General features: G+C 49.1%; 2 protein-coding genes across 6 annotated transcripts; both read left to right on the top strand.

The window, feature by feature from the left end:
* Nucleotides 1-13,297: 13,297 nt before the first annotated feature.
* Nucleotides 13,298-29,405, top strand: ZNF16 (zinc finger protein 16). The gene is made up of 3 exons (XM_059995443.1): nucleotides 13,298-13,421; nucleotides 16,422-16,626; nucleotides 27,188-29,405. The coding sequence occupies exons 2-3, from the start codon at nucleotides 16,431-16,433 to the stop codon at nucleotides 28,951-28,953; spliced, it is 1,962 nt and encodes a 653-aa protein (XP_059851426.1). The 5' UTR covers nucleotides 13,298-13,421; nucleotides 16,422-16,430; the 3' UTR covers nucleotides 28,954-29,405.
* Nucleotides 29,406-44,538: 15,133 nt separating this feature from the next.
* ZNF250 (zinc finger protein 250) lies at nucleotides 44,539-62,401 on the top strand. Of its 5 annotated transcripts, none has more exons than XM_059995444.1 (6): nucleotides 44,539-44,585; nucleotides 50,408-50,502; nucleotides 50,704-50,830; nucleotides 50,937-51,050; nucleotides 52,714-52,776; nucleotides 60,550-62,401. In XM_059995444.1, the coding sequence occupies exons 2-6, from the start codon at nucleotides 50,461-50,463 to the stop codon at nucleotides 61,872-61,874; spliced, it is 1,671 nt and encodes a 556-aa protein (XP_059851427.1). In that variant the 5' UTR covers nucleotides 44,539-44,585; nucleotides 50,408-50,460; the 3' UTR covers nucleotides 61,875-62,401. The 5 variants fall into 5 exon arrangements, with proteins under 5 accessions (XP_059851427.1, XP_059851428.1, XP_069396100.1 ...); XM_059995445.1 differs by having other exon boundaries at nucleotides 44,550-44,585; nucleotides 50,442-50,502; XM_069539999.1 differs by lacking the exon at nucleotides 44,539-44,585 and adding an exon at nucleotides 49,278-50,235.
* The last annotated feature ends 8,534 nt before the right edge of the window (nucleotides 62,402-70,935 follow it).

Genomic DNA, 70,935 nt, shown 5'->3' with positions numbered 1-70,935 from the left:
ACCTGGAGATGAGCCCAGGTTTGAGAGTCTTCACGGGATAAATGATGTTGATGCCTCAGGACTGGACAGATTAACCAAGGAAGTTGGTGTAGATACAGAAGTGAACCCTGGAGCACCAACGTGAAGAGGGAGATGAGGAGTCTGGGAGGGAGCCACTGGTGCAGTGGGAGGACAGCCCAGGAGGTTGGGGATGGGAACACCCACTCTGGATGCTGCCAGGGGGACACAACTCAGGGCTGACCAATAGGGTGGCACTGTGATGATTTTGTGCATGTCTGCAGCTCAGGCTACCCCTGGCAGCCCAACCTTTGGAGTTGCTGTTCCCCCGTGAGTGGGTCCAGTGGTCCACCTTCAGGGCATTGTGTCAGGAACAAGCCCACCACAGCAGGCACAGGCTCCATGGGAGCTGCTTTCCTCTTATCAGGGAAAGCTTGGGCCCTTCCAGGTGGTGCCAACAAGGCACTGTGTGCTCACCTTGCTCTGTGGTCAGCATCTCACCATTTCCCACCTGTGGCCCTGGCTTGTGAGTCTGTGTCCTCGTGGCTGGCTCACCCTTCCCTTGGTTCCAAGATCAGGGAATGTGGCACCAATCACCAGGCCTTCCAGAGGTCTCAGGCTACAGGGCTGAAGGAAGTGACCCCTACCTGGTGGGTGGGTGAACCCCTGGAGTTATCCCCTCTGCACACTCACCTGTGTCCTTGCTGGTCTCCAGGTCCCAGCCATGCCCAGCCTCAGAGTACGCCCTGAAGAGGCAGAAATGGAACCCTCAGTCCCTGGACCATCTCCTTGGACCCCCAGAACACAGGCCTGTGTGAGTGATGCTCCCGCTGTGACCCACCCTGGATCTGCACTTCATGGTCCCCTCTGCTGTGGTGACGCTGAGCCAGAAGCCACCCCCCCTCACCATCAGCAGCCAGGTACTGGGTGTGAGTTCCCCACTGATGCCCTTATTCTGAGGAGACTTTGTCTACATCACCCTGCACTTACCTCAGGAGGTCTGTGTGTCACCATTAGGGGCAGAGTGCCTTGTGGACTTGAGGGGCCAAGGCTGGAGGTCAAGGGGCCAAGAGAGGAAATTGGCCTGGCACCTGGCTGCCCTGGTGCCCTGAGTGGGACACTGCTTTCCTCACCTGACATAGAGGGGTGTGACATGATGGTCACCAGCTGAGCCCTGCCTAACTTACTCACCAGGCTGGTGGTAGTCCGTGCCCTCAGGTCTCTGCCCTAATCCAAGCCTTGGCCCTGTTCCATTCACACTGCCCAGCTGCTCCCATCCCCGTCAGATACCAGAGAGTCCTTCCTGCGCACCACTCACTAACTCACCTCTTCTGTGGACCTCTCAGCAGTGATCAGGATGGTTACTCACTGTTAGCTTTCCTTACTGGGATCTGATGGTGGCTGTTATACAAGAAGACACTCTTAACTACGTGGAACCTTTTGTCATACTCAGGACATCTGGGCAGAGTACCCTGTTCAGACCCTGTGTGGCCAGGGAAGGTTGGGCTAAGGGCAGAGATGGCACAAGGCAGTCCTAGGTGTGTTGGAGGGAGGAGATGGATAGAGGATGAAAAACATGACAGAGCCAAAGAAGTGGCCCTGAGGGACAAAGCCTGCTGCCAGATGGCCAGGGGTATACCAGGCAGAGAATGGTGAGTTAGGCCAGGATTCTTGCTCCAGGAAAAAAACAGATTGATGGTAGCTCATGTTTTAAAAACCATTTTGCTATAGAGCAAAATGGTGGAGTAGGCAGCTCCAAACACCCCTTTCTCCATGTAAATTATTTAAAAAAAAAAAAAAAAAAAAAAAAACAGGTAGAAGCCATCAGGACCAACTTTGTCAGAAATCTAGAAAACAGGTTTACACAACCAAACAAATGCTGAGTCAAGAAAAAGGCAACTTAACATGGAAAGCTTTACAAACACTCCCTGGTTCAGCAGCATATTGAAAGTGAGCAGCCTGTGTTCCCAGTGTGGGACCTGGTCCCTGGTTCCAGAAGGAGCAGAGCAGAACTTATTCAGAAATTATTTTCTTTGTTCTCACCTGTGTGAGGTTGGATAAAGAATGCAAAGTGTTTGTCCCTGTGTTGCCTAACTCAGAACTTACTCAGCAGAAAAGTGGTGGGCTCAAAAACACTGAAAGGTGAACTAAAATCCCACAGCCACTTGGGACATCAGTTAACAGTACAGTTGACCTCCTAAAGCCTAGGAGGGAAAGTTGGAGAAATGAGGGCATTCAAAAGCACCCTTGTATATCAGGGAATTTAGAAAGCCACGTACCTGCCCAGGATAGGATATATGCTAAGAAAAGACCTATGAAAAACAAAAAAAAAGAAAGAAAGAAAAGGTCTATGAAGATTGTAGCATAACCTGTAGCTGATCTCCAAAATTAATGAAAGCAGGAAGCCACAGCAGAGTAATAGTGTTAGTGTCCCAGGAGAGCCAACCCACAAAGGCTGGGAGAGGTGTATTATTTTTATTTTACTGTTAGTGTTCAAGGAACTCTCCATTCAAACAGTAGCTGTACACAAGCTAAAGAAACAGAGACGCTGGTGACCACACATGACAAGGGATGCAGTCTTTGCAAAAGTAGTTTGGAAAGTGACTAAAAGAACGGATGACTGGAGCCTCCAACGATTAAGAGTAGCAAACCCTGGAGGCAGGAGAGACTGATTTACAGAGTTATCACAGTAAATATTCAAATGTCCAGTTTTTAACAAGAAATCATAAAGAATACAAATAAGCAGGAAAATATGGCTGGCCCATTCAAGGGAAAAAAATTAATTGGCGGAAGTGTCCCTGAAAAAGCACAGATACTTGACAGACTAAATCAGCTGTCTTAAAGGTACTCAAAGATCTGAAACAAACCATGGGCAAAGAGCTAAAAACTATGTATGAACAAAATGAGAAAATCAGTAGAGATAATTGTAAATATACAATTTATATTTTATTTATTATAAAAAGAAACAAAGTGTAAGTCCTAGAGCTGGGACTTCCCTGGTGGTCCAGTGGTTAAGACTCCACGCTTCCACTGCAGGGGGCATGGGTCCAATCCCTGGTCTCCCACATGCCACGTGGTGCAGCCAAAAATTTGAAAAAATGAAGTCCTAGATGTGAGAATTATAATAACTGAAATGAAGAGTTTGCTGGAGGGTTTCAACAGCAGATTTGAGCAGGCAATAGAATCGGTGAACTTGAAGATAGACAATTGAAGTTATCCAGTCTGAGGAACAGGAAGAAAAAAGGTTGAAGAAAAGTGAACAGAGCCTAACAGACTTGTGGGATACCATCAAAGGAACCAACACACATATGGGAGGCCAAGAAAGAAGGGAGAGAGAGAAAGGGGCAGAAAGAATATTTGAATAGTGGCCAAAACATCTTAAATGTCATGAAAGACATGAACCTACACATCCAAAAAGCTCAGCGAACTCTGACTAGGACAAATTCAAAGAGATCCACACCAAGACTCATTATAATCAAATTGTCGAAAGACTGAATCTTGAAGACAGCGAGAGAGAAGCAACCCTTCTTGTGTAAGGGATCCTCAATAAAATTAACAGCCAGTTTCTCATCAGAACCCTTGGAGGTTGGAAAGTAGTGGGATGACATATTTAAACTGCTGGGAGAATGAAACTGCCAACTAAGCATTCTACATCTGGCAAAATTACCTTTCAGAGTGAAGGCAAAGTTAAGATATTCTCAGATAAACAAAAGCTGAGGGTGTTTATTACCAATAGACCTGCTCTGTAGGAAGTGTCAGAGGGAGGGACTTCGCTGGTGGCCCAGTGGTTAAGAATCCACCTTCCGGGGCTTCCCTGGTGGCTCAGTGGTTGAGAATCTGCCTGCCAATGCAGGGGACACGGGTTCGAGCCCTGGTCTGGGAAGATCCCACATGCCGCAGAGCAACTAGGCCCGTGAGCCACAACTACTGAGCCTGCGCGTCTGCGGCTTGTGCTCCGCAACAAGAGAGGCCTGTGCACCGCAATGAAGAGTAGCCCCTGCTCACCGCAACTAGAGAAAGCCCACGGACAGAAACGAAGACCCAACACAGCCAAAAATAAATAAGTAAATAAATAAATAAATAAATTTTAAAAAAAGAATCCACCTTCCAATGCACAGGATATGTGTTCAATCCCTGGTTGGGGAACTAAGATCCCACATGCCACGGGACAACTAAGCCCACATGCTCTGGAGCCCACGCGCCACAACTAGAGAGCCCACGCACTGCAACTACTGAGTCCACTTGCTCTGGAGCCTGCACACCCCAACTGGAGAGAAGCCCACATGCCACAACGAAAGATCCCATGTGCTGCAACTAAGACCTGATACAGCCAAATAAATAAATATTAAAAAAAAAAAAAAGAAGAAGTGTCAGAGGGGTTCTTACATATTAAGATAAAAGGAGGGCTTCCCTGGTGGCGCAGTGGTTGAGAGTCCGCCTCCCGATGCAGGGGACACGGGTTCGTGCCCCGGTCTGGGAGGATCCCACATGCCGCGGAGCGGCTGGGCCCGTGAGCCATGGCCACTGAGCCTGCGCATCCGGAGCCTATGCTCCACAACGGGAGAGGCTGCAACAGTGAGAGGCCCGTGTACCGCCAAAAAAAAAAAAAAAAAAGGATATTAGACAGGAACTCAGAGCCATACAAAGAACTAAAGAGGGCTTCCCTGGTGGCGCAGTGGTTGAGAGTCCGCCTGCCGATGCAGGGGACACGAGTTCGTGCCCTGGTCCGGGAAGATCCCACATGCCGCGGAGCGGCTAGGTCCGTGAGCCATGGCCACTGAGCCTGCGCGTCCGGAGCCTGTACTCCGCAACGGGAGAGGCCAAAACAGTGAGAGGCCTGCGTACCACAAAAAAAAAAAAAAAAAAAAAAAGAACTAAAGAACTCTGGTAAAATTAACCACATAGGTAAGGGTAAAAGCTAGTATTATTGTATTTTTGGTTTATAAACCCACTTTTTATTTCCTATATCATTTAAAAGACAAATGCATAAAAATAATCACAAACCTATACTATTGAACATACAGCATATAAAGATACATTTGTGACAGCAACCTCATTAAGGTGGGAACATATCTGTATAGGAGCAGAGTTTTTGTATGCTGTTGTGGCTAAGTTGGTAACAGTTCAAACTCAGTGGCTCTATTCTGGGGATTTAATGTACAGCATGGTGACTATAGTTAATAATGTATACTTGGCAATTGCTAAGAGAGTAGATCTTAAAAGTTCTCACCACACAAACATACACACAAAATAGTAACTATGTGAGGTGATGGATGTGTTGACTAACCCTGTGGTGGTCATCATTTTGCATATATACATGTATCAAATCATCCCATTGTACACCTTAAATTTACATGATGTTATATGGCAATTATATTTCAATAAAGCTGGGGGCAGGGGACCAAAAAAGCTGAGGGGGGTGGGAAACCAAACCAGATTGTTTTAGGATGTTAAGATATTAATTATAATCCCCATGATACCACTAACAAAATATCTTTAAAATATACACAAAAGGAATTAAAAAATGGTACACTACAAAAATTAAACTGAGGGACTTCCCTGGTGGCACAGTGGTTATGAATCCACCTGCCAATGCAGGGGACATGGGTTCGTGCTCCGGTCCGGGAAGATCCCACATGCCGCGGAGCGGCTGGGCCCGTGAGCCATGGCTGCTGATCCTAACACGTCTGGAGCCTGTGCTTCGCAATGGAAGAGGCCACAACAGTGAGAGGCCCGCGTACCGCAAACAAAAAAAAAGAAAAAAGCTAACAAACATCCAGGACCAAGTGGCTTCACTGGTGAATTCTAACAAACATTTAAAGAAGGATTAACACTAAGTTTTCTCAAACTCGTCCAAACTATAGAAGAGAAAGGAAAGTCAAATAAAGACATCACAGGAAAAGAAAATTATATATTAAGACATTTTATGGCTATATATGCAAAACCCTCAACAAAATGCTAGCAAACTGAATCCAGCAGCACATTAAAATATTATATCCTGTGACCAAGTGAGATGTAACCCAGGAATACAAGAGTGGTTCAACATAAGAACTAATCAGTGTCATTTACTGCATTAATGGAATGAAGGAGAAAAGCTATAATCATCTCAATTGATGCAAAAAAATGTATTTGATAAAACCAAATACATTTTCACGATAAAAACACTGAGGGAACTCAGTACAAGGCAACATCCTCAACATGATAAAGGCATTCATGAAAAACCCATAGCTAACATCATATACATTTGTGAAAGATTAAAAGCTTTTCCCCAAAGATCAGGAAAATATGCCTGCTTTCACCTGTGCTATTCAGTATTGTACTGGAAGTTGTAACCAGAGCAATCAGGCAAGAAAAACAAATAAAAGTCATTCAGATTGGGAAAGAAGAAATAAAACTACCTCTGTTTGCCTAAGGCATGATCCTATATATAGAAAATACCAAAGAATCCATTAAAAAGCTACTAGAGCTAATAAATGAATTCAGCAAAGTTGCAGGGTACAAGTCAACACACAAAATCAGTTGCGCTTCTGTACACCAACAATGTACAATCTGAAATGGAAATTAAAACAATTCATTTATAATAGCATCAAAAAGAAAAAAATCTACAAATAAATTTAAACAAGTGGGTGAAAGATGTGTTGGCGGAGAACTGCAGATCATCGCCAAAAGAAATTAAAGGATACCTGGGACTTGCCTGGTGATGCAGTGGTTAAGAATCTGCCTGCCAATGCAGGGAACACAGGCTCAAGCCCTGGTCCAGGAAGATCCCACATGCCACGGAGCAGCTAAACCCATGTGCCACAACTGCTGAGCCTGCGCTCTAGAGCCCACGAGCCACGACTACTGAGCCCACATGCCACAACTACTGAAGCCTGCGCACCTAGATCCCATGCTCTGCAACAAGAGAAGTCACTGCAATGAGAAGCCCATGCACTGCAACGAAGAGTAGTCCCCGCTCACCAAAACTAGAGAAAGCCCATGCACCGCGACTAGAGAAAGCCCACACACAGCAACAAAAACCCAATGCAGCTGTAAATAAATAAATTTATATATTTTAAAAAAAAAAAAGAAAGGGTACCTAAATAATTGAAAAGACATGCCATGTCCATGTTTCGGTCTTAATAGTGTTATGATGTCAGTGCTATCCAGAGCAACCTACAGATTCAATACAATCCCTGTCAAAATTCCAACAGCCTTTTTACAGAAATGGAAAAGTCAGTCCTCAAATTAATATGGAATTCAAGGGGCCCCAAATAACCAAAACAAGCTTGCAAAAGAACAAAGTCAGAGAACTCATTTTTCCCAGTTTCAAAACTTGCTACAAAGCTTCAGTAATCAAAACAGTTTGGTACTGACGTAGGATAAGCATACAGAACAATGGAATAGAATTGAGAGTCTAGAAGTAAGCCCATACATCTGAGGCCAATTGATTTTCAAGCAGTGTGTCAGGACCATTCAGTGAAGAGAGAGAACTCTGTTAAATAAATGATGCTGGGACAAGTGGATTTCCATGTGCAGAAGAGTGAACTTGGCTCCCTACCTCATGCCATATGCAAAAATTAACTCAGAATCATCCAACTACCAAATTCAGGAACTGAAATCATAAAACTGTTAGAAGAAAACATTACATTTTCATAACGTTGAGTTTGGCAGTGGATTCTTAGATACAACACCAAAAGCATGAACAACAAAAGAAAAAGGTAAATTGGACTTCATCAAAATTAAAGACTTCGGGGCATGAAAGGACATTATGAAAAAAGTGAAATGACATCCTACAGAATGTGAGAAGATCTTTGCAAATTGTATATCTGGCAAAGGTCTAGTACCCAGAATATATAAAGGACTCTTACAACTCAACAACAAAAGACAAACAGGCCACTCTTTAAGTGAGCAAGGGACTTGAATAAACATTTCTCCAAAGAAAATATACAAATGACCAACTAGTAAACAAAAAGATGCTCAAATTCATCAGTGATTTGAGAAATGAAGTCAAAACCCGAGTAAGGGGCTTCCCTGGTGGCGCAGTGGTTGAGAGTCCGCCTGCCGATGCAGGGGACACGGGTTCGTGCCCCTGTCCGGGAAGATCCCACATGCCGCGGAGCGGCTGGGCCCGTGAGCCATGGCCATTGGGCCTGTGCGTCCGGAGCCTGTGCTCCGCAACGGGAGAGGCCACAACAGTGAGAGGCCCGCGTACCGCAAAAAAAAAAAGAGAGAAGGCTCCAGAGAACACCCCCAAGGCATCAGTTGGCCACTATTTGGCCTGTTGAAACCATGGTGATGGGCTCCCCCTTTGAAACCGAGAAGGTGACCCTGATGATACCTGAATTGCCTTTATGACCATTCTTCCCATGTCTTGCAGAAAAGTGCACATCATAGCTAAATAGCTCCATGGTTCAGTCCTGCGGGATCTCAGAAGTGTTTCTGCTCATATAATCCCATAATCTCTTTACTGAGTAATAAACTAGCCACATCCGTGGTGTCCTCTTCCAAACGTACTTTCTCATTTTTTGCAATATGGACAGGCTGAGAATTTTCCAAATCTTTACATTCTAGTTCCTTTTTGCTTAACAATGGCTCTTCAATTCACTTCACTCCTCTCACATTTTACTCTAAGAGTCACTCCTTCAACACTTTGCTTATAAATCATCTCAGCTAGGGACTTCCCTGGTGGTCCAGTGGTTAAGACTCCACACTCCCAAAGCAGGGGGCCCAGGTTTGATCCCTGGTCAGGGAACTAGATCCCACATGCCACATCTAAGAGCCCACATATCACTACTAAAGATCCCGTGTGCCGCAACTAAGACCCAGTGCAGCCAAACAAATATTTTTTTTAATCTCCTCAAAAAAAAAAAAAATCTCCTCAGCTAAAAATCCAGTTTTATTGCTCAAGTTCTACTTCCCACAAACACAATTCAGCCAAGTTCTTTGCCGCTTTATAACCATGGTCACCTTTCTTCAAATTTCCGATAGCATGTTCCTCTTTTCCATTTGAGGCCTCACCAGAATGGCCTCTACTGTCCATATTTCTACCGACATTCTATACATGATTACTTATGTATTCTCCAAGAAGACGGGACCTCTCTCTACAGCTCTCCTCTTTTCTTTTTCTTTTTTTTTTTTTTTGCAGTGTTTTATAAGGACTCTAGTTCTGTGTCTTATAAGGACACTAGTTCTGTCAATGGCCACGCCCACATGACCTCATCTAAACCTAATTACCTCCCAGGGGTCCATCCTCCAGATACCATCACTTTGGGAAGTTAGGCTTCAACATATGAATGTATGTTGGGAGGACACAAACATTCAGTCCATAACAACTAGTTTTGATTTCTTCTTCATTTTTTGCTTTTATCTAGTTTTATGTTTTGGTTTTGTTTTTTAGCAATCAACCATTTAACAGAAATTTTCAGGCTTCACTATATAGTTTGTCTTGTGAAAAGCAATTTTGGATAGTTTTTATGGCCCATTCTTATTTTCAGTTTTTTCCCCCTTTTTTTTCTTCTAAATTTATTAAATAACTTCTTCTCAATACATTTCTTAGTGGTCTATTATGTATTACAGTAAAAACACCACCATCTCATGAATTAGTTTAGAATTAAATGATTTTATTGCAAAGTTGATGAAAAACACTACTTTTCAGCCAATCTGAACTGTCACAGAAAAACAAAGGTAGATGTGCTGACACTGAGAGGGACAGCCAGTGGTCCTGAGGTGGTGACTTTCTAACCACCAGCCTACACCCCACCCCTGACCAGAACCTGAGGCCCACTGGAGATGGGGTTTGGGCAGAGGCCTGGTCAAAGGCTCTATGATCAACCATATTCTATTCAAACGTGCTTTTCAATGGACACATTATGGTGGGTTTTTGTCTTGGACATCTATCAGTTTTTTCCTCCTTAGTTTTCTGATGTTGCTGCCTGGTTTTGTGTTGACTGTGTTATTTTCCCCTGTGGTGGACATGCAGAGCCTGCTGGTTCTTCCTGACTGTCTTTGCATTCTCCCTGTCCTTTTCAGACATGAAATTTTACCTGACACTTGCCCATCCAAGCAAAGGTGATGTTTCCAAGTGGCAATGCTGTGAGATGTAGCATGTGGGTCACAGGCAGAAGGGATACGTGCATCTTCAAGGTGTCACCTTGTCCTGTTCCCACTAGCTGAAATGGTGATTGAGCTCTGGGCAGGGTGGAGCCCTCAGGTAGAAGGGGCCTGTGCCCCTCCATCTTCAAGAGGACAGCCACCACAGCCATGTGGTCTATCACAGAAGACAGAAACAGCCCTCTGTCTCACTGAAGCCAATGTTAGTTTTGAGCCTCTTTACATCAGCTGAGCTTTATTCTAACTAATCCAGTACTTGATACCTGGCAGTAGGTAGGTGCTGAAACAGAACCTACTACATGTGCAGTTGGCTTAATGATCAGGCAGTGAGGGCAGAGGTGTTACAGGTAGAAAGCTGGTGACCCTTGCTATGCATGGAAAAGTATTTGGTATGACCCTTGCTTATGATGTATTAGGAGTAGACAACGTGTGACTAAAACTATAACCCTAGAGAAATTGTTTCAGAATTGTTTGGAATGTTGGCAAGTGTTGGTTACTTCTTGCCACTTTCAAAAGAGCCCCCCTAGAGAGACTCAGCCTGCAGGAAGGCAGATGGAGGCACAGGTGGAGGAGAGCAGAGATGGACAAGGGGAGTTTCCCTCTGCCTATGGCCTGTGATTTGTGCTGACCAAGTCTCGTAAGCAGGCCTGGCATTGCAGGTGGTCTCAAGGTACCTTGAGCTGGAGAGAGAGAGGAGGAGGGCAAGCATATAGAGGGAAATAAATAAAAGACAAGGTACCTCGGGCTTTAACCTGTGACTAGATGGGGCCTTTGCATGTGGAACTAAATGGAAGTATGCAGACAAGAAGCTGACCCAGGCTTCCAACTGTCAATGAGGAGGCCCCTGTAAATCTGGACAGTCCCAGCCAGGGCAGCCTATCACCTCCCTCCGCAGGTGGGCAAGAGGATGGGTCATGGACAAGGAAGGCCCCCGGAGGGCCAAGTCAGACCTGATGAGGCCCAGGGCCCATAGAGCTCCTCCTGGAGTTGAGTCTGGGTACCGGGTGCTGTCCTGGAGCTCCTCCCTGCCAGGGAGAGGGGCTCCAGCACTCATGTGGAGTTGCCCACAGGAGACTCTGCACACCCTGCACAGAGATGAGGGCTAAAGTCACTTACACGTGTGAAATCATTGCATTTAAAATACCTACCAGGGACTTCCCTGGTGGTGCAGTGGTTAAGAATACACCTGCCAATGCAGGGGACATGGGTTCAAGCCCTTGTCTGGGAAGATCCCACATGCCGCAGAGCAACTAAGCCCGTGCACCACAACTACTGAGCCTGTGCGCTAGAGCCCGCGAGCCCCAACTACTCAGCCCATGTGCCCAAACTACTGAAGCCTGCGTGCCTAGAGCCTTTGTTCCACAAGAGAAGCCACCGCAATGAGAAGCCCAAGCACCACAACGAAGAGTAACCCCCGCCGCTTGCCGCAACTAGAGAAAGCCCACGCGCAGCAACGAAGACCCAATGCAGACAAAATAAATAAATAAATTTATTTAGAAATATATATATAGAAATATATATATTTATATATTTCTATATATGTATTTATATATATTATATATATATGTTATATATATATATAAATATATATATATTTATATCTACAGGGACTTCCCTGGCAGTCCAGTGGTTAAGACTCCACGATTCCAATGCAGGGGGCGCAGGGTCGATCCCTGGTTGGGGAATAAGATCCCACATGCCACAGCGTGGCCAAAAGATTTTTTCTAATAAATAAATAAATATTAAAAAATAAAATATCTACACAGTGTGCACAACAACCCCACATCAGACTTTTCTTCGGACCCAGCCAGCATAGTTTGGACACTGCTGTGTTTCCCATCCTCTTTCTCCACACTGCAACTTGGGTGTCAGGGGGCAGGCAACTTGCCCTTTAGTTATACGACCTGGTGGAGAGGCTGCACCTTGTCCAGAGGGACTCACCTGAGCTGCATCAGGGACGGGATGGGACTTGGGTTGTACTCTTGGCAAGGGCTGCATACTGCTACAGCAGGCGGCCACGTGGGAAGACTGGGAGAAGCAGCTTCTTATCCCTATTATGTGTTCTGCTCTTCCCCTCCGAGTCAGCAAGCGGAAAATCCTCAGCCAAGGAACGCCGGTCCCTGATCACTGCATAGGGGAACCTGCCGTACAAACTTGAGTGCTCTTTGTTAATTCCCCAGTATTTCATAGTTTTTGTTGCTATTGTGGAAGATATTTCATTTTTTTTGATATTTGTTAATTTAGCTGCACCGGGTCTTAGTTGCGGCACTCAGGACCTTTTTTTAGTTGCGGCATGCGGAATCTAGTTCCCTGACCAGGGGTCGAAGCCGGGCCCCCTGCATTGAGAGCATGGAGTCTTAACCACTGGACCGCCAGGGAAGTCCCAAGACATTTCATTTTTGTTACATTATCTGATTGGTTATTGCTGGTTCGGAGAAATGCTCCTTTTTCTAACTTCTTAAGGATAAATGCTTTTGTCTTCTTTAATAAAGAAAAAGTATTTAAGGCGATATAGTCATATATATTTTTCTCTGAAAATATTCAGTGGATATTATATATTTTACACTTTACACTGGGTTCCGTAGGTGTGAGAATTAAGTGTTTTGCTTTTCATTGCTTTATAAATAGTCTGCAATTTTCCAGCTAGTATCATTTTTGATTCAAAGGTTATGTAGATAGCGTTTCGTAAACTCCAATAGTTAAAGAGTTTTGGGAGTCAACTTTTTATTATGTATTTCTATTCTAATTTTGGTAGTTTAAAATGCATACTTTAAAATATTTGTATTCTTTATGTCTAACTGTATAATCAATTTTTGTAAATGTTTCATGGACAGTCCCATTTAAGGAATTTGAGATTTTCCCATCTATCTGTCGAATCATTTACTGATTGAGGGATTCAGTTTCTTCCACGTGCATCATCATGTTTTTATCAAGCAAAACCTGTTCCGATTCTAGGTACCTGTGTATCTAAGTCCCTAGTTCTCCCTGCATTTATAATCGCTTGTCTTTTTTTAGGTAGTTGCCACCCTGGTTAGTTGCACGAACCGACTCTGATCGCGGGGCTCCCGGCGGCTCCTGGCACCTCGCGCGGGTCAAGTATGGATCCACCGAGTCGCTCGTCCTCCCGCGGTCTAGAGCGGCCACACTGCGCTGGGCTGGGCGGGTCCGCGAGCCGGAAGTCGGAGCGGGACTTCCGGGGTCCGCCTAAGGGCCGAGTGGCCTGGGCCCCGCGGCCTTGCTCTGTTCCCGGAGCCACTCCCGGAGTTGGCGATTGCCGTGGTGGCGTTTCGGCGTTGCTGACCGCGTTCCCTCGTCACTCCGATGCCGCCGCGGTGGGTGCCGGCCCCGGGAGGCCTAGGCTCGGTGCGCGGGGGTCCGTAAAGGGGCGTGGGCGGGTCACAGCCTTCGAGGGCCCCTCCCGGGAGGGCGTGCGAGGGGCGCCCTGCAGAGGGTGCGCGGCGGAGCCGAGCAACCCCTGACCTGGAGCCGGGCTGCGGGACCGCGTGGCGCGGCTGCTACAGTGCGACGGGCAAGTGTGCGCGAATAGTGTTCTGACGCGCGGGGTTGGGGCGGAGGAAGGGCCTCAGGAATTGGTGCGAACGTCGGAACTGTACGGAGCCGGGTGAGAAATGAATGGGGTTGTCGCTTGGCACCAGGTGTCCTGCCTGGAGGCCCAGTCGGTGGTGGATTCGCCCTCCAGGTGGAGAAGGGACTCTGGGGATGGGGAGGAATTTATTCTCCCCCAAGGGAGTGGGACTGAGGCTGGGTCATGCCCATCCCGTGGACGCCTGCTATGGACAAGTGGCTGCTGGTCTTCACAGTTGTATCTTTGCTTAGTACCAGGTAGAGCCCTTAGCCAGGAGACTCAGCTTCCAAGCTCACTGGTGGAATCCAATTCCCGAGGTTGCTTTTTCCTTGCTGACTGTTCTAAGCTCTTGGAGGCCCCACTCCTTGCATATGACCCGTGCATCTGAGTCAGCAACGGCTCATGTGATTAGGTTGGGTCCACCAAGATAATCCAGGCCCGTAAACTTAATTTCCTCTGCAAAATCTCTTTCGCTGTGTAGTGTAGGTTCTAGGGATAGGATGTGGACATGGGTGAGGAGGAGCAGTCTGCTACCACTGATCAGTCTGTGTCCTTCTGGGCAAGATCCCACAAATACTGAAGTGAGAAAAACAAAATGTAAAATGAGCTTAGTTTTCGGGGCTTCCCTGGTGGCGCAGTGGTTAAGGATCTGCCTGCCAATGCAGGGGACACAGTTTCGAGCCCTGGTCTGGGAAGATCCCACATGCCGCGGAGCAACTAAGCCCGTGCGCCACAACTACTGAGCCTGCGCTCTAGAGCCTGCGAGCCACAACTACTGAAGCCTGGGCGCCTAGAGCCCATGCTCCGCAACGAGAGAAGCCACTGCAATGAGAATCCCACACACCACAACAAAGAGTTGCCCCCGCTCACTGCAACGAGAGAGAGGGCGCGTGCAGCAACAAAGATCCAACTCAGCCCTAAATAAATAAATAAATAAAAATTTTAAAATGAGCTTAGTTTGGTACAATTTATAATAAAAAGGCAAAGAAAAAACACACGTATTTGTGTAAGCTTAGAGTAATCAGGAAGGACACATTGGAAACTGGGAAGGAGTAGTGTGGCTGGCTGGGAGATGTTTCACCTTAAGTCCTCTTTAACCTTTTGAATTTTGAGCCATATGACTGTGCCCCTATTCAGAAACAGTGATAATGACTTGAAGATTTTAAAATAAAATGAACTGAATAAATGTTACAAATGATTGACTCTTCCCTTGGAAGAAAGTGAAGGTTCGCCCCTTGGAAGCATCATCTTCTCTGTCTGCTGCTACATGGATGAGTGCCTTGAGTCAGTGCTTTCCCTGCTTTGAATCTTATGCACCATCCCTCTGAGTGCCCACGCCAGGTGATTCTTCCTAAGATGTTTCATTAGTTCTGTCTCCCAATGTAGAAATGTGGCTGATGTCTCACTTTCACCAGGCAGTCAAGACCTCTTATAGTCTGTCCCCCAGCAACTGTCTCTGAGCTCTGTTCACACCTCTGCCCCATCTCACCCTTGCTTTCTTCTACTTTTCCAGCCAGGCATGGCCTAAACCCTCTCTTCTCTGGGCCTGGTTAAATGCCCGCCTGCCCCAGGCTCCACCCCTTCTCTGCTACCTGTGCCCAGAGCACTTGCCCATCTCACTGATGCATTTGCTATTATCTGTCTCCCCACTGAAACCCATGAGGGTGATGGTCACATTGTCCCTGGAATAGACGCTGGCATATAGTGGGTGTTTTGGAAACACTGAAAGCGTGTGTCCCAAGAGGAGAAATTCAGTCCAAGGGTTGGCAGGCAGTGTCTACAGTGGGCTTTTGCCTCATCTTCTCCACCCCTGAAGGGCAGACGGGTCACTGGTACCTGCTCATGGTACAATATGAATAAGGGGCGGAGGGATGTTGCCCCACTCCCAGATGGGCTGCTGGGCAGGGCATGGTGCATTTGCTCAGAGACAGGGTAGTGGGAGGGGTGGAGGAAATCAGTAACTTGGTCCATGTGGGGAACCCATCATGTGTCTGGGTGGGAATGTCCTGTCCCTTGCTCAGAGAGACCACTTAAACCTGGAGATGAGCCCAGGTTTGAGAGTCTTCACGGGATAAATGATGTTGATGCCTCAGGACTGGACAGATTAACCAAGGAAGTTGGTGTAGATACAGAAGTGAACCCTGGAGCACCAACGTGAAGAGGGAGATGAGGAGTCTGGGAGGGAGCCACTGGTGCAGTGGGAGGACAGCCCAGGAGGTTGGGGATGGGAACACCCACTCTGGATGCTGCCAGGGGGACACAACTCAGGGCTGACCAATAGGGTGGCACTGTGATGATTTTGTGCATGTCTGCAGCTCAGGCTACCCCTGGCAGCCCAACCTTTGGAGTTGCTGTTCCCCCGTGAGTGGGTCCAGTGGTCCACCTTCAGGGCATTGTGTCAGGAACAAGCCCACCACAGCAGGCACAGGCTCCATGGGAGCTGCTTTCCTCTTATCAGGGAAAGCTTGGGCCCTTCCAGGTGGTGCCAACAAGGCACTGTGTGCTCACCTTGCTCTGTGGTCAGCATCTCACCATTTCCCACCTGTGGCCCTGGCTTGTGAGTCTGTGTCCTCGTGGCTGGCTCACCCTTCCCTTGGTTCCAAGATCAGGGAATGTGGCACCAATCACCAGGCCTTCCAGAGGTCTCAGGCTACAGGGCTGAAGGAAGTGACCCCTACCTGGTGGGTGGGTGAACCCCTGGAGTTATCCCCTCTGCACACTCACCTGTGTCCTTGCTGGTCTCCAGGTCCCAGCCATGCCCAGCCTCAGAGTACGCCCTGAAGAGGCAGAAATGGAACCCTCAGTCCCTGGACCATCTCCTTGGACCCCCAGAACACAGGCCTGTGTGAGTGATGCTCCCGCTGTGACCCACCCTGGATCTGCACTTCATGGTCCCCTCTGCTGTGGTGACGCTGAGCCAGAAGCCACCCCCCCTCACCATCAGCAGCCAGGTACTGGGTGTGAGTTCCCCACTGATGCCCTTATTCTGAGGAGACTTTGTCTACATCACCCTGCACTTACCTCAGGAGGTCTGTGTGTCACCATTAGGGGCAGAGTGCCTTGTGGACTTGAGGGGCCAAGGCTGGAGGTCAAGGGGCCAAGAGAGGAAATTGGCCTGGCACCTGGCTGCCCTGGTGCCCTGAGTGGGACACTGCTTTCCTCACCTGACATAGAGGGGTGTGACATGATGGTCACCAGCTGAGCCCTGCCTAACTTACTCACCAGGCTGGTGGTAGTCCGTGCCCTCAGGTCTCTGCCCTAATCCAAGCCTTGGCCCTGTTCCATTCACACTGCCCAGCTGCTCCCATCCCCGTCAGATACCAGAGAGTCCTTCCTGCGCACCACTCACTAACTCACCTCTTCTGTGGACCTCTCAGCAGTGATCAGGATGGTTACTCACTGTTAGCTTTCCTTACTGGGATCTGATGGTGGCTGTTATACAAGAAGACACTCTTAACTACGTGGAACCTTTTGTCATACTCAGGACATCTGGGCAGAGTACCCTGTTCAGACCCTGTGTGGCCAGGGAAGGTTGGGCTAAGGGCAGAGATGGCACAAGGCAGTCCTAGGTGTGTTGGAGGGAGGAGATGGATAGAGGATGAAAAACATGACAGAGCCAAAGAAGTGGCCCTGAGGGACAAAGCCTGCTGCCAGATGGCCAGGGGTATACCAGGCAGAGAATGGTGAGTTAGGCCAGGATTCTTGCTCCAGGAAAAAAACAGATTGATGGTAGCTCATGTTTTAAAAACCATTTTGCTATAGAGCAAAATGGTGGAGTAGGCAGCTCCAAACACCCCTTTCTCCATGTAAATTATTTAAAAAAAAAAAAAAAAAAAAAAAAACAGGTAGAAGCCATCAGGACCAACTTTGTCAGAAATCTAGAAAACAGGTTTACACAACCAAACAAATGCTGAGTCAAGAAAAAGGCAACTTAACATGGAAAGCTTTACAAACACTCCCTGGTTCAGCAGCATATTGAAAGTGAGCAGCCTGTGTTCCCAGTGTGGGACCTGGTCCCTGGTTCCAGAAGGAGCAGAGCAGAACTTATTCAGAAATTATTTTCTTTGTTCTCACCTGTGTGAGGTTGGATAAAGAATGCAAAGTGTTTGTCCCTGTGTTGCCTAACTCAGAACTTACTCAGCAGAAAAGTGGTGGGCTCAAAAACACTGAAAGGTGAACTAAAATCCCACAGCCACTTGGGACATCAGTTAACAGTACAGTTGACCTCCTAAAGCCTAGGAGGGAAAGTTGGAGAAATGAGGGCATTCAAAAGCACCCTTGTATATCAGGGAATTTAGAAAGCCACGTACCTGCCCAGGATAGGATATATGCTAAGAAAAGACCTATGAAAAACAAAAAAAAAGAAAGAAAGAAAAGGTCTATGAAGATTGTAGCATAACCTGTAGCTGATCTCCAAAATTAATGAAAGCAGGAAGCCACAGCAGAGTAATAGTGTTAGTGTCCCAGGAGAGCCAACCCACAAAGGCTGGGAGAGGTGTATTATTTTTATTTTACTGTTAGTGTTCAAGGAACTCTCCATTCAAACAGTAGCTGTACACAAGCTAAAGAAACAGAGACGCTGGTGACCACACATGACAAGGGATGCAGTCTTTGCAAAAGTAGTTTGGAAAGTGACTAAAAGAACGGATGACTGGAGCCTCCAACGATTAAGAGTAGCAAACCCTGGAGGCAGGAGAGACTGATTTACAGAGTTATCACAGTAAATATTCAAATGTCCAGTTTTTAACAAGAAATCATAAAGAATACAAATAAGCAGGAAAATATGGCTGGCCCATTCAAGGGAAAAAAATTAATTGGCGGAAGTGTCCCTGAAAAAGCACAGATACTTGACAGACTAAATCAGCTGTCTTAAAGGTACTCAAAGATCTGAAACAAACCATGGGCAAAGAGCTAAAAACTATGTATGAACAAAATGAGAAAATCAGTAGAGATAATTGTAAATATACAATTTATATTTTATTTATTATAAAAAGAAACAAAGTGTAAGTCCTAGAGCTGGGACTTCCCTGGTGGTCCAGTGGTTAAGACTCCACGCTTCCACTGCAGGGGGCATGGGTCCAATCCCTGGTCTCCCACATGCCACGTGGTGCAGCCAAAAATTTGAAAAAATGAAGTCCTAGATGTGAGAATTATAATAACTGAAATGAAGAGTTTGCTGGAGGGTTTCAACAGCAGATTTGAGCAGGCAATAGAATCGGTGAACTTGAAGATAGACAATTGAAGTTATCCAGTCTGAGGAACAGGAAGAAAAAAGGTTGAAGAAAAGTGAACAGAGCCTAACAGACTTGTGGGATACCATCAAAGGAACCAACACACATATGGGAGGCCAAGAAAGAAGGGAGAGAGAGAAAGGGGCAGAAAGAATATTTGAATAGTGGCCAAAACATCTTAAATGTCATGAAAGACATGAACCTACACATCCAAAAAGCTCAGCGAACTCTGACTAGGACAAATTCAAAGAGATCCACACCAAGACTCATTATAATCAAATTGTCGAAAGACTGAATCTTGAAGACAGCGAGAGAGAAGCAACCCTTCTTGTGTAAGGGATCCTCAATAAAATTAACAGCCAGTTTCTCATCAGAACCCTTGGAGGTTGGAAAGTAGTGGGATGACATATTTAAACTGCTGGGAGAATGAAACTGCCAACTAAGCATTCTACATCTGGCAAAATTACCTTTCAGAGTGAAGGCAAAGTTAAGATATTCTCAGATAAACAAAAGCTGAGGGTGTTTATTACCAATAGACCTGCTCTGTAGGAAGTGTCAGAGGGAGGGACTTCGCTGGTGGCCCAGTGGTTAAGAATCCACCTTCCGGGGCTTCCCTGGTGGCTCAGTGGTTGAGAATCTGCCTGCCAATGCAGGGGACACGGGTTCGAGCCCTGGTCTGGGAAGATCCCACATGCCGCAGAGCAACTAGGCCCGTGAGCCACAACTACTGAGCCTGCGCGTCTGCGGCTTGTGCTCCGCAACAAGAGAGGCCTGTGCACCGCAATGAAGAGTAGCCCCTGCTCACCGCAACTAGAGAAAGCCCACGGACAGAAACGAAGACCCAACACAGCCAAAAATAAATAAGTAAATAAATAAATAAATAAATTTTAAAAAAAGAATCCACCTTCCAATGCACAGGATATGTGTTCAATCCCTGGTTGGGGAACTAAGATCCCACATGCCACGGGACAACTAAGCCCACATGCTCTGGAGCCCACGCGCCACAACTAGAGAGCCCACGCACTGCAACTACTGAGTCCACTTGCTCTGGAGCCTGCACACCCCAACTGGAGAGAAGCCCACATGCCACAACGAAAGATCCCATGTGCTGCAACTAAGACCTGATACAGCCAAATAAATAAATATTAAAAAAAAAAAAAAGAAGAAGTGTCAGAGGGGTTCTTACATATTAAGATAAAAGGAGGGCTTCCCTGGTGGCGCAGTGGTTGAGAGTCCGCCTCCCGATGCAGGGGACACGGGTTCGTGCCCCGGTCTGGGAGGATCCCACATGCCGCGGAGCGGCTGGGCCCGTGAGCCATGGCCACTGAGCCTGCGCATCCGGAGCCTATGCTCCACAACGGGAGAGGCTGCAACAGTGAGAGGCCCGTGTACCGCCAAAAAAAAAAAAAAAAAAGGATATTAGACAGGAACTCAGAGCCATACAAAGAACTAAAGAGGGCTTCCCTGGTGGCGCAGTGGTTGAGAGTCCGCCTGCCGATGCAGGGGACACGAGTTCGTGCCCTGGTCCGGGAAGATCCCACATGCCGCGGAGCGGCTAGGTCCGTGAGCCATGGCCACTGAGCCTGCGCGTCCGGAGCCTGTACTCCGCAACGGGAGAGGCCAAAACAGTGAGAGGCCTGCGTACCACAAAAAAAAAAAAAAAAAAAAAAAGAACTAAAGAACTCTGGTAAAATTAACCACATAGGTAAGGGTAAAAGCTAGTATTATTGTATTTTTGGTTTATAAACCCACTTTTTATTTCCTATATCATTTAAAAGACAAATGCATAAAAATAATCACAAACCTATACTATTGAACATACAGCATATAAAGATACATTTGTGACAGCAACCTCATTAAGGTGGGAACATATCTGTATAGGAGCAGAGTTTTTGTATGCTGTTGTGGCTAAGTTGGTAACAGTTCAAACTCAGTGGCTCTATTCTGGGGATTTAATGTACAGCATGGTGACTATAGTTAATAATGTATACTTGGCAATTGCTAAGAGAGTAGATCTTAAAAGTTCTCACCACACAAACATACACACAAAATAGTAACTATGTGAGGTGATGGATGTGTTGACTAACCCTGTGGTGGTCATCATTTTGCATATATACATGTATCAAATCATCCCATTGTACACCTTAAATTTACATGATGTTATATGGCAATTATATTTCAATAAAGCTGGGGGCAGGGGACCAAAAAAGCTGAGGGGGGTGGGAAACCAAACCAGATTGTTTTAGGATGTTAAGATATTAATTATAATCCCCATGATACCACTAACAAAATATCTTTAAAATATACACAAAAGGAATTAAAAAATGGTACACTACAAAAATTAAACTGAGGGACTTCCCTGGTGGCACAGTGGTTATGAATCCACCTGCCAATGCAGGGGACATGGGTTCGTGCTCCGGTCCGGGAAGATCCCACATGCCGCGGAGCGGCTGGGCCCGTGAGCCATGGCTGCTGATCCTAACACGTCTGGAGCCTGTGCTTCGCAATGGAAGAGGCCACAACAGTGAGAGGCCCGCGTACCGCAAACAAAAAAAAAGAAAAAAGCTAACAAACATCCAGGACCAAGTGGCTTCACTGGTGAATTCTAACAAACATTTAAAGAAGGATTAACACTAAGTTTTCTCAAACTCGTCCAAACTATAGAAGAGAAAGGAAAGTCAAATAAAGACATCACAGGAAAAGAAAATTATATATTAAGACATTTTATGGCTATATATGCAAAACCCTCAACAAAATGCTAGCAAACTGAATCCAGCAGCACATTAAAATATTATATCCTGTGACCAAGTGAGATGTAACCCAGGAATACAAGAGTGGTTCAACATAAGAACTAATCAGTGTCATTTACTGCATTAATGGAATGAAGGAGAAAAGCTATAATCATCTCAATTGATGCAAAAAAATGTATTTGATAAAACCAAATACATTTTCACGATAAAAACACTGAGGGAACTCAGTACAAGGCAACATCCTCAACATGATAAAGGCATTCATGAAAAACCCATAGCTAACATCATATACATTTGTGAAAGATTAAAAGCTTTTCCCCAAAGATCAGGAAAATATGCCTGCTTTCACCTGTGCTATTCAGTATTGTACTGGAAGTTGTAACCAGAGCAATCAGGCAAGAAAAACAAATAAAAGTCATTCAGATTGGGAAAGAAGAAATAAAACTACCTCTGTTTGCCTAAGGCATGATCCTATATATAGAAAATACCAAAGAATCCATTAAAAAGCTACTAGAGCTAATAAATGAATTCAGCAAAGTTGCAGGGTACAAGTCAACACACAAAATCAGTTGCGCTTCTGTACACCAACAATGTACAATCTGAAATGGAAATTAAAACAATTCATTTATAATAGCATCAAAAAGAAAAAAATCTACAAATAAATTTAAACAAGTGGGTGAAAGATGTGTTGGCGGAGAACTGCAGATCATCGCCAAAAGAAATTAAAGGATACCTGGGACTTGCCTGGTGATGCAGTGGTTAAGAATCTGCCTGCCAATGCAGGGAACACAGGCTCAAGCCCTGGTCCAGGAAGATCCCACATGCCACGGAGCAGCTAAACCCATGTGCCACAACTGCTGAGCCTGCGCTCTAGAGCCCACGAGCCACGACTACTGAGCCCACATGCCACAACTACTGAAGCCTGCGCACCTAGATCCCATGCTCTGCAACAAGAGAAGTCACTGCAATGAGAAGCCCATGCACTGCAACGAAGAGTAGTCCCCGCTCACCAAAACTAGAGAAAGCCCATGCACCGCGACTAGAGAAAGCCCACACACAGCAACAAAAACCCAATGCAGCTGTAAATAAATAAATTTATATATTTTAAAAAAAAAAAAGAAAGGGTACCTAAATAATTGAAAAGACATGCCATGTCCATGTTTCGGTCTTAATAGTGTTATGATGTCAGTGCTATCCAGAGCAACCTACAGATTCAATACAATCCCTGTCAAAATTCCAACAGCCTTTTTACAGAAATGGAAAAGTCAGTCCTCAAATTAATATGGAATTCAAGGGGCCCCAAATAACCAAAACAAGCTTGCAAAAGAACAAAGTCAGAGAACTCATTTTTCCCAGTTTCAAAACTTGCTACAAAGCTTCAGTAATCAAAACAGTTTGGTACTGACGTAGGATAAGCATACAGAACAATGGAATAGAATTGAGAGTCTAGAAGTAAGCCCATACATCTGAGGCCAATTGATTTTCAAGCAGTGTGTCAGGACCATTCAGTGAAGAGAGAGAACTCTGTTAAATAAATGATGCTGGGACAAGTGGATTTCCATGTGCAGAAGAGTGAACTTGGCTCCCTACCTCATGCCATATGCAAAAATTAACTCAGAATCATCCAACTACCAAATTCAGGAACTGAAATCATAAAACTGTTAGAAGAAAACATTACATTTTCATAACGTTGAGTTTGGCAGTGGATTCTTAGATACAACACCAAAAGCATGAACAACAAAAGAAAAAGGTAAATTGGACTTCATCAAAATTAAAGACTTCGGGGCATGAAAGGACATTATGAAAAAAGTGAAATGACATCCTACAGAATGTGAGAAGATCTTTGCAAATTGTATATCTGGCAAAGGTCTAGTACCCAGAATATATAAAGGACTCTTACAACTCAACAACAAAAGACAAACAGGCCACTCTTTAAGTGAGCAAGGGACTTGAATAAACATTTCTCCAAAGAAAATATACAAATGACCAACTAGTAAACAAAAAGATGCTCAAATTCATCAGTGATTTGAGAAATGAAGTCAAAACCCGAGTAAGGGGCTTCCCTGGTGGCGCAGTGGTTGAGAGTCCGCCTGCCGATGCAGGGGACACGGGTTCGTGCCCCGATCCGGGAAGATCCCACATGCCGCGGAGCGGCTGGGCCCGTGAGCCATGGACGCTGAGCCTGCATGTCCGGAGTCTGTGCTCCGCAACGGGAGAGGCCGCAACAGTGAGAGGCCCGCATACCGCAAGAAAAAATAAATAAATAACCCGAGTAAGATTACCACTTCACACCCACTAGGATGGCTGTAATAATAAAGTAAATAAATAACAAGTGCTTTCAAGGATTTCGAGATACTGGAACCCTCATACATTGCTGGTGGGAATGTAAAATGGTGCAGCCACTCTGGAATGCAATTTGGCAGTTCCTTGAAAGTTTAAACATAGCATTACCATATGACCCAGCAATTCCACTGCTAGATATATGCGCCAAGAATTCAAGGCAGATACCCAAACAAGTACATGTACATCGTGTTCATAGCACTATTCACAATAGCCAAGAGGTGTAAACAGCCCAGACATCCATCACTGGATGAATGTATAAGCCAAATGTACTTTATCTACACCATGGAATATTATTCAGTCAAAAAAGGGAGTGAAGCTCCCTCATTTACACCTGCTGCAGTGTGCCTCAAAAGTCACATAATCATATGATTTCATTCATATAAGATGTCAGGAGTAGGTAAATCCATGGAGACAAAATGCAGGTTTGTGGTTACCAGGAGCTGGGGGCCAGGAGATATGGAGATAAACTAGTGCATAGGGGCTTTGGGGTAATGGAAATGTCTTGGGACAAGATGAAGATGTTGATCACACAACATTGTAAGTGCACTAAATGCCACTGAATTGCTCATTTCAAACAGTTAATTTTTGTCTGTCAATTTCACCTCAACAAACTATTAAGTAAAATGAAAACAGAGCCCCTGTGGGAGATGGGAGACTAACGGAGCCCCCACCCGAGTCTGTGGTGCCGCTGGGGTCTGTGTGGCAGACGGCAGGGTGAGCACTGGAGAGCCACAGCTCTGCCCCTCAACAGCCACAGCCACATGTGGCGCTCACAAGTGTGGCTTTGACGGGTACTTTTTCACAAACATGGAAGCAACTAATCATAAAGGTCTTTAGTGTTGTCTCTCAGGAAGTCTAACAGGTTTGCTGTGTGCTGGAAGGGCTCAGAGTCTTCACCCTTTTCTCCATTTGGTGTCACACTTGTGGGGGCAACACAGACAGTGCAAACAAGTGTATTTGTTTTCAAATCTTTTCCTTCACCATTAAACCCAATTTTTTAAAAAGATTTTTCTTAAGGGAAGCCATATTTCTATGACTTTATATTTCCTTTCAAAAGAGGAACTTTCATTATTTTTCCAATAGTTCTTATGTTGCAGAGGAGAATTGTATCCAGTTTAGCAAATCAAAAATGCCCTCTCATCATCCTCACCTCACTCGCTCTTGTTTCCTGTCTCAGTAAACTTCTTCCAGGTCGACAGTAGCTCTGGCTCAAAAACCAGTTCCTATTGCCACCGCTTCCTGAGCACAGTAATGACCTTACCTCAGTCAGGGTTCAGCAAGCCATGGCCTACAGGCCAGATCCAGCTAGCCAGTTGTTTGGGGCCTGCAAGCAAAGAACGGTTGAAGGTTTTTTAAGGATTATAACAAAGCAGACCATATGACAGAGACCGTGCAGCCACAAAGTCCAAGATGGTCCCTCTCTGACCCTTTATGGAAAAGCTCCGTCCCTTCCCCACACGCAACCAGGAGAGGGTGGAGCCCCCCGGATCAGTCATGGGGTGCAGCAGGGGACATAGTGAGCCCTGTGTCATCCCATCCAGACCCTTGTTTCCTCCAGTGACCTCCCTGTCTGTCCTGCAGCCCTCACTGTGCCTCCCCGTCAGTCAGTCCAGCGGCCTGTGGACATTACCACAGGTGCCCAGGGGCTGGGGCTCTGGGAGAAGATGGTAGCCCGCGTGCAGCGAGCGATGACAGGCCTGCATGAGGGTCAGCAGGAAGGCGAAGCACGGTGCCTGCATCTGTGTGCTGGCCGCATGGCCAAGCTCCAAGGAGGGGGTCCTGGCAGAGACTCTATGCAGGGGCTTCCAGCTGGGCCGTGGGTCAGGTGACCAGAATGTGAATTGTCACCACCAGGCACATGGGCATGGTAGGCAAACAGGCTGAGCGTATGGCCAAGCTGGGTCTGCACTGAGATCCAAGCATAACAGAAGCCTCCAGTTGGGGTGGGGGAGACAGACTGCTATTGTGGTGGTAGATTGAAGTTCCAGGTGGGGAGAGGCAGTTGTCTTGAGCTGAGGGGTAGGTCAGAGGGCAGCAGGCCCAAGGAGGCTGGGGGTAGGGAGGGGACAGCCTGGGGACACAGAGCCCTGTTGGGGGCAGTGGTCAGAGAAGTCCTCTCCCGTGAGGTGATTGAGCCAAGACCAGCAGAAGGGAAGGGAAGGAGGGAGCATGAGGACCATCGGGGAGGGCAGACCCCAAGGGGAGCGGGTCCCTCCTGCTCAGGAGAAGCGGGAGCAGAGGGGGGAGGTTGTCAAAGTGCTCTTGTCACCAGACTGCTGTGGGCGGGAGGGGAAGGTGGGAGGCCAGGTTAGCTACTCCCCATCCAGGCAGGAGCAAAGGGTGGTTTGGCCTGGATGTCTCAGGTATAACGAGAGAGAGAGATCCAGTAGAGCAGAGTTTCCTTGTCCTTCAGGTGTGAAAAAGGGGGTGCCTCCCAATGTGACAAGCAGCCTTGTGCACGTCTCTGTCACGGAAGGATGGATGCAGCAGCTGAGCCCTGGTACCAGCTAACAAAGTGCAGTCACAGTGCAGGTGCCGAGAGGTACAGGTTGCTTTGGCAAATGGGGCACGGTCGCTGAAGCCTTCTCTGTCAAGTGGGATGGAGTCTGACATTCCAGAGTCATCACCATGCAGTCGGAGCCAGTTCTGCTTCCTTGAAGGGAACGGGCCCTGCACCTTCTGGCCTGGGCCCAGGCCCACACCTGTGAAGCCAGTGGTGGGCGCCCAGAAAATGAGAGCTGGGCCAAGCAGCCAACTCCAGGCTTGTGCATCTGGAACAGGAGGCAGGTAGAATGTCTGGCAATGCAACGTGCAGGGAGCTGTGTTTTCCTTGAACAGGTGGGAGGGTGAGTGCCTGGGTTTGGGACATGCTCTGAGGTAAAGCCAACAGGACCTGCTGATGGCCTGCTGTGGGTCAGGGGAAGGACAGCCAAGGGACTGCCTCGACTCAGGCCAGGATTTTGGGTGGCCTTAGTCGGGAGACTGCTTGTGCTTTCCTGAGATGTGGGGTCTGGGGGTCAGGTTAGGGTTGGTTTTCAGTTGCTGTGCAGCCTGGTCCCCTCAGCTCTGCCAGCCCCTCACAGTCCCCTCAAGAGACCTGGGACCACCACCCACCGTGGGTCCCATGCTCCCAGACTTGTCTGTGTTTCCCTGTTTCCTTCCATGTGACTTCTTGTTTGTCATTTCAGATTGGGACCCCAGGACTGAGGGCAAGGAGTTTCTTCAGAAGGAAGAAGCTTCTGAGGATTTGGAATCACAGGCAGAAACATCAGAAAACCACGCCAGTGATGTTTCCCAGACGCCTGAGCTTGGAGAGCTCTGTGACGGTGCATTAGAAAGAGACTGGGAGGTCCCTGAGGATGAGAGAGAGGCACAGTCCCCCTGCTGGGAGGGGGACTTCACACCAGTGCAAGTGCTTCTCAGGAGCTCCTCAGGAGAGAAAGAGGTGGACTGTGACAAGGTCAAAAGAGGCTTCAGTCTCAGCCCAAGCCCAGTGGCACGTCAGGGAGCCCCTGCAGAAGAGAGGCCACATCCACACGACACGCATGGCCAGAGCTTCCCACGCAACATGGACCTAATCAGCTGTGAGGGGCTTCACGCAGCCGAAAGCCCGTTCATATGCAACGAGTGTGGGAACACCTTCCAAGGAGGCCCCGATCTTATTCAGCATCAGACAGCGCACACTGGACAGAAGTCCTTCATATGTAATGAGTGTGGAAGGCCCTTTAGCACACATTCAGACCTCCTCAGGCACCGGCTTACCCACCGCGGAGAGAAGCCACACATGTGTACTGAGTGTGGAAAGGCCTTCAGCCAGAGCTCCAGCCTTAAAAAGCACCAGAAGTCCCATGTGAGCGAGAAGCCCTACGAATGCAGTGAGTGCGGGAAGGCCTTCAGGAGGACTTCCAACCTCATCCAGCATCAAAGAATCCACTCCGGGGAGAAGCCATACGTGTGCAACGCCTGCGGGAAGGCCTTCAGGCGGAGCTCCAACCTTATTAAACACCAGAGGGTCCACACAGGGGAGAAGCCCTTCGAGTGTGACGTGTGTGGGAAGGCCTTCAGCCAGAGCTCACACCTGAGGAAGCACCAGAGGGTCCACACCGGGGAGAGGCCTTATGCATGTAGCGAGTGCGGCAAACCCTTCAGCCGGGTGTCCAACCTCATTAAGCATCACAGGGTCCACACGGGGGAGAAGCCCTACAAGTGCAGTGACTGTGGGAAGGCCTTCAGCCAGAGCTCAAGCCTCATCCAGCACCGGAGAATCCACACTGGAGAGAAGCCTCACGTGTGCGGTGTGTGTGGGAAGGCCTTCAGCTACAGCTCAGTGCTCAGAAAGCACCAGATCATCCACACGGGAGAGAAGCCATATGAGTGCAGCATCTGTGGGAAGGCCTTCAGCCACAGCTCTGCGCTCATCCAGCACCAGGGTGTGCACACGGGCGACAAGCCCTATGAGTGTCGCGAGTGCGGGAAGACCTTCGGTCGCAGCTCCAACCTCATCCTGCACCAGCGAGTTCACACTGGAGAGAAGCCCTATGAATGTACTGAGTGTGGGAAGACCTTCAGCCAGAGCTCAACTCTCATTCAGCATCAGAGGATCCATAATGGGTTGAAACCCCACGAGTGTAACCAGTGCGGCAAAACCTTCAACCGGAGCTCAAACCTCATCCACCACCAGAAAGTCCACACTGGAGAGAAGCCCTACGCGTGCATCGAGTGTGGGAAGGGCTTCAGCCAGAGCTCGCACCTCATTCAGCATCAGATCATCCACACCGGCGAGAGGCCCTATCAGTGCAGTGAGTGTGGGAAGTCCTTCAGCCAGCGCTCGGTCCTCATCCAGCACCAGAGGATTCACACTGGGGTGAAGCCCTATGACTGCACAGCTTGTGGGAAAGCCTTCAGCCAGCGGTCAAAGTTGGTCAAGCACCAGCTGGTTCACACCAGGGAGTGAAAAGAAACCGCATGAGGCTCCACCCCGACTCCCCTGGCAATGTCCCAGCCTCTCCCATCCCGAGACTTGAGCTGGGCTCTCTCATTCCCTCCACTCCACAGCCACTGCCCACAGAGGCCATTGTCCACAAACCAGAGACCCTCCTGTGAGACAGGCTCCTCCCCCGGCTCCCCTGCCATTGCTCCTACTGTGTGTGACCTCATTTCTTTTCGGTTTGCTTTTCCAGTTTGTTATCAGACTGCCGTATTTGTTAGAAGGGAAAAGATTATAGAGGCTGCATACTTAGGAAGAGAGTTTATTACTGTAACGGAACATAACCAAGGAAGTAGACTGACATTCAGTGTGAGATATGACCACAGCACTTCTTTTGTTTTGTCACTAGTCATAAGAACTGAGTTCGCTGTCAATGGCTGCAGTTGGCATTCTGTTTACATAAAGTCAGGTCAAGAGTGTTTCAGGTCTGGTTGCTGTCACCCTCTCCCAGAGGTGGTGCATACTCATCACCACCAACTCCTCACCCCTCTCCCTCCCATCGCATAATGGGATTCCCCCACTGCCCCCTTTCCTTGGTGCCTGCCTGCAGTCTGAGGTCGTGTGTTCTCACTCTGCTGTGCCTCAGGCCCCCGTGGCCACTCAGGGCTGCAGCACAATTAAACGTGAGGCTCTTTCCCAAGCTCCAGTCCTGGCCTCACCCACAGAGGTCCATTCTCTCCATGCCCCTCCTGTTCACCCCACAGGCTCCCAGGCTGTTTTTTCCCAGGTCCATCATCAGACATTTATGGGGCACCTAGGTGCTCCTAGGAGGTGGGCCCTGGTCCCATAATCCCCAAGCTGGGGGGACTTGGCCCAGAAGCAACACCTCTACCACCAGGGAGGCCTTGACCTGGGGGTGTTACGGGATGGATAGGTTGGGGTGGGGGGCACCTCCTGCATTGCTCCAGGAGAAAGGATAGCAATGGGCAGGTATCATCAGGTTTGTACTTATGGTGGGAAGGTAAGGTCTTGGCTCCTATGTTATCAAGGAAGTAGAGGCAAGGCCAGCAGTGGCAGATGCGGAGGGAGAGGTGGGAGTTTGGAGAGAACAGTGTGGAAGGGTTGACTTGGATGCACAGGTGTGTCCCGTGGGCTTGGGCAGCATAGGCTGCCCACCCTCACCCCAGAGACCCTGCAAAGCAGCTGGCACTGCTGCCCTGCAGAGGCATCTGTCACACCCTCCCCTCCGCCTCAGCCCCTCCCCCAAGGCAACACCCCAGTGGGATGCAGCTTGGACGGCAGTCCTGCCCTGCCACCCTCCAGCTCCCCGCCCCGGTCTCTGCCTGACGAGACCTCGCACTCTCTCACTGTAGGGCAGCTCCTCGTCCAGCCTGGATTTGATGGCTCCCATTTTCAGTAAGTGCGTGCTGGGCACTTGCTCTGTGCCATTCACAGTGGGGATACAGCAGGAAACATGAAAGACAAAAATGCCTGCCGTCGAGTTTGCATTCCAGCGGGGGAGAGAAAATTGTCTGACAGTTATGATTGGTGTGATGAAAAGTAGAGCAGGAAATGGGGTCTGGGTGTTTTGAGGGTCTCAGTCTTAAATGGGGGCAGAGAAGGCCTCAGTGAGACGTCGTGTGAGCTATGACCTGCAGCAAGTGAGAGAATGACCCAGGCAGGTGGGTTAGGGTTAGGGTTGGCAGCAGCAGGGGGCCTGTGGGCCAGGGGCACAGTGACGAAGAAAGAGCAGACAGGTGGGACCGTAGGCGGGCCCCACAGGCCTGCAGCTTCTACTCTGGGTGGAATGGCAAGATGTAGACGGCTTGGACCTGACGTGCATCTCAGGAGGATTGTCTGCTGTGTGGAGAAGAGGTTGGCGGGGCAAGCGTGTGCCCCTCTCTCTGTCACTGCCTTTTCAGCTCCTTTTCCCCTTCCCCGGCCTCCAAACCGCTAGTGAATCCCGAGGCCGAGGCCCAGGTGAGCAACAGCTGCCACCTCTGGGAGACAAAAGGTCCACAGGAAGGGGCTCCTCTGCTCCCTCAGCCCTGCAGGCGGCTGGGGAGAATTCACCTGATTTTGTGCCGTCTGCAGCCTGAGAAATTTTAATTTCAGGACGTCATGTTTTGAAAGAGGAATGGTCTTGAAAAGCAAATGTCCGTCAACCACCGCCTGTGTCTTCCCTTTTGACTTTCACGGTGTCCTTGGAAGTGTATTCCTTGGGGAGTAAGGGCTGAGTCTGTGAGATCCATAGGTAAAGTCACTGACCTCGGGCCTGGATGCCTCGTTCCCGGGTGGCCAGAGCCTGGCCGCAGCCTCAGGGAGTGGCTCCAAAGGGGTACACATCTGTGCCCCCGGGAGAGTGACAGCCATGATTTCAAACAGAGCTTCCCCAATTTGACTTTTTAAATTTAAAATCAACATCATTCTAGAAAATGCAAATGTTGAAAAGGGGGGAGAAAAGGGAACACTTGCACTATACTCCAATAAAAAAATTATTTTTTTAAAAAAGAAAAGAAAAGGGGGCAAGATATCATACATAATTCCACCACTTAACTCATTCTCTAGGGACAGCAGTGCAGGGCTGAGACTTGGTCCGAGCGAGAAGCAGAGACGGGGAGCACAGCCACTGTCCAGAGAGCTACCTGGACTCCAAGCGGGGAGGTGAGCAGTAAGTTTCAGGTGGACAACATACTGATTCACAATTATTAAAGGTTATACTCCATAGTTATTATAAAATATTTGCTGTATTCCTTGTGTTGTACCGTAGATCCTTGGGGCTCATTTTATACCTCATGGTTTGCACCTCTTACTTCCCTACCCCTATACTACTCCTCCCCCCTTCCCTCTCCCCACGGGTAACCACTAGTTTGTTCTTGACGTCTGTGAGTCTGCTTCTGTTTCGTTATGTTCACTGGTTTGTTGTATATTTGTAGATTCCACACATAAGTGATATCATACAGTCTTTGTCTGTGTCTGACTTATTTCACTTAGCACGACGCCCTCCAAGCCCACCCGTGTTGTTGCAAATGGCAAATTTTCACTCTTGTGTATGGCTGAGTCGTATTCCATTGTATATACAGGCCCATTTTTCTGGGGTCTGACTGTTGACAGTGTTTAAGCCTCACCCCTCCTCCCCCGACCCCTGTGCCACACTGATGGGAAAGCCCGGGCGCCCCTCCCTCAGGGCCAGCAGAAGGTTCAGACCACCCAGGCGCCTGCTGGAACGTGGGGGAGGGGGCTCCCCCAGCCCCACCACAACGACAGTAAGCACCCAGGCCAGTCTCTTTTGCCCGTGCTCTCAGACCACTTTGGACCTTCTTGGGAGCCCTGCCCTGCTGACCTCAGTTAGGTAAGTGATAAGCCTTTTCCTGCACTTGGGGTGTGTGTGGCATCATCAGTCTTCACATCAAACCAAATCTTCAGTGGGGGGTGCCCAGCCACCTCGCCAGGTGACCATGAAAGTTGGGACTGGCATTGTGAGCAGGAAGCCCATGCGGTGACGTCACCCAGGAGTCTCTGCCCTTGCTCCGTTACTAACCGGCCCGCTGGCTGCAGGCCGGCATCACTCAGCCGCGCTGCACGTGTTGCATTGTTGAATCCAGTGGAGCCTCGTAGAGTTAGCGGACCGAAATCAGCAGTTTTCCTCATACTTAATTGGTGTTTAGGGACAAGAGTATGGAATGGGGACCCTCCTTAAAGTGGCCTTGGGTTGTGTGTCGGATCCCAGACCTACCTCTATTTGAGAACAAAGCTGCAACTGACTAGGCTCAGGGGAGAGACTATGCCCCGTGCGAGATACGCATCCACTGGGTGGTGACTCGTGGAAAAGCATAGGTGAGGCTGAGGTCCACACTCCAGGGCAGGAGCTCGCCAGGACCCCTAGATGCTGCCACCGCTGCTGCTTCAGCCAGCATCTGCATCACAGTGAAAACCCTCATGCTCAGCGTTCTAGAGAAAACACTCCCGGCACAGCCAAGGGATTAATTCAAATCCAAATTAAGCCTAGGGTCCTTAACCCGTATCAAGCAGCCATTGCCATGGGGAAGCACCTGACCTGATGATACTGACTGAAGTCTCCCTGGAGGAAGAAATTTATCAATGTGAGTGCAATAGAGAGGACCCCCTTGAAGTATATCCAGACCACACACACCCCCAAAAGAGAAATTGTGGACAAAGAAATCCACAATTTGACCCAACTTGACATTCAGAATTTACTAAAAGAACTTACGTAACAAAAAGAGAAAAGGCTTTTGCGTCTTTACGACATGCATGCTGAATTTACACCTGCTGAAACGCACCAGCTGGCAGACCTTCATGGACTTGACACTGGGCGTCAATTTTCAGTTATACCTGGGGAGCCCACCAAGTTTATACAAGGGCCCCTACAATCATAACAGTCAATGAATACAAAATAGAGGACAAATAGGTATGTCTCACCCTAACCATCAGAAGTACTGCCTTGCCTAAATTGGTCATAATCATAGCACCCACTGCCCTAGAGTATTCCATACTGAGCACGGATGCTCTGACCCAACGAGTAATACAAAGTGGCTTGAAACATGGGACCCAGTTAAAATTACTTCATCCAATCAGCAACTGCTAAGTATTTTGCTATTATCGATTTGGCTAATATGTTCTGTTCTGAGCCTATTTCAGTAGCCCCTCAGCCACAGTTTGCCTTCACCTCTGAAAGGACACAGTACACCTTTTCTGGGATCCTCATGGGTACCTTGGCAGATGAGGTATCAGCTGCGTGCACCTTTCTTCAGGAGCACAGGTGTGACATTACATTGATGACATTCTCCTCCAAGGAGAGCCATGTGGCATCCATTCATTTGTCATTCACTCAGGACATAGAAACACAAAGGGCCTCACCAGAAAGGAACACAGTGCAAGGTCCTGCCACCTCTGCTCAGTTCCTGGAAATGATTGGTTAACCAAGGGCGGATCCATCCCTGATACTGTCAAGAAACAGCCACTGACCTTCTCACCAACATCTCTCAGGTCTTCTGGGAGTTCTGGAGGCAACATGTCCCTCATTTACAAATTTTACTTAAGCCCATTTATCCTAGTACTTGCAAATGGGCCCATCTTGAATGGGGCTCCCTCCGACAGAATGTTCTAGAATTTGTGCAACCTCAGGCATGCCCATTAGTGTCCCCACCAAGACTGCTCCATGGAAGGGGCTTCAACCCCTCCTTCTATGCCTCCTGGAGTCTCCAGACAGACCACTCATGACGGCCCTAAGTTGTCCAAGGGCTTCTTATGCCAGAAACTGCCCTCTTTGCCCCATACAACATGCCATTAGAGCTGCAGTTCTGGCCACTAACTGGGTCCTCCCGAGCCTGTGACCCTCTGTACCCAGGTACTCATTATGCTCTGGGTCATCAGCAGGGCTGCTGAGGCTGCCTTGGTACAGGATGCAGCCAAACCTGGGCCCTCTGGCACACTCCACCTGTAAGAGGGGTGGCCTCACCTGTCCTCAGTCCCTTTCCAGATGCCAGGCTGCTGGAACCCTGCCTACCTGGGGAGCCCCCTGGGATGAACTGGGTGAACAGCAGTGGGAATTCAAAAACTATAGGAACAGAAGTGCCAACCGTCATGGGAGATGGAGTTCAGAGGGGAGCCGCTCCTCATTTCTTAACCAGGGTGATGCTGATACAGGACCAGACCAGAAGGTCAGCACGATTGACCAAACTTCAGGCAGTTTTCTTAGCACCCAATGGCCTGGCTAACAAACGGCCCCATCTGCACATTTTTACAAACTCTTGTGCTATTGCCTAAGAGTTGCGCCCTATGGTGTAAAAACTCCAGGGATCTCTTGCCTCACAGATACCCCAAAATATCAATCAAGGCCACTAGATGTCTCTACCTATGCTCAGGCCACAGTACAAGGCCTCACCAGGATGCCCTCATCCCCTCTGGAGTCCCAGGTTTTACTGAGAATGGCCGAGGCCCTCGTCTCACTTCTCTTAAAGAAGGCATGCCCCCTACCAGCCTCAGGCTGCAGTCTTATTTAAACAAGCTCTGATTCAATTGAGTGAAACACGGTGTGTCTCTGTCATCAAACAACAGGGTGAGTTGTGACTAGCAGTTTGGCTCCGTTGTTTGATGTTTGCTGACAGCTTTGAGACCTCATCCTCCTTATTCTGTGCCCACATCTGGTCAAGCTGAAAAGAGAGCCAGGTGCTCTGTCCTCTGATGCCAGCAGGAGACTGAAACCACGCAGGCCTTCACCTATGCTTGGGGACCCTTCCACCAGCCACATCTGCTGACCTCAGTAAAGACCTAGGCCGGTGACCTTTCTTGCTCTCTCAGACCACCTCAGACCTGTTTGAGAGGCCTTCCCCACTCTCCTCAGAGACCTCCATTATGTAAGTAGTAAATCTTTTCGCGCCTTAAAAAAAAAGAAAACAATAGAAGCCACCCCTCGGCCCCCACATCTTCCACTCTGCTCTGGCTTACGGACGTCAGCGAATTCCTCTGTACTGTGACTTCTCTGGAAGTTCCCCTCAGCTTCTTGTTCTACTGAAGCCTGGCTACCCTGATTGCACAGGTCCCCTGAAGCCCTCTCCCTCCCCCTCGTGCCACTGGAGATAGAGATCAGGAGGATGTTCTCCTGCTCCAGACATTTCTACTTCCAACCAACAATGCCAGCTCCTTAGAGGACAACAGAAAAAGCAGCCCTAACAGCTGGTAGCTGGCCTGGTACCACCTGTGCCACAATCTCCACGTGCTTGGCAGAGTCCTGGGAGACCTCCTCCATGGATCCCACAGCCCGTGCCCCACAGGTGATGGGTATGGGGGAAAAGAGAATCTCCCTCAACACCCACGGGCCCTCCACACAAGGAGAAGCGGAGAGACTGGAGCACAATGTCCGAGAGCAGAAGCGGGGTCCACAGCCGTCCTGAAGCTTCCATGGATCTGGAGCCAACTCCAAGTCTGAGGGGAGAGCAGGGCCTTGATGGCTGCGGACAGTGCAGGCCACGCCAGGGCAGCTGTGGCAGCAGGAGAGTCCCAGCTGGACCACTCACCTGGGACTTGGCAGACAAGAGCCAGGCAATCAGCACTGGCCCCTGGGCTTCCTTGGAAGTAACACAAAGGCGTGGGGGCAGCCTGGCTCCCAGGTACCCCATGTGGCTTGTTCTGTGTGCAGGGTCTTCTTCTGTGCCCATGAGCCAGGCTGTGAGCCTTTTCAGACGTTAGAACACACATTGACTGGGGAGACAATTCCCATCTGGAAATTTGATATGAGAGAAAGGTGGCATCTCAAATCCAGGGGAGGGGCTACCTTGGTGGCGCAGTGGTTGAGAGTCCGCCTGCCGATGCAGGGGACACGGGTTTGTGCCCCAGTCCGGGAGGACCCCGCGTGCCGTGGAGCGGCTGGGCCCGTGAGTCATGGCCGCTGAGCCTGCGCGCCCAGAGCCTGTGCTCCACAACGGGAGAGGCCACAACAGTGAGAGGCCCGCGTACCGCAAAAAAAAAAAAAAAAAAAAAAAGGGGGGGGGAAATCAAATCCAGGGGAAAAGACCAACCTCATAATATAATATGTAGTAATGGGACAACAAGATAGCCATTTAGAAAAAAGATAAAATTAGACTTATTCTTCACATCACTGAGCAGAATAAGGTCCAAATGGAACAGAGGTTTAAATGTAAAGAAACAAGTACTGGATGAAAACATGAATGGATTCCTCTAGAACCAGGAAGTTAGGGAAATTTTACTACGACTTGAAATCAAGAAACAATAAGGGAAAACATGATAAATTTGACTACATAAAAATAAATTTTTGCATGACCGAAACCTGTATAATCAAAGTAAAAAGAAATATGGAAAATTGGAGGAAGTGTTTACAACTTATGTTATACATAGCACATATAAAATTAAGATATAAAAGGTTATTTAAAATTAGGGTTTCATTTTCAACAAAGGGTGCTGGAATTATTGAATAGCCATATACCAACAAAATGAATCTCAGTCCTTACCCCACACCATATATAAAAATTAACTCAAAATGTATCATCAACGAAAATTTAAAGCAGAAACTGCTAAAAGAAAACATAGGAGAAAACCTTACTGACCTTCACTTTAGTGACAATTTATTAAATAGGACATAAAAGACAGAAACTTTCAAGGAAGGAAATCAGTGAATAGGACCTTGTCAAAATTTCAAACATTTGCTCCTCAAAACTAAATGAAATGAAAAGGCAAAGCATAAACTGGGAGAAAATATTTGCAAAATATATATCCGAAAAAAGACTTGTATCCCAACCTATAAAGAAACCCTACAACTCAATTAGAAGACAACCCAACAACAACAACAAAAAAGGCAAAAGACTTGAACAGACACTTCACCAAAGAATATATACAGGGACTTCCCTGGTGGCACAGTGGTTAAGAATCCGCCTGCCAATGCAGGGGACACGGGTTCCAGCCCTGGTCTGGGAAGATCCCACATGCCGTGGAGCAACTAAGCCCGTGCGCCACAACTACTGAACCTGCGCTCTAGAGCCCATGAGCCACAACGACTGAGCCTGGGTGCCACAACTACTGAAGCCCGCACACCTAGTGCCCGTGCTCCACAAGAGAAGCCACCACAATGAGAAGCCTGCGCATCGCAAGAAAGAGTAGCCCCCGCTCGCCGGAACTAGAGAAAGCCCGCATGTAGCAACAAAGACCCAAGGCAGCCAAAAATAAATTAATTAATTTAAAAAAAGAATATATACAGATGGCAAATAAGCACAAGAATAGATATCCAACAACATTAAGCATTAGATCAATGCAAATTAAAACCACAGTGAGTCACCACTCTACACCCACTAGAATGGCTGATTTGGGAAACAACTGACTATACCAAATGTGAGCAGTATGTGAGGCAACATCACATCTGCTGGGGGACGTAAAGTGGTTAAAAACACTTTGGAAAGAGGTTGGCAGTTCCTTAAAAAGTTGAACATACATCTCTCATGCCACCCAGCCATGCCCCTCTAGATATCTACCCTAGAGAAAGGGAAACACAGGTCCACACAAAGACACATACACAAATGTTTGTAACAGTTTTAGCTGCAATAGCCAAAAACTGGGAAAAAACCCATGTCTATTGCAGGTAAATGTATACATCACAGTGGATAAATGTAACACAATGTGGATACATTCTTACAATGTATCACAATGTTGTGGATACATTCTTACAATGGAATGCTACCCCACACACTCAAAAGGGACAAACTATTGATACATGCAGCAATCTGAATAAATCTCAAAATAAATATGCTGAGTGAAAGAAGCCAGGCCCAGGACTTCCCTGGTGGCGCAGTGGTTAAGACTCCACGCTCCCAATGCAGGGGGCCCGGGTTCAATCCCTGGTCAGGGTACTAGATCCCACACGCATACTGCAACTAAGAGTTCACATGCAGCAACAAAGGAACTGGCAAGCCGCAACTAAGAAGCATGTGAGCTGCAACTAAGAACCCCGCTGGCTGCAACTAAGGAGTGCACGTGTCACAACTAAGGAGCCAGTGAGCTGCCAAAAAAAAAAAAAAAGAAAGAAAAGCAAAGCCAGGCCCACTCACCCCCAAAATAATAACTCCTCTAGGACCCCACGTATATAAGACTACAGAGAATGCAAACTAGGCTAGAGGACAGTAGATCCCTTGCCAGCAATGGGGAAGGGAATGCATTTAAGGCTGTTGGAGATACGTTCACTGTCTCAACTGCAGGGATGGTTTCACAGGCATATATTTATGTCAAACTGAACAATTAAAATATGTGCAATTTATACCTCAATAAAACCTTTAAAAAAGACACCGCAGTCAAATATTTTTAAAACTCAATGTACTACCAGCCTTATAGTGTATTTCCCCCTAAGAAATTTCCATTTCTCTTCTCTGAACAGGGTATTTCTAAGTATCCTAAGTTGTACACATTAAGTAGGTTGAGGATGAATTGAATGATGAAAGTTAATGAAATCAGTTAACAGAATATAAGTTAAAGGTGGTTTTGAAGTCTAACCTTTACAACCATCTCTCTGGTATCAAATTGATTGATTGATTGATTATAACTTGTCAGGTTGCATCAGAAAAGACTGTAAGCGCTTTTTTTTTTTTTTTTTTTTTGCAATTTTTAACCTTAAATAGGTGATAATTTTGTGTTAAAAACAGAGTTTTTAAAAATCTGCAACTTATGTCACAAACGGTTAATATGATAGTGCTTCTAAAATCAGAGGGAAGAGACCAACAAGTAAGTGAAAGTGGCACTTAAACATATGAAAAGATGCCCAACTTCACCCCCAAGAGAGATGCAAAAGGAAACCACACCACGATGCCATTTCTTGCTTGGCAGAATTGGCAAAATACCAAATATTTGACAACATCCTTGTTTACAAGGCTGTGAGGAAACATCACCAGTGGAAATGCAAGATCCTACAACCCTGTGGGAGGGAGCTGGGCAACGTACAGCAAAAACAGATTACAAATGTCCACTTCTAGGCATCGACCCTAAAAGTAAACTGGCAAAACTATGAAAAGAGCCGTATAAATCTACTCATTACAGCGTTAATTTTAATGGTATCAGACGTCCAGTCATAGCCTGGCTGAATACACGACGGTACATTCACAAGAGAGGCGAATGCAGCTGCTAAAAGGAGAAAGGGACATCCCTAGACACTGCTGAGGAGAGATTGTCAGGACACTGAAGGGGAAAACGCCAAAATGCAAGGCAATTGGGACAGAACTACTGTTCATTGAAGTTCACTCAGCTTTTTCAAAATGGAGGGAGAAACCATAGCATTGATAAATGGCTACCAATAGGGTGAGGGCAGTACGAGGTTGATGGGAACAGGGAAAGAAGCAAGACTTCTGACTGTACTTCGTTTTATAAACTTGACTTTGGAACCATATAAGTTTTACACAATCATAAAACAAAATTATATCAAAATTTGAAAAATGTAACTTTTTCAAGTTACATTTGCTTTTTCAAAGCAAAACCAAAATGAAACAAGTGAACTAGTATAGAGTTAGGGTCTTAACCCCACAGAAACAAAATTTTTCAATTTACTTTGAAGCAGAGTAATATCCCCAATGGGATATATCCTAACAACAAGAATAACTGCAAAAAAAATCTAGACTATTTTCAATAATCATACTGTTAATAATATTGACATTGTTATTCTGAAACCATTACATATAAATGATAAAGTAGATAAGTAATTGTGTTGAGATAATTAGGATCCAGGATTTTCCATATAGGAAAAACAGATACAAACGTAAAACCAGGCCTCTGGTGGGTGAATAGAGGCTGGGGCGGGGTCTTCCAATCTGCCTCCATCCTGGCCTGGGACTGAGTTGCGGGGTTCAGGGGGCAGGTGCCGGGTGCTTTCTGATCCTGGTCTCCGCGGCTTCATAGCAGACCCTATCCTGCGATCAGGGCCCATGGGTAACCTGAGCCAAGATGGCAGTGAGTGCAGCCTGTATTAAAAAATAATAATAAAATAAATAAATAAAAGAAGTTAAAACCACCTAGCTCTAAATTTGAATTTGAAATATCACTGAATTCACGATTTTTTTTTTTTTTTACATTTAAAGTTATGTATTCTAGCTCTGTCCTCTGAAAAGACCTAGAAGTAATGTCCAGCCTGGTGGCAATGAGCATCCCTAGAGCCCCACCCACCTGACCCCCGTGGCCTTCAAACACCATTTCCCACTCAGGTGGATTAGGGCTCCTTGAAAAAAACACAGATTCCAGCCTGAGGATCCAGGGGTATGGGAGCTGAACCTAGGGCATCTTGTCATATCAGAAATCTAGGGAGAAATCAGTGAGCAAGGGTCTTGTGTCAAAAAGACTCAGGGAGAACTTGAAGAGGTTCGCACTGACCAAAGATGGGAGGATATGAGTATTAATTTTCAAAACTGTAATGAATTAAAATACATTAAATATATTAAAATTTTTGCGTTCAAATAATATAGAAAAAGAAGTACCTACTTGGTCAGCTCTGGAGAATGCTAGAAAACCAAATCATTATTCTGAAAGTTAGTAAATAAAGGGAATAATTAAGCATTTAACTTGCCTTTTCTCTATGGACCATATTTCAAGGCAACCAAACACTTGATATGGGGAAGTTGGTCTTTACAGAACTGTTCCCACAAATGCAGAAGGGATACCAATAGGAGAATGTCACCGTCTTGCAAACTCCGAGCGAACTGCACCCAGACAATGACTGTCAGTGGAAATACAAGCGCCCACGTGTGAGTATTCTTGCCCCCACCAACCTGAATCCAATTAGTCTCTATAAGTTTGCAAGAACGTCTAAGGACAGAGGGCACAACGAGAATCCGAATGGCAAAATCCCAAGTGTGAGAAACTCCACAGAACACATGACCTGATTTTAATAGATTTCAAAGAGGATAAAAAGCAGTGGGAGGAGGCTATAGATTAAGAGACTCTACAGCCTGTCGACCAAGTGCATTGTGCATTTGTGTACCTGGTTTGGACCCTGATTCACACAAACCGGTTACCAAAAATGAAAATAACGTCTGAGACAAATGGGAGAATTTGGACACTGGATATTTGATAACAGGGGATAATGGTTGCTATTTGGGTATGATAATGGCTTCGTAATTACCTTTTGTAAGGGCCCTAATTTTTTAGAGACAGATATGGAAATGATGGGAAGGAGGTAACTGGGTAAAGAATAGGTGAGAAGAGATTGGCTGTGGGTCAACCACTTGTTCCATTGTGTAGTGGACATGTGGTTTCATTATACACTTTCCCTACCTTTGTGTGTCTCTGAAATGTTCCAGAATAAGAAGCTAAAAGGAAAAAAGAAAGAGTGAGGGGGAAAGTGGGTCCCTGCAGAGGGCCTCCTGTCCCCCTCGCCTGCTTCCCAGCTGCCTCACCAGCTGAAGTCATCTAATTTGCATGTTGATGGTGTTTCCCCACCGGAATGTGAGCTCCAGAAGGAAGGAGCTCTCTGCTTTGCCTGCTGCAGATAAAGGAAATTGGGAGACTGGAAGCCTCTGAGTAGCGAGTCACCTCCTCCTGGACAACACGTGTGGACTGTGGAGGGCCCCGTCTCCTCACACCCTCCTGACATCCAGCAAAGGACCTGGATGAGACATACAGGGGTCGTTTCCCAAGCGCAGTCAGACCTGTGCGTCAGTTCCCAGGATTTGCTGGAGGAGAAGAAGTGTCCCTTTGTGACGTAAATCGATATGGCTGGGCTGGTGTGGTGGTGTCTGAGGGTGTTGACTTATCAGTGTCATTCATCCCTCCATTCACTCATTGCCAGGCCCTCTTCCAGGTACTTGGGACATGCCAGTTCACAAAATGAGTAGAATGCCTGTAGCACTGACGTGCCAGAGGGGTGAGTGGGAAAGGGGCTCAAAAGAGATTTAATTTGCATTTCCCCGATTATGCATCATTTTTTTTTTTTGGCCACACTGCACAGCATGTGGGATCTTAATTCTCAACTTACTCTAACAAATAGGAGAGTATGTGTTCATGCACACATGTGCATGTGTTGTTTTTAAGTATGTACTGTATAAGGGTTCACTCAGAGAGGCAGAGCCACTAGGAGACAGAAATTATATAAACAATAAAAAATTATATAAAAAATATGTATGTTACAGGGATTACACCTCACGCAATTGTGGGACGTAATCAAGCAATTCCTATCGGCTCTTGTATTTGCATCTGATGCTGGAGCAAGACAGGGTTGGAAAGGGAAGATGGATGTAAAGTGGGGAGACCAAGCACAAGCTGTGGTCATGAGCTGTGGTCATGAGCTGGAGCCTCTAAGGACAGACAGAAAAGCCTTTGTTTTCTTTGATGACGTGGGTGTCCTGCAGAAGGAAGGTGGAGCAGGTGTAGGCCTGTTGCTATCTTGTGCCACCCAGTGAGCCGGGGACATTGTGCGTGGCAGTGGCACCTGCGTGGACCTTTCATAGCTCACACCACCTCTGGACACCCTCTGTAATTCACATATTGATTGTGTACTGCCTGCTTTCCCCACTCACAGGCAAGGTCCACAAGAACAGGGACTTACTGGGAATGTTGCTTGTCTTATTCGTTCATGTAGCCCCAGCACTTAGAACAGTGCCTAGCATGCAACAGGCACTCAGTAAATACCATGCTTGTGAAACATAGAGACACAAGTGGCAGAGCTAGACACACACACAAACGCTAGTTGTTGAATTGCTAAAAAAAAAAAATGTAGCAAAATATTAGCTGTTGAATCTAAGGGAAAGGTATGCAATGTATTCATTGTATTATTCTTTCAACCTTTATGAACATTTTTTAAATAAGTTGTGGAGGAGACAAAGAAAGCAGGGTGTGCTGAGAAGGTCCTCGAAGCATCAGCTGGGACCAAGATTGCTGGGATAGAGCTCACTCCCTGTTGTTAAAAGGTAAACTGAGGCATATTAAAATTTTTGAAGAGCTTATTTGAGCAAACATAGAACGGAATCGGGTAGCGCCAAACCAAAAGAGGTTAGGAGCCTCTGCCAACAGGAGCTAGGGAAGAGGGTTTTATAAAGAGGCAGAAGCAAAGCAAGGAAGTTGACGGGCCATAACTTAAGCAGTCGCCTTATTTGGAAAGCCTTGCTGGGGGCTCCTTAAGTAGCTACCAAGGCAGCAGAGCCACTGCAACCTTACGGCCTCCTTGTTTAATTACGTTAACACTGGCAACTGGCCAAAACCACCTGGGACGGTCCAAGAGTAGAGCCAAATCGGACGACCTTGGTCCTGAGCTTCAGTCCCGTGGCAGAGGGGACTCTGCCCCACAGGGGTGTGCGTGCTAGACGAGTTCCCCGTGGGAAGCTGACCTCACTCTCCGCGGAGTGGGAACCCTGCCCCTGATGCCGGCGCCTGCTACCCAGAGAATTACTGCCACATCCTCCCCGACTTCCAGCCTGAGGCCTCTCCCCAGACCACTTCTCCTGCCCCGCAGTCGGGGCACCGGCTCAGCCTGGCCAGTCCTCCCAGCCTGCCGAGCTCTTCCCTAGCCTCAGCCAACGTGCCACTTGGAAGGACACCAGCCCGTCCTTGGGGGGGCCAGCGGGTGCGGTAGGAAGCAGCGATGACCACCTCTTCCTTCCGCCCGCGCTAGTCCTCCACGTCGGCCACAGCGTCGTCCTCGGACGCTCCAGCCCCGGACCGCGCGCCGGCCCCGAAGTGCGCAAAAACCAGCGCAGGGGGATGGGGAGGCGGTCGCCGCCACACACGACGACCACCGGCAGCCCGTGCCAGTCCCCGCCTCGGCGGGGTGACACCGGCTGCAGCAGGGCGGGGCCCGGCCGGGACGGCAGGCTGCCAGCAGGCCTGCCAGGGCCAGCAGTAAGGGGCCCACGCCGGAAGTGCGGCCTTGGGAGGCCCGGACGCGGCGTGGCCTCTCTAGGCGCGGTGGAGCCCGCGTCTCTCGATGGCTGCGGAGCGCGAGTCTCAGGCGTCAGTCAGGAGAAAGGCGCCGGGCAGGGAAGGCGGGGCCCGCGGCGGACTGGGAAGTGTCGCGCTCTAGGAGTGGTTGCCTGGGAGGCGTGGGCGGGGAGCCCTGGGAGGCGGGGCGCTCCGGGATTGGCGGGTGCGCAGACGGGGCGGGGTGTCCCCTTTGTCTGAGTGAGGTGCGGGCGGCCGCTTCTGCGCGTGAGGCTGCGACAGGGACGGTGAGTCGGGGCGCGGGCAGCACAGGGAACCTCTGCTCGCGCGGCGGGGGGCCGGGACCCTCCTCGCGGCCGGGCGCTTCCCACAAGCGCCCGCTGCCCTCGCCAGGCGCACTCCGAGCCCCGCCCCACTCTCGCCTCCGCCGGGCCCTCCCTCCCCGCTCCCGCGAAAGGCGAGCCCTGCCCAGCGGGTGGTCCTCGACCCCGCGAGCTCCAGCCTCTCGCGGCGCCCGGGGGAGGGCCGGGGTCGCGGGACCGCTGTCCGCGGGGGTCGCTCTCAGCGTCCCGGCGGCCTTGGCGTCTCTCTGGGAAAAGTGCTTCCTCCCGAGTTCCCCTCCCGCCTCCATTTTCCATCGAGGCTCGTTTCCCGGTTACTTTGTAAAAGCCCTCTTTCGTGAGCGCGACCAGCCTTTCCCAGAGTCCGCGGGTGTCTGCCTGCTGGAAGCTTGCCGGGGCGCTTCAGCGGGAGACGGCGTGCCGCCTTTTCAGCCGAGCCCTCGGTGTGCGCTGCCCTTGGCGTTTCCTTTCTCATCAGCTCGGTTCTTTAACCTACGTGTCTTCTCAAATTGTCATTTGACTCCGGTTATGGTGTTTTTTTCCGTTTTGAGATGGAAGATTTCGAGTGTTTAATGGTCAGATACTTACCCTCGAGGCTTTTGGCTTTGTGCTGTGTTTTAAAGGGCTTTCCCTATTCCAAGATTAGTTTTTAAATAAATTCTTGTTTTTCTCTGGTACTTGTGAAATGTTGGCTCCATCTGGAATCATTTTGGTGTGGGGCAAGTTGGGAATCCAGCTTATTTCTGACACAGCCTACTGAATAATTCATTTCTCCATTGATTTGGAAAATCACCTTTGTCACGTGTTAAGTTCTCCCAAGTCTTGGGCCCATTTCTAGGATTCGTGGTGCTTTGATGTGCAAAGGTTTTGATTTTCATGCGGCAGATCTGTGGATCTCTGCCCCCCAGACTTTATTCAGGTTCTTTTTATGATGTAATTTAAAAATTTATCTCTTATTCATTCATTAGCCGAATGCTTTCAGTATATGATATGAAATGATCTCATTTTTTTCCTGTCTTTTGTTTTGTTTTTTGTTTTTTTGTCGTATTTTTTTAATCTCTGCTTTTGCTTAGCTTTCTGGGAGATAAGTTGAGCCTTGTGCAAAGATCTAAGTTTAGACCCCTTGTCCAAGTGCCAGTTACTGGACCATCTTCCCCGGGATCCGTTTGTTTATAGACGTGGCCCTGCTCTGCCCCTTCTAGTCCAGGCCCGCTTGGCTCTCGGCACCACGGCTTTGTGGATACAGTGGGCAGAATTAGCATCACATTTCTAAGGTTTATTTTAACCTTGTTTCTTGTTGCCATCTGTGAGTAGAACCTTTTTCGCTGTGTATTTCCCAACTCCGTGTTGCTGGTGTGTAGGAAAGCTATCCGCGTGGATGCATGTTTGTGATCGTTTACTTCCGAAGGTTGCAGGGTTGCGCTTTGGGCTTAACGGGTGGCTCAGAAGTGCCTCTTTGGAAGGTGATTCCACCCTGGAGGGTGGGGCTCCGTGGAGTTAAAGAAGGAGGGGGCAGGCCTTCCAGCAAGAAAACCTGGGGGTGAGGACGGTGAGGATGAGGGGGGCGACTCTGGGACTGGGAGTGTGCCTGTCATGCCTGTCACTGTGGGCGGGGTCTTTGGAAGGAAGGCTCTTTTACATCAAGATCATCAGCAGTTCCAGCAAGAGCGATAAGTTACTAAAGCTTAGCTTACAAAACAAAATAATAACAAACGTTAAGTCCTAAGCTCTTTGCGTCTCTGCAGTCCCGTTTTTACTTCCTGTCCCTTAGTCACCGCCCGAGCCAGACCTCACTCGGAGGTCTCACTGCAGTGTGGCCACTGCTGCAGGGAATGTTGGCCTGTTCTGGTTTGTTTGGGTTATTCCTTGGCGGGAGTTCCAAAAAACGAAATTCCTGCATCTGAAGAACGACGGTGACCCGTGGGTGGGTGGGTGGGTGGGTCACTGTTGCGGGCACCCCCGGGGCGGGTGCTTTTTGTACTTGCCGCTGTGTTGGGGGCGGCGTTGCCTCCTTAGGCAGCTCCTCAGAGCCAGTTCTGACCCTTGGTGGTGGTGATTCCGGCTCTGGGGACCATCTAAACAGGACTTGTCCTGCCCACCTGTTCGCCCTTCCTGATGCCTGGAGCTCTGGGCATCGCGGCGGGGGTGGCCTGGTGAAAGCCAGGTTCGGTGCCCGGGTGGCTGTGTCCTGCCTGTGGTGTCTGTTAGCAGCCTGCAGTGCTTTCTGCACGTCTTTGCATCTGGCACAGACTTGTTCCAGGAGACCCAGACCTTATCTACCAAAGGGCAAAAAAATGAAAAACTAGCTAGTAGCACTTTTTAAATTTGTTTTCTTTATTTTTTATCAGGATGTAAGTGTCTTATTCCATTTGTCCTGCTACAACAAAGCACCACACACAGGGCAGCCTATAAAAACAACAGACATTGATTTCTCACAGTGAGGAGGCCGGATGTCCGAGGTCAGGGGGCCAGCAGGGGCGGGTGAGGCCCTCTTCCTGGCTGCAGACTTCCTGTGTCCTCCCGTGGAGGAAGGGGCAAGGGAGCTCTGTGGGGTCTCTTATCAGGGGGACTCCACCTTCATGACCGAAGCACTCCCAAAGGCCCCACCTCATAACACCCTCACATTGGGCATTAGGATTTCAACACAGACATATACATTTGGGGGACACGGACATTCAGACCAGAGCAACAAGCATACTTCAGGATACTTCACACTTTTTCCCTTTGGCAGTTTGCAGAGGTCATCCTAGGCAGAGGCCATCCTAGGTAGAGGCCTTTTGCTTTTGTGCTTCTCTGGGACTCACCGCAGGTGGGAATCTTGTCGCCTTCTCCCTCTCCGCCCCTCTGTGCCTCAGGCCCACTGGGTTTGAGTTAATCCCATCGGGCGACGTGAGGCTTAGTCAAGTGCTCTCACCTGAGAGGAGGTGTGTCATCTCTCTGTCTTACTGGTGTGGACAAGGGCTCACACCCCCTCGTGGCCCTGAGGTCATTGTGAAACAGGAGCATCGTGGACACACTCCACATGCCATGCTTTGGCCGACCCGACCCGTCTGTCCACCGGGTGCAGTCTGAGTCGTGGTCTTAGCAGGTGCCGGACTGGTGTGTGGAAGGACTGTGGCTTTGGCAGCGGCACCATCCTGAAGCCTCTGCTTCTGAAGCCGCACGACTCACGTGGGATTCGAGCTCAGGGGACGAGCCTCGAGCTTACTTTTAATTGAAACCACACACCTAGGCTCAGGACTTAATGAAGCTCAGGCTGTGTATGTCGGCGGTCCCTAACCTTTTTGGCACCAGGAGCCGGTTTCGTGGGAGACAGTTTTTCCACGGACAGGGTTGGGGGGGGTGGTTCAGGCGGTAACGCCAGCGATGGGGAGAGGCAGGTGATGCTATGCGACCCGGTCCGGTGCCCGTCTGCGGCCTGGGGGTTGGGGACCCCTGCTCTATGTCTCAGCGCAGAAGGAATTCATAGTAAGAGGCAAAGTGATGGGTGAGAAGTGGAATTATTTAGAGAGGTACGCATTCCTCAGAATGTGGTCCGTCTCAAAAGGCGAGAGCGGCCCTGGAATACGGGGTGGTTACTTTTTATGGGGCGGCTAGTTTCATAGGCTAACTAGTAGGAGGGTTGTTCCAGCTTTTTCAGGGGAAGGGCAGGGGTCTCGGAACTGTGGGGCCCGTGGGTGTGTCATTTAGCTGATGTACTACAGTGAGCATATAATGAGGCTCTGGGGGGCGAGTCTTCCGCCGTCTTGGGCGTGGTTGGTTCTAACCAGTGTTTGTCGTATCTGGCGTCTGTGTGTTCTCTAAGGATTGTGCTCTGCCCCCTCCCCTCCTGGTCTCTCGTCCCTCCCAGGAGGGTGTGCACTGCCTACAGATGTATCTGCTGCTGCAGGTGACTTTCCCGCCTGAGAAAGAGCCTATCGGAAACTCCGCTTCGCCATTGCTGCCGGCAGCAGATGTTCGCCTTGCACTTGTTGCTGTTCTGAAGCGGGGAGTGCGGTCTCATTGCTCCTGTAATTTCATACACTTATTCAGCAAACATTGAGCCACTGGCTGCTCTGCTGGGGCAGGAAGCGGGGTGTGAGAGCGACGAGGCAGAGGACCTCGGTGCGAGGAGGGGCCTCGGCGACAGGGTGACATGGCCAAGCACCAGCCGAGGGGCAGGAGCCACCCCAGCCAAGGGGCGGCCCGGGCAGGGTTGAGCACCCCAGGAACGGTGTAGGGGCGAACTGGGGGTGGCCTTGGAGCCGAGAACAGTCACTGTGTTCCCATGGGGGGGGCAGGACAGGACGGTGCTGCCGCGGCCCAGGTTCAGGCCTGTGCGGCGGGAAGCAGCTCAGGTCACAGGCACGGGCTCGGGCAGGAGCTGGCCTGGCCCACGGCCTCGTGGCCGGCCACCAGCACCCACTGGGGAGGCTGTGAATGGGGCGCCTGTGGCCGGGTATGGTCAGCCCGTAGTGCAAATGACTGTCCACCTCTGCTGGGTTCCCAGAGGACCAGAGCTGTGCCGTTACCAAAGGTCGGTACCCGTTTTCGGGTGAATTCTGGGGTACTTTTTTTTTTTTTTTTTTTTTTTTTTGCGGTACGCGGGCTTCTCACTGTTGTGGCCTCTCCCGTTGCGGAGCACAGGCTCCGGACGCGCAGGCTCAGCGGCCACGGCTCACGGGCCCAGCCGCCCCGCGGCATGTGGGATCTTCACGGACCGGGGCACGGACCCGTGTCCCCTGCATCGGCGCCACCAGGGAAGCCCTCTGGGGTACTTTTATTCACTCCTTGCATTCTAATCGAAGCCTCCGGTTGAAATTCTAATTAGAGTCGTGTTGCCTTTACACGCACAGACACGCACGCACACACGTTTTGGGGGAGTGGGCATTTCTGGTGGACGGAGGGGTGGGCGGTGAGGGCCAGCCTCTCTCCGCCAAGGCTTCTGCTCCCCAGAGGCAGCCACGGTCAGGAGTTCAGTGTGTATTTTCCTGAAAGTTGTGGTAAACGTACTCATCCACTGGACGTTTCACAAAGAAAGTGAGGTGGGGGCTCCCTGACATGCTCCCCCAGAGGCCCACAGTGTGAGGTGAGGCGTCCTGCTTGGTGAGCTGCCTGCCTGAGGGGGCTGACCTCATTCTTGCGTCATTTTTCCCCGCGCAATCTGCCTGCTGGGCTTCTGTGTCCCTGTTGCGGACCCGCCTCGGCCTCCAGGTGATGTCAGCCCCATCGCCCTGCCAGGGGAGCTCTTGGTCCCCACTTCTGTGTGGCAGTTGGGGGGTGACAGATAGCTCACTTGGCCTGGCATTTCCCCAGAACCTGCCCACCGTCGGGCCTCCCTGTCAGGTGCTCAAACCAAATCCCTGGGTCACTCTGGACTCCCACCAGAACCCAACCCCCGCTGGAGCCGCCACCGGGGCAGGACCAGGCGTGGCCAGGGCATCGGTGGGCCACAGGAGGGCTTGGCGTGGGGTCCCCACAGGAGTGCGGCCCTGGCAGGACTGTGCACGCCCAGCCTCTCTGGAGGCAGCCAGGCCCGGTGCCTCCCTGGATGACAGCTTGGCTCCTGTGAGGACGCGCTCACCCGGGCCTGTGCACGCACTGCAGGCCGTGCCAGGTGAGCTGGGCAGACGGCCCACTGCCCTAGGGGTGCACCGCGTCCCCAGGTGTCTCAGGTGGGACCTTCCTGGGCCCGAGAGCTCGGGGTCCATCTGTGCAGCTCTGGGACTGGAGTCAGAGTTCACGGGGGGCCCAGCTGGGCCCGTCATGTGCTCCCTGCTCTTCCTCAGTCCCACAGGCTCCTCCGATTTCCATCTTCCTCAGATACCCCAGGGACCAGGTGATGGCAGCGGCCAGGCTCCTGCCGCCACCGGCGGTGCCCCAGGTGAGTTACCCCGAGGCCCGCGCAGCGCCACGCCGGGGGCTCCTGGTGGCAGCCTAAGCATCACTGCATCCTGGATGCTGCGGCCCCTTCCTGTCACTGCCCCGCATCCCTGAGCCTATCCCCACACCCCCATGCTGCTTGCACCCACCTCATCTCGGATGGAGACACTCAGTCGACCTGCAGCAGCCCCTGTCATTCCAGGCCAAGGTGACCTTCGAGGACGTGGCCGTGCTCCTCTCCCAGGAGGAGTGGGACCGCCTGGGCCCTGCTCAGCGGGGCCTCTACCGACATGTGATGATGGAAACCTACGGGAACGTGGTCTCCGTGGGTAAGGCCCCTCTGCAGGCCTCGTCTGTCTGTGTGCTCTGCCCAGGGCGGGGTTAGGGCGCTCACAGATGCTGTGTAGACAAAAGGCCTTCCCTCCCCATGAGCAGGAATTCCAGGATCCAAGCCCGAGGTGATCTCGCAGCTGGAGCGAGGAGAGGAGCCGTGGGTCCTGGACAAACAGGGAAATGAGGGGCGCCGGGGCCTGGGCACTGGCCGCTCAGGTGAGTGGGGAGCCGCCTTCCTGCACCAAGGGCTGAGCACCTGCGAGTGCTGATGGGAGGTGGCCGGAGTGGCTTCCTCCTGGGGTCTGATTTGGCAGAGGGACCCTGCGGGCAGGTGGGGCCAGGCAGGTAGTGAGCACAGAGGCGAGTGCAGCCTGGTGGTGGGTTGGGCCCAGGCAGAGCAGGGAGAGCACCCATGGTGCCCGGGCCCCTGCCGGTCCCCGTTCTGATGGGACATCCAGAGTTTGAGGGATACCTGGTTGGTTGAGGGAAGAAGGAAGCACCCTCAGTGTAGAAAGGAAGTTTCTTAACCTGGTAGGTAGTGGGGCCGGGGCTATTTGAGATGGGGAGCCTACCATCCACGGCCACGTGGCGCCGTCCGGCCGTCCCACCCAGAATAAGGCAGGACAGACGGAACACAGCAACAGGGTTGAAGCTACAGAACTGGAAAGAAGTCGTTGAAAATCATATGATTTTCTCTTGTAAGATTGACTAGAATTCACAAGAGAGTTTGCTAGGTACAGAATCAGTTTTATTTCTATTTATCAACACCAAAGGTATGATTTTTTTTTCTAGTTTTATTGAGATATAATTGACATGACGTTACAAGTTGAAGGTGTAGCGCATAATGATCTGACTTAAATATATCGTGAAATAATAACCACCATGAGTTTAGGCAACATCCACCATCTCATATAGGTACAGCAGCAAAAGAGAAAAAAACTTTTTTAAAAATGTGATTTTCTTAAAGATAACATTTACAGCAGCATCAGAGAGGTGATGTGTCCAGCAGTTAATCTAACAGACGAAGTACCAGACTTTATGGAGGAAAGTGTAGAAGGGAGGGTGCTGGCAGATGCGTCCAGTCCTGAGGGCAGTGGCCAGCAGTTGCTTTAGGGCGGGGTGGGGGTGGGCGACATCCAGTGAAGGACAAGGACAGGAGTCTCAGGGAACCTCAGCCAGCCTGCCCTGCAGGACGTGGCCCCTCTGGCTGTGAGGACAGCACGGCACCAATCCCATGGCTGCTCCACTCCAGGTCTCTAGGTACTGTGTGGAGGGGCACCAGGTGTTACAGACAGCCCGCCTCTTACTGACCCGCAGAATCAGGTATCCTCAGAGGAGCAGTGACTTCACTGGACCCGGAGGAATGCGATTTTCCAGGGAATGTAGAAAAGGCACAGCATCATGTTGAGCAAATCTTTGACTGCAGCTGCAGGGGGCAAGAAAACAGCTGCCCCCAACCAGACCTGGGTCCCTGGTGGACCAGCTGTGCTTTCACCTGATGGAGGTCTTAAGACGAGTGCCCTTCAGATCTGATGCCAAAGAGACCGCCGTTCTCCAAGAGCATGGTGGGTTGGAGAGAGCAGCTTTCGCACAGAAGCACCTGCTCACTCTGCCCCCCACCCGCAGGCCCCAGAGGACGGGGTCTGAGAGATGAGGGGTGTGCACAGAGCAGGAGCTGCCTGCTGCAGCCCGGGCCGCCACCATGTGCCTCAGCCTCGCCCGGCGGCTCCTCAAAGGGAGAAGCGCGTGCGCCTGCCTGGCCCTGCTGTCTTAACCCAATGAATTGCACTTTCGTCTTGTAACAGCAAATGAGAGGATTTTCCACTCTTGGGAGAGGCATTGGTTTTGTTGTCCCTTCAACTCTCTGTTCCTTTTGCAGACAACTTCACGTATGACCACATGACAGCTTGTGTGCAACAAGACAGCACGTCCTGTCCCTGGGGTGAGTGTGTGTCTCATCTTCTTTTCGATCCAGTACAAAATCCCTGACGTGTCTGGCTCGTGGTTCACAAGAACACGAGGAGGTTCCCAGGCTGCTGTGATGCAGCGTGTGTGTTCTCATTACACAGCACACACAGTCTCTACAGAATGCCGGTGGGGGGGTTAAATTAAAAAATTGGTTTCGGTGGACTTGCTTTTTCCCCTTTATTTGTCTTGTTGTTGCTGTACACTTGAAACAACGATGAAGCTGCCATCCTGAGAGTGTGGGGCAAGAGGCAGCCCATCCCCGCATTCACGGCAGCCTGGGTCTGTTGTGCGCTGTGTTTGTGCCATGGATGATGGAGGGAGTTACCTCCTGAAATGTTCAATTATTCTTCACCATTAAAGTCGTCTTTCTTGTCTTGTTACTCTGGCATCAGGCCAGAAGCCACCCATTCAGGAAGCTTCAAACATTAGAAATGATACTTTTCCATGCAAATGAGTAATTATTTCTTTGACCTACCAGCTTTACTCTGTGATGATGAGGCTCATAAGTGAAAAAAAAAGAACTAAAACTTGTTTTCTGCTTAAAAAAAAACATAGTATAAGTTTTTAAGAACATGTAAAAATCTTATTAAACAGATGACAGTGAATTCAGATATTTAAATGAAGAACCTATCGAATACCGTTACCATTTATGAGTACAGTGCACACTTAATAAATAAATTGCTCTGAAGAGAATAAAATATGAGGAAACACCCAATAAGAAAAATGGGCACAAAACTTGAACAGGTTCTAATAGAAGAGAACCAACGGAGAGGCCAGATGGGAGGGTGGCAGCCGCCTGCAAGCCAACAGAAGAGGCCTCAGAATGAAATCTACCTTGCTGGCACCTTGATCTTGGGCTTCCCAGCCTCCTGTGGTTTGAGCCCCCCAGTCTATGATATTTTGTGAGGACACCAAGCCAACTAAGATAGCCCCAGGATCCCTGCCCTCTGATCCCTGCTATACATGCCCTGCATAATCCGCAGGACTGTGGTTATGTGTTTTATGATTAGGTTATGTGAAATGGCACTGTTGCCTTTAAGGAACAGAGAATGCTCTAAATCTGGGTCTGGAGGTCAGAGACAAGTCAAATTCAAAGCAGGAGGAGGGAATTCCCTGGCAGTCCAGTGGTTAGGACTCAGCACTTTCACTGCCTTGGCCCAGGTTCAGTCCCTGGTCAGGGAACTAAGATCCCACAAGCTGCTCTGTGCGGCCAAAAATAAATTTATTAATTAAAAAAAATTTTTTTAAAGCAGATGGATTTGATGCATCATTGCTGCCTTAAAGATGCAGGTAGGAGCAGAGAGTGACCCCCAGGCAGCATCCAGCAGGGAAATGGTCGCCTCGGCCCTGCAGCTCCAAGGAGCTAAATGCTGCCAACAATAAAAAAGAGCTGAGCCTTCACACAGGATTTCAGACTGGCTGACACTTTAGCTCAGCCTTGTGATACCCTGAGCAGAGAACCCATCCCCGCCATACAGAATCGTGGCCTACAGAACTGTAAGCTAATAAATACAGTTCCCAGTGCTCACACAAGGCTGGGAACACTGTCTCTTCCCACCAGCAAGAGTGGAAAACCTTGTAACTCACAAGGCATCATCAGGTAGAGTACTGAGTAGGGTCTTGCCTCACTAATTGGGGGGAAATAACCTTAAACACTGCCCTGGTCAGACTGAACAGAGTTGAAAGGCAAGAACCATACAGTTTCCAAGTAACTTAGCCACATATTAGAACAAAGCTCAATAATGTTTATAAAAATTCAGAAGTATCCAGCACCAAGCAAGGGGAAATCCATGATGTCCAGCATCTAACCAGAGATAACAAGAAGCAAGAAAATACAGCCATGATTAGAAGAAGAACCAGTCAAGTGAAACTGACCAGAAATGACAGGGATGATAGAATTGGGAGACAAGGATATTAAAACAGAATAAATTCCATATGTTCAGGGAGCTACAGGAAATAGTGTATTAGGTAGAGGCATGGAAGATTATTTTTTTTAAACCCAAATCTAATTTCTAAAGATGAAAACAACGATGAGATGAAAAATTCACTGAGTAAAATCAGTGGTAGATTAAACATTGCAGAAGAAAGGATTAGTGAACTTGAAAACAAAGGCATGGAAACTTTTGAAAAGGAAACAGGACAAAGGCTAAAAAAGATTGAAGAATATCGGTGAGCTGTGGGAGAACCTGAAATAGCCTGATATATATCATTGATGGGAACAAAGCAGGAAAAATATTTGAAGAAGTAACAGTTGAAGTTTTTCCAAATTTGATGAAAATTATAAACTCAGAAATCTAAGAAGCTCAAGGGACCCTATGCATAATAAACATGAATAAAATTACACTAAACCACATCATGATTAAATGTTGACAACTGGTGACAGAGAACATTTTAAAGGCAGCCAGAGAAAAAGACACATCGCATAGAGAGAAGCAGGGGCCAAAGGCAGACTGACTGACAGACTGTACTTCCTTCCTTCCTTCCTTCCTTCCTTCCTTCCTTCCTTCCTTCCTTCCTTCCTTCCTTCCTCCCTCCCTCCCTCCCTCCCTCCCTTCCTCCCTCCCTCCCTCCCTCCCTCCCTCCCCCCCTTCCCTCTCTTCCCTCCCTTCCCTTTCTTTCAATATTTATTTATTTATTTGCACCAGGTCTTAGTTGTGGCTTGCCAGCTCCTTGGTTGCAGCTTGCCAGCTCCTTAGTTGCAGCACATGGGCTCCTTAGTTGTGGCATGCATGTGGGATCTAGTTCCCTGATCAAGGATTGAACCCAGGCCCCCTGCATTGGGAGCGTGGAGTCTTAGCAACTGTGCAGGCGGCCACTTTCTTGCTGTGTGTTCACTTGACTCTCTGTGCCTGAGGAGACATAAGGACACTGTTCTCATCACTGTGGCCTGCCCTGATGACCTCAACTAGCCCTAAGCACTTCCCAAAGGCTCCACCTCCAAATACCATCACACTGGGGGTTAGGGCTTCAGAATACGAATTTGGGAGGACACAAATTTTCAGTCCTTAACAACTTCCTCGTTCTTTCTTCCCCAATTTTATGATACTGTCCTAAGTTTTATATATGTTGTAAAACCACAATACGTAACTACTGTTTTTGCTTTAGACAGTTGCCTTTTAGAGTGACTTAGCAAACTTTTTCATAGTCTTTTATATTTACCTTCATTTTAACCATTTCCAAAAACCGTCATTTCTTTGTGCGATTCCAAGTTTCTGTCAGGTATATTTTTTCCCCATGAAGAACTTCCTTTAACATTAATGTGGATTTCATGGTTGGAAACTCTGTCCATTGGTTTCTTTCTTTTCAAAAAATTATCTTTTCTTTTTGAAAGGTATTTTTTGCTGGGCACAGAGTTGGAACTTCACAAGTGTTTTCCTCTCAGCACTCGAAGGATGTCCGTGCATTGTCTTCTGACGTGAAGGTTTCTGATGACGAGTCTGCTGTATTTCTTACTTTCGTTCCTCTGTGTTCTCTGTGGTTTTTTTTCCCTGTAGCTGCGTCTAAGATTTTCTCCTTCTCTTTGGTTTTTAGGAGTTTGAATAGGAAACATGTTTATGTTTCTTTGATCTTGGATCTGTGTTTTGATATCATCCGTTATTGTTGGAAAAATCCCAGCCATTATCTTCTCAGATGTTTTACTTCCTTGTCCTCTGTCTTCTCCTGGGATTCTAACAATGTGCAAGTTGGGCTGTTCAGTATTGACCCACAGCTCTGTTTAGTGTTGTTTTTATTGTTTACTGTTCATTTTTCTCTTTGTGTTTCAGTTTGAATAATTTCTGTTGACCTATCTATAAGCTCCCTGGTCGTTTCCTCAGCTGGGTTGAGTCTAATGAGGAGCACATCAAAGGCATCCTTTACCTCTGTCGCTGTGTCTTGTGTCTGATCATGCAGGTCCCCATGCAGTTCCAACACACGGGTCACCTGTGAGCCTGGCGTATTGCCGCTTAGTGTCTTGATTGTGCGTGTGTGTGTGTGTGCGCACGCATGTGCGTGCACTCACACAACCTTTTCTTTTTTGGTATCTCTTACTTTTTTATTGAATGGCAGCCATCACTCATGGGACAGCGAAAGAGGCAAACTGTCTGTCTGGAAGCACAGCCTCTCCTGCTCAACTTAGTGTGCAAGGCAGAGTCAGTTCAGTCAGGAGCTGGGCTGGGTTCTTTTGTGCCCATAGTTGCCTTCAGGGCGCCACCAGATGCAGATTCCACAGGCACTTCCTCGTGCAGGGCGGGGGCGCTCAGTCTCCCGTGTGTCTCTGTACCTCAGAGGCTTCCTCCGCCCGCAGTAGCCTGCTGTGGCTTGTTGCTCAGCACTTGTTAGACTTGGGGAAGCAGGGATGGAGCCACCCCTGCTGTCCTGGTCGGTCCTTGGGCTCAGCCCTCCCCCATCTGAAGGAGGTTCTAACTGTCTGGGCCCAGGGTCGTTTCCTGCCCCTTGCCCACCCCACCCCCCAAGCACAGGGTAGTCTTCCCTTCCCCCAGCCCTGATTTTCATCTGTCCCCAGAGTGTCAAGTTTGCTTACCCTCCCCCAGTGACTCACAACTTTTGTTCTGTAGAGAAGGCTCCCCCCTCTTTCAGACCTGAACCCCCAAGGGAGGCTCCCTGTGCTCCTACCCCCAGGGGCGGTCCATGGAGCTGCGCCCTCGTGTCCATGCTCCCAGGGGCTCTTTGTCAATCTGTTGAAGTTTTAGCTGGAGTCTCCGAGCCTCTTGTGTGGTGGCCCTGCCTTCCATCTTCCTCTCACCCTCCCTTCAGCCGTGGGCCACCCCACACACCTGTCTCCAAGCCCCTGTCTTTCCCTAGATTTCAGCTCAGTTGGTTATTATTGTGACATTAGTTCTGTGATGAATTCAGAAAAGTTAAGATTTTGTAGATTGTCTGGCTTTTTCTTGCTGTCGGGGTGGAAGAGATGCTCTTTCCAGGTTTCTAGCCCCTGGGGGAAAGCCGTTAACAAAATGATATAATAATACGTGTTGTCTTAAATAATACAATAACGACATTAATGGTAGAAGAACATGGGAGTCACAGCTGGATTGGTCAGTGCAGTCACGAGACTTTGCCAGATTGAGGTTGTGTTCTTCTGAGGGTCCCGGGGAGGGGCCCCCACTGTCTCTGATGAAGAGGCAGTGCTTGGAAGCAGAGGGCGGTGACTGTTTGGCAACAGGAACAAGGGCTTGGACACTAGGGTTGGAAGAGGAAGAGAAGAACAGAAGAGGGGCTTCCCTGGCGGTCCAGTGGTTAAGACTCCACGCTTCCAATGCGGGGGGTGCAGGTTTGATCCCTGGCCAGGGAACTAAGATCCCACGTGGCACATGGTGCGGCCAGAAAACAAGGGAATCAGAAGAGAGGCGTGGGTCCTGAAGGCCCCCGGCTGCAGGGGGAGGAGCCAGGCTCCCTTCTGGACTTTGGATGCGGATGTGCTGGTGGCCCCTCCAGATGAAGCGGCCTGGCTGCAGGCAGACACCCACCTGAGCCCTGGAGAGCAGTGTGGGTGGGGAAGCCAGGATGTCCCCGTGTCGGGGGCAGCTGAAGCTCGGGATGGGGCCCCAGCCTCTACACCACTGTGGGGGCCCCTCGCCCTCAGTGTGACTTCTTTAAGGAGCTTTGGGTAAGTCTCCCCAGCCCTGGTCCTGCCTCTTCCGAGATGACCCTCTGCTGAGGGTTTGCTGCAGTCGGGCTGCCACCATCCTTTTTTTTTTTTTTTTTAATGTTTTTTGGGGTTTTTTAAAATAAATTTATTTTATTATTATTTTTTTTTTTTTGTGGTGTGCGGGCCTCTCACTGTTGTGGCCTCTCCCGTTGCAGAGCACAGGCTCCAGATGCACAGGCTCAGCGGCCATGGCTCACGGGCCCAGCCGCTCCGCGGCACGCGGGATCTTCCCGGACCGGGGCACGAACCCGTGTCCCCTGCATCGGCAGGCGGACTCCCAACCGCTGCGCCACCAGGGAAGCCCATTTATGTTTACTTTTGACTGCGTTGGGTCTTCGTTGCTGCCCACGGGCTTTCTCTAGTTGCGGCGAGCCGGGGCTACTCTCCACTGCGGTGCGCGGGCTTCTCGTTGCAGTGGCTTCTCTTGTTGTGGAGCACAGGCTCTAGGCACGCAGGCTTCAGTAGTTGTGGCGCACGGGCTTAGTTGCTCCGCGGCATGTGGGATCTTCCCGGACCAGGGCTGGAACCCGTGTCCCCGGCATTGGCAGGCGGATTCTCAACCACTGTGCCACCAGGGAAGCCCCTGCCTCCATCCTTTTGCAAGAAGTATTAGCGTTTGGTATGTCTAAGTCCCTCCAAGGTAACCATTTCCTGGATGTCACAAGACATCACAGGTCAAATCAAGCACATGTTGACCCCGTTGGCACAAATCTCTTTCCAAACACTTCAGTCAAAGACTACCTTAGAAGCTCCCTTGCTTGGTGGAGGGACTGCTTGGGTTCCGAGCCCATTATTTTCCAAGGGTCCTGGTTGGGGTTTGAGGGAGCCCTGTCTTTTCAAACCAAGTTCTGAGTGAATTAAAAAGTAAAACTTATATCTCAATAATGCTGTTACCACCAAAAAAGAAAAGAAAAGAAAAGAAAAGCTGATGGGACTTGAAAATATTCTTACTACAGAAAAAGCGGTTTGGTGACAACATGCCTGGTTGCCATTCAGTATGCTTCCTAATCGGAAACTCCAGAAAGACCTTTTAACCACCAGATTCAGGCAGGGAGGGGCTTCTGGGTCCTCACTGTGACGCAGAATGCAGGTCCCCTGAGCTGAGAAGTCCCAGAGGAGGCGAGGGAGAGGCAGGCACCACGGGCACGCACATTGGTGCCATTCTAGCTCGTGATCTCCTGGCGTTTCTGGGATAGCATTTGTCAGTCTGCTTTCCCCAAGGGCTGCCGGCCCTGGCACCTGTCACAGGCCCCAGGAGTGTCCTGTGTGGCAAGGGAGTGAGAGTTCCCTCCTCGGATCTTCCTCGGCCCCCGGGGCTTCTCACGCTGGCATGTCCCTCAGTGACCGCCGCTATTAACACTGTCCCCAGCGAGGCCTTTGGGAAGCTAGAGGCAGCAGCACAGTGCGTGCTGAGATGGCCACTGGGAGGATCGTGGGAGAACTGGCTCCGTCCTGTCCCCCATCTCGTGCCGTCACAGCCCTGCCTCGGGCCAGCTCCACCTGCTGAGTGTCCTTGATGGACATTGCTCTGAGCAGGCCGTCCTCCAGGACAGTCCTGTCTCCTGGTGATGTCAGTTCAGCGGCTCTGTCTCCGAGATTTAAAAAAATGTCCTTGGCACCCCCTGCTCCGCCCACTCAGCCTACAGAGCCCCTGACCTGACTGTAGAAACATCCCCTGGCGTTCTCTGCCACCCTCACTGACACCTGAAAGCCCTGTCTTGTCCCCCAGGAAGCAGTCTTCTGGACACGCACGCAGTGCTCACGCATCTCCCTAGCAGCCCCCTTCCCACCCACCACGGTCCTAGGTGTGGTCCTGCCTCGATTCCACCTCCAATGGCCTCTGGACACTCCAGGGAGGGCGGGGCTGGGGTGGCAGTGGGCTCTGACCTCGTGTGCCCCTCACAGGGGCCCTCGGACTGGAGCCGGCCTTCTCTCCAGCCACACGGTTGGCCTGGGCACCTTTTGTGCCACCTGCTGGTGGCTTCTCAGCCACGGGCATTCAGGGGCCTCCCTGCTCCAGTGAAGCGCCTTCAGGGCGGCAATTGCTCTGCAGTTTCAAGTGCATTTAACACACTCACTTTGGTTCTGTTTTTTCAGGCTGTGAAAACACGGAGCGGGACCAGAGCAGAGCCTTGAGTCTGAGGCCGCTCACTTCACAGGAAGCACCAACGGCTCTGAGGAAAACGCCAGCCGAGTGGAGTGACCAGGGAAGCTGCGAGCCCGAGGAGAGCTTCTGTCTGAGTCCCAGCCACGCCGGCCCCCCTGAAGGCCGGGCCTTGAGTCAGGGCATGCCTGTCGCTCAGCGACCAGCCGTTCCTGGCGGGGAGAGACCCTACCGGTGCGTGGAGTGCGGGAAGTGCTTTGGGCGGAGCTCCCACCTCCTCCAGCACCAGAGAACCCACACCGGGGAGAGGCCCTACGTGTGCGGCGTGTGCGGCAAGGCCTTCAGCCAGAGCTCGGTCCTCAGCAAGCACAGGAGGATCCACACGGGCGAGAAGCCCTACGCGTGTCACGAGTGCGGAAAGGCCTTTCGAGTGAGCTCAGATCTGGCTCAGCATCACAAGATCCACACGGGGGAGAAGCCACATGAGTGTCTCGAGTGTCGCAAGGCCTTCACACAGCTCTCCCACCTGCTCCAGCACCAGCGCATCCACACCGGGGAGAGGCCCTACGTGTGCGGCGTGTGCGGGAAGGCCTTCAACCACAGCACTGTGCTGCGCAGCCACCGGCGGGTGCACACCGGGGAGAAGCCGCACGCATGCGCGGAGTGTGGCCGCGCCTTCAGCGTGAAGAGGACGCTGCTCCAGCACCAGCGGGTCCACACCGGGGAGAAGCCCTACGCCTGCGGCGAGTGTGGCCGCGCCTTCAGCGACCGCTCCGTCCTCATCCAGCACCACAGCGTGCACACAGGCGAGAAGCCCTACGAGTGCAGCGAGTGCGGCAAGGCCTTCCGGCACCGCTCCACCCTCCTGAACCACGAACGTATCCACACCGAGGAGAAGCCCTATGGCTGCTACGCATGCGGCAAGGCCTTCGTGCAGCACTCCCACCTGACCCAGCACCAGCGGGTCCACACCGGCGAAAAGCCCTACGTGTGCAGCGAGTGTGGCCACGCCTTCAGTGCCCGCAGGTCCCTGGTCCAGCACCAGCGGGTCCACACGGGTGAGAGGCCGTTCCGCTGTGCACAGTGCGACAAGGCCTTCAGCCTGAAGGCCACGCTGATCGTGCACCTGAGGACCCACACAGGCGAGAGGCCCTATGAGTGTAGCCGCTGCGGCAAGGCCTTCAGCCAGTACTCGGTGCTCGTGCAGCACCAACGCATCCACACAGGCGAGAGGCCCTATGAATGTGGGGAGTGCGGCCGCGCCTTTAACCAGCACGGCCACCTGATCCAGCACCAGAAGGTACACAGGAAGCTGTGACCTTGGCCGCACGCGAACCTGCACTTGGGAACTTGGGCACCCGGCCCCAGGAAGCCTCCAGTCCAAGGGAGGTGCCCGTCAGCGTCACCAAGTATCACTGAGAAGGGAAGTACTGACATGTCTCTGGAAGAACTTCAGAGGATGCCTCATTTTTTTCTCTCAACTTCTTGAGGTTACACTGCAGAGTAATTACACAATTGTAGAGAATTTTGGTGAAGACAGTTACAATTCATTATTTAACGTTAGTTTATTAGAAGTGAGGAAGTAAAGGAAGTTACTGTCACAGTAAAACTTCCTCACACTCCAAATAGAGGGTTTTTTCTTAGAACATTATATGCCTTTTTCCTAAACTCAACAACTGTTCTGAGTATTGCACTTAAAATTAGAATGTTGGACGATATTTTCAGTATTCTGTTAAGCACTACAATACTGTGTGGATAAAATGACATAAAAAAGATTGTCACTAAGTGTCGTAATGTATTATGGCTGAAAATCCTGTGTGTGTGGAACCACTTGTTTTGTATGAAAACCGGGTGGCGGGGGGGTGGGGGGGCGGGACTCTAAAGATTAATTAGTGAGAAATTATGTAAATTTAGAAAACCCTTTATCTACTCCTTTAACTTTTCAAGATCAGAAGGGAGGTCCTAACTTACTTATTAGTGAAGATTCAACTCAAAAATGGATCTTTTCCTCAAAACCTGTGCACAGAAATCATGGGATGTCTTGGGCTTCTGGGCCCATGTAGGCTTAGGAGGCCTCTTCACACTCAGAGCCCAGACCTTACAGCTGCTACACCACGTGGGTGCCTCTTTATACACTATGGTGTTTCCCAAAAATAGTGTTACTAAAAAGACAGTTCTTCGGCACATACTTTTTTTTTTTTTTTTTTTTTGCGGTATGCGGGCCTCTCACTGCTGCGGCCTCTCTTGCTGCGGAGCACAGGCTCCGGATGCACAGGCTCAGTGGCCATGGCTCACGGGCCCAGCCGCTCTGCGGCATGTGGGATCCTCCCGGACCGGGGCACGAACCCATGTCCCCTGCATCGGCAGGCGGACTCTCAACCACTGCGCCACCAGGGAAGCCCCTGGCATATACTTTTAAAACAAAATTCTCAAATAGCTTTTTGTTTAATCTTTCTGATATTTCTTTTGCTATGACTGAGGGTTTTCTTTCATTTTCTACTCCTAGTTCCAAGAGAGTCTAGTATTCACTGTCGTATACTGTAATCTAGTTTATTCATAATTTTTAAAAGTTTTTTCTCTCTATTGAGAACATATCAGCTTCTCAGGAAAAATCAAGGACCAGAGTGTTGATCACTTTTTTTTTTTTTTTGGCTGTGTTGTGTCTTCGTTGCTGCACGTGTGCTTTTCTCTAGTTCTGGTGCGCGGGCTTCTCATTGCAGAGCACAGGCACCAGGCGCACGGCCTTCATTAGTTGTGGCACACGGGCTCAGCAGCTGTAGTTCTTGGGCTCTATAGCACAGGTTCAGTAGTTGTGGCGCACGGGCTTTGTTGCTCCACAGCATGTGGGATCTTCCCAGACCAGGGCTCGAACCCTTGTCCCCTGCATTGGCAGGTGGATTCTTAACCACTGTGCCACCAGGGAAGTCCTAGAGTGTTGATCCTTAGGTCCACAGCAATCACTGATGCAGGTGAAAGCTTGTTTTCCCCTCTCTGCAGGCACTGCTGAGAGGAGCTTACATCACTCAGGTGTAACATGAGAGAGGAACTGAGATCACAGGAAAGCTACCAAACTTTTTGACTCAGTCCATGACTGGCATCCGACTCCCAGTGCTACTCAGCTGAGCCCACCACTACTCAGGACACAATTCCTAATCGTGTGGAAGTCAGAGTAAGAAACAGTCATGTTCCAAGACAATGCTGCCCACTCTCACCACCTCTATTCAACATAGTACTGGAAGTCCTCGCCACAGCAATCAGACAAGAAAAAGAAATAAAAGTCATCCAAATTGGAAGGGAAGAGGTAAAGTTGCCATCATTTGCAGATGATCTGAATACTACTGGGTGGGCCAAAATGTTCATTCGGCTCTTTCTTTAAGATGGCTCAGTAGCACTTAACAACTGTCTTTAACTTCATTAAAAACAATTTTGTTAGCCTGTATGTGACAGCTGTCATATCAGCATGCATTTAAAAAAAGACGTATCAAAACTCTTGAATTTCTGTGTAGCCATTTTAATATTGAAGATGGAAGAAAAAGAGCAACATTTTCAGCATATTATGCTTTATTATTTCAAAAAAGGTAAAAACACAACCTAAATGCAAAAAAAGATTTGTGCAGTGTATGGAGAAGGTGCTGTGACGGACCGAACGTGTCAAAAGTGGTTTGCAAAGTCTGGTACTGGAGATTTCTCGCTGGATGATGCTCCGTGGTCGGGTAGACCAGTTGAAGTTGATAGTGATCAAAAAGAGAACATTAATTGAGAACAGTCAATATTATACCACACAGGAGATAGCCAACATACTCAAAATATCCAGATCAAGCGTTGAAAATCACTTGCACCAGCTTGGTTCTGTTCATCACTTTGATGTTTGCATTCCACATAAGCAGAGAAAATCTTCTTGACCGTATTTCCCATGCAGTTCTCTACTTAAACATAATGAAAATGTTCCATTTTTAAAACAAATTGTGATGGGTGATTGAAAAGTGGATACTGTACAATAATGTGAAATGGAAGAGATCGTGGGGCAAGAGAAATGCACCATCACCAGCCACACCAAAGGCCAGTCTTCATCCAAAGAAGGTGATGTTGTGTATATGGATTGGAAGGGAGTCCTCTATTATGAGCTCCTTCCGGAAAACCAAACGATTAATTCCAACAAGTACTGATCCCAATTAGACCAAATGAAAGCAGCACTCATTGAAAAACATCTGGAATTAGTAAACAGAAAACGCATAATCTTCCATCAGGATAATGCAAGACCACTAGTTTCTTTGATGACCAGGCAAAAACTACTACAACTTGGCTGGGAAGTTCTGATTCATCCGCCATATTCACCAGACATTGCACCTTTGGATTTCCATTTATTTAGGTCTTTACAAAATTCTCTTAATGGAAAAAATTTCAACTCCCTGGAAGACTGTAAAAGGCACCCGGAACAGTTCTTTGCTCAAAAAGTTTTGTGGGAGCTTCCCTGGTGGCGCAGTGGTTAAGAATCCGCCTGCCAATGCAGGGGACACGGTTCAAGCCCTGGTCCGGGAAGATCCCGCATGCCGCGGAGCAACTAGGCCCGTGCACCACAACTGGTGAGCCTGTGCTCTAGAGCCCGGGAGCCACTACTGAGCCTGCATTCCACAACCACTGAAGCCCACACGCCTAGAGCCCGTGCTCTGCAACAAGAGAAGCCACCACAATGAGAAGCCTGCGCACCACAACAAGGAGTAGCCCCTGCTCGCCGCAACTAGAGAAAGCCCACATGCAGCAACAAAGACCCAACACAGCCAAAGGTAAATAAATTAAATAAATAAATATTTTTTAAAAAAAGTTTTGGGAAGATGGAATTATGAAGTTGCCTGAAAAATGGCGGAAGGTAGAACAAAAGAGTGAATACGTTGTTCAATAAAATTCTTGGTGAAAATTAAAAGTGTGTCTTTTATTTTTACTTAAAAGCCAAAGGCACTTTTTCACCAACTAAATATGTAGAAGACCCTAAAGACTCCACACAAAAACTTCTAGAAGTGATAATCCTAAAATTCATATGGAACTATAAAATACCCAGAATTGCCAAAGAAATCCTGAGGAAAAAGAACAAAGCAGGGGACTTCCCTGGTGGTGCAGTGGTTAAGAATCCGTCTGCCAATGCAGGGGACACAAGTTCCAGCAACGAAGACCCAATGCAGCCAAAAATAAATTAATAAATAAATTTATAAAAAAGAATAAAGCAGGAAGCATAACCGTCCCAGATTTGAGACAATACTATTGGGTTGGCCAAAAAGTTCGTTCGGGTTTTTCTGTAACATCTTACGGAAAAACCCGAACTTTTTGGCCAACTCAGTACAAAGCTACAGTAATCAAAACTGTGGTATTGGCACAAAAACCAACATATGAGTCAATGGAACAGAATAGCCCAGAAATAGGCCCACACACCCATGGTCAATTAATCTTTGACAAAGGAGGCAAGAATATACAATGGTAAAAGAAAAAAAAAACAGTCTCTTCAGCAAGTGGTGTTGGGAAAGTTGGATGCATGTATATCAATGAAGTTAGAACACTCTCACCATAAACAAACTCAAAATGGCTTAAAGTCTTAAACATAAGACATGACACCATAAAACTCATGGAAGAGTACATAGGCAAAACATTGCCTGACAAATCGTACCTGAGGCAGTCAGTCTCCCAAGGAAATAGAAATAAAAACAAAAATAAACAAATGGGACCTAATCAAACTTACAAACTTTTGCACAGCAAAGGAAACCATAAGCAAAACAAAAAGACAATGTACAGAGTGGGAGAAAATGTTTACAAACAAATGACAAGGGCTTAATTTCTAAAATGTACAAACAGCTCATACAACTCAACAACAACAACAAAAAACAACCCAGTTAAAAAGTGGGCAGAAAAACTAAACAGACATTTTTTCAAAGAGGAAATACAGATGGCCAACAGCCACGTGATAAAATGCACAACATCGCCAATTATCAGAGAAATGCAAATCAAAACTACAATGAGGTACCACCTCACACCAGTCAGAATGGCCATTATTAAAAAGTCTACAAAAAAAAAAAAAAAAAAAAAGTCTACAAATAACAAATACTGGAGAGGGTGTGGAGAAAAGGGAACCCTCCTACACTGCTGGTGGGAATGTAAACTGGTACAACCACTATGGAGAACAGCATGGAGATTCCTCAGAAAACTAAACATAGAACTATCATATCCAGCAATCCTACTCCTGGGAATATATACAGACAAAACTAATCTAAAAAGATACATGCACCCCTATGCTCATAGCAGCACTATTCACAATAGCCAAAACATGGAAGCAACCTAAATGTTCATCGACAGATGAATGGATAAAGATGGGGTCTATTTATATACAATGGAATACTATTCTGCCATAAAAAAGAACAAAATAATGCCATTAGCAGCAGCAATAGATGCAACTAGAGATTATCATACTAAGTGAAGTAAGTCATAAAGAAAAAGACAAATACCATATGATATCACTTATATGTGGAATCTAAAATATGACACAAATGAACCTATTTTTGAAACAGAATCTTGGACATAGAGAACAGACTATTGGTTGCCAAGGGGGAGGGGGTTGGGGAGGGATGGAGTGGGAGGTTGAGGTTAGCAGACGGAAGCTTTTATATATAACGTTAATGTTTAATGGATAAACAAGGACCTACTGTATAGCACAGAGAATTATATTCAATATCATATGATAAACCATAATGGAAAAGAATATTTTAGAAAAGAATATATACATATATATATATGTATAACTGAATCACATTGCTGCACAGCAGAAATTAACACAACATTGTTAATCAACTATATTTCAATTAAATAGATATATTGTTTTTTAAAAAAGGGAAGAAAAAGGTAATGCTCTGTTGGAAAAAAAAAAGAAATGGTCATGTTGTAGTCAAGATGAAAATAAGAGGTCAGGTAGTTTCAATGTACAGGGATGTTTTTTTGGAAACATCACAGGACAACTTGAGTTACACAGTGCAAATCGTTCTGTTTGCTAAATCTTCCAAGTAAGTTAGGGTTTTCGGTGAAATCATTGCAAAATGTATAGTTTGCTTTCCCACCTTGCCAAAGGAAGTGCACTTCCTCTGTCATTCTGCCCTTTCTTGCTCTCAGCTGCACTGACCTGGGTGGCGAGCTGCAGCGCCCCTCTCCCTGGGAAGGAGCCTGGAACATGCATTTTTGCCACTTGCCTTTCCAAGAAGCAGGAGTAGCACGTGACCTGCTGGGACCTAAGGGCAGTCTGCCCTTTTTGGAAGTCCCATCAGAGGTTGGAATGACCTTTGGGGTCCCCCTCACTCTGGTGACACCATCTCAGCCATTATCTCCCACCTCTGACTTGTCAGCAGCACTCACACTTACTTTGGATTTTTTCTTTTTTAGTTCGAAGTCTTTATATTTTATGTACTTAAATCTTTCTCTTTATATTATTTCTCCTTACAGCTACCAAAAGTCTCATGCTTAGTTCTCTTCAAATTTTCTATTATTTGGAAAATATTTTAGACCACCTAGAATTTGGTGTACTGTGTATAATCTGACATTTTCCAATAAAAAAGCAATGCCTGGAACCCATATTTACGCGTGGAGGAAGATCAGTGACTTTGGCTTAAGGGTCTCCTACACATCAGAGGCCGTTGCACACGAGTGGGCAATCCAACCAGGAGCGCCTGAGAAAGGCTCATGGGTGCCCATTCCAAACAAAACCGTGCCTCCCCTGCCAGTCGATCAGTGAAGGCTATGCTGTGATATGCGGAGCTGTAAAGGGATAGGAAAATGCATTGCCGGTGACAATACAGTCCACCTGTGTCGGGTATGGGGACACAATAGCGTGACCGTCTCCTCTGGAGGAAGATGACTGCGCACCAGGACGTGGCTGGCAGGTGCCAGGCAGCCCAGAGGCTCCCTGAGGGGCAGCGGCGCTCCTGGACCACAGGTCTGGAAGCTTAGTGCACCGAAGTCCACTCGTGCACAGAGAGGCTGGAGGTGGAGGCCCAGGAGTCGGACTTGCCCGGGGGCAGAGGAAAGTCAGAGGAGCGGTGGTGGGGACAGCACTGGGGTCTCGTCTCTGGCCCATCTGGATAAGTTTGGGGAACACTTTTAGTTTCATGTGTAAAAGTTCCTGAGCTGAGAAGCGCCAGTGAGATGGTGTGCATTTCAGGGTCCCCAAGACTGCCCTCACCTCTGACACCACTCACAGGTTTCAGGCTCCCCAAGATCACTCTCAAGTTCAATAACTTGCTACATGGACACAAAGAACTCACCTTGAAAGCTGATATAACATGGTTACAGTGTGTTACAGGGAAAAGACAGATTCAAATCAGCCAAGAGGCTGCATGGGGCAGAATACAGGGAAAGTTCCAGAAGTGGAGCTTCCGTTGTCCTCTCCCTGCAGAGTCACAGGCAGCATTACTTTCCTGACACTGGTGTGGGACACAGTGCACGGGTATGGCAACAGGGAAGCTCACCTGAGCCTTGGCATCCAGAGCTCTTACTGGGGCCGGTGACAGCTGGCTGCCTACATGACCAACCTCAGGCTCCAGCCCCTCCAGAGGTCAAGCTGATGCCGTGCAGCCCAAGGACTCCACCATAGGTCATTGTTGGTGTAGACCACCTCGCATGGCCCAAGGCTGCAGGTAAACAAAGATAACTCTTCTCAGGCAGGACATTCCAACCATCCAGGAGCCCAGGACAGAGGCCAGCCCTCTCCTGAGGTGAGGGTAGTCTTTTCTGCAAAGGTGATTAAGAGTGGGTTGGAGGGACTTCCCTGGTGGTGCACTGGTTAAGAATCCGCCTGCCAATGCAGGGGACACTGGTTCTATCCCTGGTCCAGGAAGATCCCACGTGCCACGGAGCAACTAAGCCTGTGCGCCACAACTACTGAGCTCGTGCGCCACAACTACTGAAGTTCGCGTGCCTAGAGCCCGTGCTCCACAAGAGAAGCCACGACAATGAGAAGCCCGCGCACCATTATGAAGAGTAGCCCCACTCTCCACAACTAGAGAAAGACCACACACAGCAATGAAGACCCAACGCAGCCAAAAAAAAAAGAGTGGGTTGGAGCCCAGACCTGCCTGCAACTACTGTGACCTCAGGCCAATCACTTCCCTTTGTGAGCCTGGGGTTCTGTCACAGGGTCAGTGTGGAATTAAGTCACTGCAGGAAGACCAGCCCAGGCCTCAGTCCGTGTGGTCCACGTGCTGAGTTTGCGGGACTCTGGACAGGTGCAACCACCACAGGGGTTAAGGGGAGCCACTCACCCCCACGAGGAGGCGTCCGAACACTCTACAACCCCAGGGGACCCCGAGACCCACGTAGGAAACTGGGACAGGCTGGGGCAGGCGATTCCCCAGGCAAGCATGAGAGGCCTCACGGCCCCCTCCAGCCACTCCAGCCACTCCACGAGAGCAGAGAGGCCATTCACCCGGGGGGCACCCATGGACTGGCTCAACCCAAGGACAGGGCTGGGAGGGCCCAGGTCCAGCTCCCAGCAGCCCTGTGGCTCAGATGTGATGTCCTGTCTGGATCTTTGCCCCAAGGGTGTGCACAGGGCCAGGCACAAAACCTAGTACGTGAGCACCAAACATGCACGCTGTGAGCATGACCTCACCTGGCCTCCCCATGACCTTCAGGGTGGATGCCATGACCTCTTTACTCGGGGATGCTTGAGCCCCCCCTAACAGGCCAGGGTCCTCACTGTCTGATTGTCTGACCCCAACTGCTCATCTGACTCACTGCTAGCTGCCCAGAGCTGTTAACAATTAATATCTAACAAGCAGCCTGTGGTCTGGGATGATGTCACCCGCAAACGCAGGCTGACAAATTGGTTCCTGATCTCGTGAGCTGAGGAGACAACAGGACACAGCACAGGAGTGAGCTGACCAGGCGCCCAGGGGCGGCCGCCCAAGACGGCCCAGTGCCAACATCTAGAACCAGTGGGTCCCTCTGCCCGTGCTCCCTCCCCATCCCAAGACCGGCTGGACGCTTGGCCCCTGTGAAAATGTGTCACCAGCTCGTGTGACCAGCCCTATTAAGCCAAAACCAAACAGCCAGGAAAACCTGTCAGACTGTGTCCTCTGGTTCCACACGATGAAAACGACAGCGTACCTTTCTTTTTCCAGGTACGCTTCACCATTAAATATGTTTCTTCAGACTGCACTGCCCCTCTGCCCCTCCCTGCCTCTCCAGCCTACCCCCCAACCCAGGTCTTTGGGGCTCCCTTCAAGTAGGCCACAGTCCCTCGGGTGCCACTGGCTCAGGGGACATCCACGCCAGTGGAAGGGACCCCCCCCCCCAGAGCAGGGGTTCTTAGACAACCCAACAAAAGATCATCTGGGCCACAAGCAGTGACA

Source organism: Delphinus delphis, chromosome 17, assembly GCF_949987515.2.
Source record: "Delphinus delphis chromosome 17, mDelDel1.2, whole genome shotgun sequence".
NCBI classification, from domain to species: Eukaryota; Metazoa; Chordata; class Mammalia; order Artiodactyla; family Delphinidae; genus Delphinus; species Delphinus delphis.
The sequence above is the reverse complement of the archived record's forward strand: the minus strand, read 5'-3'. Positions and strand labels throughout refer to the sequence as shown.

Coding starts and splice junctions, on each gene's coding strand:
- ZNF16 (XM_059995443.1), top strand. CDS start 16,431: ATGCCCAGCCTCAGAGTACGCCCTGAAGAGGCAGAAATGGAACCCTCA. Junction 16,627..27,187: donor CCCTCACCATCAGCAGCCAG/GTACTGGGTGTG, acceptor TTGTCATTTCAG/ATTGGGACCCCAGGACTGAG.
- ZNF250 (XM_069539999.1), top strand. CDS start 49,836: ATGTCAGCCCCATCGCCCTGCCAGGGGAGCTCTTGGTCCCCACTTCTG. Junction 50,503..50,703: donor CGCCACCGGCGGTGCCCCAG/GTGAGTTACCCC, acceptor CTGTCATTCCAG/GCCAAGGTGACCTTCGAGGA. Junction 51,051..52,713: donor CCTGGGCACTGGCCGCTCAG/GTGAGTGGGGAG, acceptor TTCCTTTTGCAG/ACAACTTCACGTATGACCAC.